We start from the raw sequence: 72089 nt of genomic DNA, 5'->3' as shown, positions 1-72089 counted from the left end.
TAAATTTCTCCTGTTTTCCTTTACGTATAAGTTCGTATCTTGACATTCTTTCAAGTTTATTTTATGCATTTATTTTGACGGAGGTGGTCAGAGAGAGGGAAGGAGAGAGAGAGACGCCCAAACAGGCTCCGAGCTGTCAGCACACAGTCCAATGCTGGGCTCCATCCCACAAACCAGGTCAAGACCATGACCTGAGCCAGAATTCAAGAGTTGGATGCTTAACCGACTGAGCCATCCAGGCACGCTGTATCTTGACATAAAAAAAAAAAAAAAATCTCTAAACTCTCTTAAGTTTTTTTGCAAGTAGGAGACAAATATATCCTAAATAAGTACAGAATGAAATAATTTCAAAGCAAACCTTACATGAGGCTGGACCAATAGCCATGATCTCTCTTCTTTCCAAAATAGAAAACCAAATATATTTATAATTCTTTACTACTGGTTAAGTTTCATGGACGAGTTAGCTACTCTTTAGTAAATAAGATGTGCTTAAACAGAAACACACATAAAACCAGGGTGTGTCTGGATCAGTTGACAAAAATGGGAGCCAGAGGCTCATAGGAACCTGGGACCAGTGGTGGTTCAGTGCTTGCAGCTTCGGTCTCTGGTGACTTTATGGAACGTAAGGACCAAGAGTAATGAGAATTAAGTGGACCCACAAATATGTCTAACAAAAGGTGCACAGAATATCAGAAGGTTGTTGACCACTATTAAGGAATTTAAAATAAGCATAATAATCGGGGCTATAGACCATGTTTGCGTGTGATGACTCAACACAGCAAAAATGTCAGATCATCACAAATTATCGATATAGTTAATACAATCTCCATAAAATAACAGTGTAGATGGAGCTTGACAAGATGTTTCTAAAATTTACATGGATATGCAAAGTTCCAAACATAGACAAAGCACTCTTGAAGGACAAGACTGTGGGAGGACTTAGCTGCCATATATAAAAACATATTCTAAAACATATGTTCTGAGGCAAGGGTAGACAAAGAGAACAGGGGAAAATAGCTTCTAAAGTGTCCCATGTGTGTGTGGACCCTGGATTTATGACATAAATGGCACATCAGAGCAGTGGAGGAAACGTGGTCCTTCCACAAATGGTGTGTGGACAAAAGAACGTCCTCAAAGGCAAAAAAGAAAAACAAACTTGAACCCTCCTGCATTTCATTCACAAAGAAATAATTCCACAGTGATTGTGAGTATAAAGGCAATACCCACCCATACACACAAACATGAACTAACTAAACAAATACGTACATTTAATTCAATTAATAGACTATCTTCATAACATCAGAACGGAAGAATATTAAACATAATACAAACATATTCACTGTGGAGAAAAATATTATACACTGAATGGCATTACACGTAAGATCTCTTATTTGCCAATTTCAGCATTACAAGAGTGAAAAAGATATTATTTGCAACACACATAATCACAAAGTGCTCTTTCCAGAATATATAGGAAAGTTCTACATTTCAATGAGACAGAAGACCCATGAGAAGATGAAGTAAAAATACAAACAAGCATAAGCAAACATAACAAGACATAAAGAAGGCTATTCAAATGATTCAGTGGTCAGTATACATATGGAAAGGTACTTAACTTCATCAGTGACCAGAGTAATATCAACTAAGCAATAAAATTCATGGTCCATCCCCAAGAATGGCTAAAATTCCCACCACCGGGAGATGGCAGAAATGGGGTGTGGCAGAAATGGGGGACCACAGAAATGCTCATATATTGATGGTGGAGGTAGAAATTGTTATACTCATTACAGAAAATAGAAAAGATTGATTAATTTGAAGGTGTGGTACCCTATGACTGAGAAATTCATTCTTCAGCATATACTGTTACAAAATTATTCCAACACATGTTAAAACAGGGAAACTTTGTTCAAGACTACTTGTGATAGGGTCATTGCGGTAAGGGAAAGATAGGACTCAACTCCTAATTACAGTAAAGAAAGCCGGGGATTGATAGCCAACTGGCAAAGTAGGGGTCAATGTGGAAAATAACTGAGTGGGGGACGTCAAGGGTAGGGGGTTCTGGCTAAAGGCAGGTCAAGAACTCAGACATCAAACGTGAAGGATGAAGAACTTAATTAGAGATCAAGAGTGATTGGATTGCAGATGTTGGGGAATTCTAGCTAAACGGATTAACAGTATTCTCACTTAGACTCAGGCAGACGGAATCTGAGGGGTGAGGTCAAGGCTGAAGTCTAGTCAAGAAGATGGCAGAGGAGCCTGTTGAAAGTTCGGTCAAGAAGAGCCTTTGTTAATACCCCACCCAACCTAGGAGAGACACGGACATGAACGCTGACAGTATTCTTATTCATAATTTCGCAAAAGGCCAAATAATCTAATATCAATTAACAGTAGCAGAACCGATGAGTTATGGCATGACTTACCATGCAGTGCATTACAATATTGAAATGACTGAGAGTTATACAAAAAACATAAATGAATCTCAAAAGCATGTTTACTATAAGCAAATAATGGCAGGTAAAAAAAAATATGTGTGCACGATGCCGTTTATATAAAATCTGAAAGCAGGCAAAGCTATACTGTATTTGGAGATAGATACTTAGGTAGTAAAGAAAAAACAATGAATTGATGACATAATACTCAGTTAAGTGTTTACTTTTAGGAAGTTGGAAGGAGGTTATGATAGAAACAAACCTGTGACGACACGCTAGTTTCCTGGTGAGGGTCCAGCCCTTGCTGTAGGTGGTGGTTTACTCTGCAATAATTCAATATGCTGAATAGTTGTCTTTAAGGCACTCTTCTGCATGAGCTTATGCCTCCCATTAAAATGGTTTAAAACCTATCCAAATGAATTTTAGGCATTTTAATAAGTATAATATTTAAAATTAAGTTTTCTAGTGGCCACAGTGTGGAAAGCACCCCGATGTCCATCAACATAAGATAAAGAAGATATATACACCACATTTTCTTTATCTTATGTTGATGGACATCGGGGTGCCTTCCATACTTTGGCGATGGATGATAGATAGATAGATAGATAGATAGATAGATGATAGATAGATAGATAGAGTGGAATATTACTCAGCCATCAAAAAGAACGAAATCCTGCCATTTACAACAATGTGGATGGAGCTAGAGTATATTATACTAAGTGAAATAAGTCAGTCACCAAAAGACAAATACTGTCTGATGTAACTTGTATGTGGACTTTAAAAAACAAACAGATAAATGTAGGAGAAGGGGAAAAAAAGAGAGTGAGGCAAACCATAAGAGATTCTTAATTATAGAGAACACACTGAGGGTTGCTGGAGGAGAGGTGGTCAGGGGAATGGGCTAAATTGTAATGCGTACTACAGAGGGCACTTTTGGGGATGACCCTAGGCAAAAACTTTCCTAGTTTTTCCTATGTATATATTACACTGTAGTTTTTAGAGTTTTGTTTTATTTTATTTTGTTTTGTTTTTAAGTAAGCTTTACGTCCAATGTGGGGCTTGAACTCACAACCCTGAGGTCAAGAGTCATATGCTCTACCAACTAAACCAGCCAGGCGCCCCTCCTTATGCTACATTTTTTAAATGGGTAGACTGTGCCTCTACAATTGTACTACCTTTAGGAAAGGGGGACTAAACTCCAGGCTTCATATTTCTACCCAGGAGTATTAATCATTGACCATTGCAATTCCAAAATATTTTCTTTCTGGCCTAAATTCTACATTCCCTGAATTCAAAACTGACTTTGCTAAATCTTTTGAAACACACATAGTATGATGAGAAATCTTTATGTCGATCAACTCAGTGGTTTCTAGAGAGGCCTTGAAAAGCAATGGGGAAACTTTTTTCCGATTGCTAGTTTCTAGAACGTGCCTAAGTTCTTCAAGATCGATGTTACCTTGTATTTTTGAAACTGGAAATTACTAGCCATATTTTTTGACCTAGTGATACCAAAAGCTCGCCTAAAAGCCTTACGTCAAATAAATAGATCCATTTTAGTTAAGGGAGGGGGGTTATATGTTTATTGTTTTCCTAATTGGTACTTTTATTATGCTTTTGGGAACATGAAAACATTGGTGGGAACTCTTGCCCAAATCAGAATGGCTTCTACTTCAAATTCCAGAGAAGACTTTACCCTCTTCTTTAGAAATAGTTCCTAAGAGTAAAAAGGCAGGTGTGTTATTCTCTGACTCTAACGGTCCAATTAATGGTCTTATCTGTTGTCCTAATTCTCTCGCTCACAAACAACACATGAATATCTATCAAGGACAAGCATTGCAGTAGATTTGGGGCATAAAAATGGAGAAGATATAACTCATAAGGATCCATCTGAAATGGAAGCTTGGTGACACACAGCCTCAGTCGAAGAGAGAGAGCGTCCCAGTTAATGGTTAGGTTTAACCTTTAAACCACTTTGAGAAAATGAGAGGAGAAGGTACATTTAGGAAGAAAAAAAAAATTGAGCCCCATCATGATTTTTATTTGTGCTTTTATATATTGCAATGAAATATGGTTTAGGGGAAGCACATTTTCCTTAAACCTCCACCGCTCTTGCATTTGCCAGGCAGACAAGCACACTAAATAATTTTTATAGGACCAAGGTATGAAAAATGTATAAATTGGGTTTTTTCTGTACAACGGTATAGTAAAGACCATGAACTCTCATAGCTCGATAATAAGGCTTCTGAAAAACAAAAGTCAAAATGGTTTAAATGGCAAACGTTACGAAAAGAAACTAGCAGGGAAGGTTTCTCCAAAGCAAACTTTATAAGCATGTTTCATAGACGAAGGAGGGAACAAATGGGAAGGGTGGTCTTCAACAGCGTAGGATGTTGTTCTCACACTTCTGTGTCTCACGGAAGGGCTTCGAGCCATGTTCCTTCTCACTGCTCGGTGTCTCTATTATCTGAAGGCAGGTGGAGATATTTTGTATATATGGGTCATATCATCCTTGAATAACATGTAAGTGTCTTTAAAGACCTGGTAGTAATTCCTTTGCTCTGTCCCACAGTGAAGCCTGAATGCTAACCACTAAAGGACGCATACCGCCACTTTTGAAGCGTAACACCTCACTTTCAATCAGTGATCAGAACCGGATGTGAGATGGCCTGAATCTGCTTTGTTCACTTTACACCGCTATATTATTGATTGTGACAGAGTTACTCTTCGTACAGACCATCACATTAGAAGCGTTCCTCATATGCGGAGACCGACATATGTCTTAATAGTTCTTACATATGCACTTTTGAGATGGAAGTGAACTCAGTTATGATGAATCCATCTGTATCGTTACAGCAAAAGGTACATCAGAAATAAAATGAGACCAGTAGGCACTATGCCAAAGCCTACCTGGGGACTTTTACGCCCGGCTGCAACTGTCGCGCAGGTTAACGTCTTTGAGAAACACCAGAGCGCTAATTTCGTAACATAAGATAGAATCATTTAGATATTGGATAGCAATGCAATTGCTTTCCTTTATTGCTGAGGCTCAAAGTTAAATGGGAGTTTTTACTGTGGTAAAGAGAAGTTACCACAAACGTATGAATTGATTTAGACTTGACTTTTCCTCAGGTATCATCGTTTGTTTACGTTAAGTCATGATACACTAATACGATAAAAATGTAGATGATAAAGTACAAAGATGAGCAAGTTTCTCTCCTCAACTTTACACTTTTAAAATACATGGTTTGGGGCGCCTGGGTGGCTCAGTGGGTTAAGCGCCAGACTTCGGCTTAGGTCATGACCCCACGGTTCATGGGTTCGAGCCCCGCGTCCGGCTCTGTGCTGGCAGCTCAGAGCCTGGAGCCTGCTTCAGATTCTGTGTCTCCCTCTCTTTCTGCCCCTCCCTGCTCACACTGTCTCTCTCTCTCTCTCTCTCTCTCAAAAATAAACATTAACAAATTTTTAAAAATAAATAAAATACATGGCTTTTATGACATAAAGCTAACTTATGGCAGTTGTAGAATATCTTTTTTCAAAGATAAAGTATATATGTAAGAAAGTCAAAATATTCTAAAGATTACAATTGCTAACATGTTACATTACATTTTTTATTCTTTCATATATAGTTAAATATGTTTATATAATTTTGAAATTGCATGTTTTCCAGCTAATATTTAACTGCAAACATTTGCATGACCATTAACATTGTTAATGTAATCTTTTAATGATTTTATTTTTTATGAATTTAGCAAATATGCTCAAGCAATTTCCATGATCTCCATTAAAATTTTTTTATAATTCTAAGTTGAAAACAATTGTACATACATTACACTCATGTTTTAAAAATAATGCTCTGACAGTTTTCTAGACGTAGAGTTACTGAGTTATCAAGGATACGTATCTTTAAATTTTTTGAAATACTTTTCTGAGTAATTTTCCAAAATCTCAAAAGTTCCTTTAGGGAGAAAGTATTCAGCATTTTTCTTTCTTTCCTCAGATCCCAGTACAGTATCTGGCACAGCATTGGTACTTAATAAAAACGATTTTAGAGCTGAGTTGACTGATATTGTTTTGAGAAACGGAACCATTTTGTAGTCGTGCCAGAAACACTGAAAATGCTATTGTCACAGCATTGATGAGACTCATCTTAAAACATTTCTAGCTTTCAGAATTAGCGATTTCTCATTTCATTGTGTGTAACTTTTGCTTAACGGCGAGAGGCAACATTTTTATATGTTGCTAACCTATTTGTGTCTTCACTGTGATATATTTCACTGCACACTTTAAAACTGTTGGCAAAAGTTCAAGTGTATAAGCTGTGACCTCCCTTGGGTGCGGCATTTGGGACCAAGCCAGGAAGCTGCTTTACATGTTCTGAGCAAAACTCACGTTCTCTCATACCCGTTGCTTCTCTCACTGGTCTGTTCCACAGCTCAATGCTCGCATTCTGGAAGAAAACGGGGTGCAAATTTCCCATTAATAAGCCATGCATGTTAAGGCCACGGAGAGAAACAAAGACTCCAGAAGCTCGTGTATCAAAACTCCAGGATTTTGTCAACTCCTTAGCTTTTCATTTTAGCTTTAGTGTAAATTCTAGCTGTAAGTTCAACATTTTTATGTGCTTTGTTTTCTAGCATATATACAGCTCCGGGCTTAGAGAGTTGACCCCTGGATAGCACAGGGTCAAACTGTGTGGGTCAACTTATATGTGGATTTTTTGCAGTGCCGTTCTATAAATAGATTTTCTTTTCTTTATGATTTTCTTAACATTTTTCCCCTCTGGCTTAATTTATTGTAGAAATACGTATGTGATACATATAACATACCAAATACGTGTTAATCAACTGTTTACATGATCTCCCATGACCTTGCCATGCACCCTGCCGAGATTGCTAAGCCCACACTCACTTCCTGGTTGGCTCACCGCCACCCCCCCCCCCCCCAGAAGTGCGGATCCTCTGTGATGTCAGCCCCACACAGCACATTCCCTTCCACGGCTTCCTGGTCCCTTTGGCAGCTGACTCCTAGCGTCTTTCAACCTCACCAGGTCCTAAATCTCTTGGCCATGTGTCCCCAATGAGCCCCTCTCCTGAACTACCTAGCTTAAGTGTTAGGATTACTCCATATAATCACTTCCGTGTCAACACTCTCAATTTTCCCCCTCTCCCTCCTCCTTGCTTCATTGTTCTCTTGAGAACACCCCAGTCCAAATCAACCCATCGTCTCCCTCTTGCAGGGAACATGGCTCAAGCACTGTACACAACCGTGAGGACTGAACGTGCCCTTTCAATTCATCCCTGGGAGCTCCAACCGGCCCTTGATTCTGGCAGCCATGTCTACTTTTCTATTTCGCTTACCTTCCCATTCTCTTCTTCTCTCTCCCCAAACCCCAGGCACCACTTTCTCATTTTTATTCTTGGCTTTCTGTTCACCGAGGAAATCAAGCTTCAGAATAGAATCTTGCAAACTCCCACTACCACATCTATTCACTTTCCGGCATCTGCACCCACATACTCTGCGTCCCTGCTGTTCACATAGATGAACAAACCATGATCCCATCTAAGGCTGTCCCCTCCATCTGTGCACTAGCTTCCATCGCCTCCCACGTGCACAGAGATATACTTCAGTAATCCCCTGCTCCTGACATAATCACTTCATTAATGTTGCTATTGGCCTCACCCCCTGACCGCCCCACCCCCAGCTACCACCACATTGCTTTGCTCCCTTGGTAACAAAGCCCCACAAAAGAAGTAACTAATGTACGAAGCTCCTGGAGAATCACATGGGAGAAAGGCCGAATGACTTTGGGTTTGGTGCTGGCTTTCTCAATACTACCCCAAAGGTGTAATCAATAAAACTTTATTAAGATTAAAAATTTTGAAAGATCCTCAAGAGAATGAGAAGACGGGCCACAGACCGAGAGAAAACATTTGCAACAGACACACGTGATAAACGACTGCTGTCCAAAATATGCAAAGACCTCTTAAAACTCAATAGTAAGAAAACAAACCACCTGATTTAAAAACAGGCGAAAGACCTGAACGGACACATCACCGATTGGATGCACAGATGGCCGGTAGAATACGAAAAGATGCTCCCCATCCAATGTCAATAGGAAATGCAGATTAACACAATGAGATACCACCATACCCCCATGAGGATGGTGAAAATCCACAACATTGACCACACCGAATGCTGACAGAGATGTGAAACAACAGCAATTCTCATCCATTGCTGGTGGGAAAGGAAGGTGGCACAGCCAGTTTGGAAGACAGCTTGGCAGCTTCTCACAAAACTAAATATGCTTTTACCAGATGACCCAGCAATCATGCGTTTTGGTATTTCTCCAAGGGATTGAAAACATATGTCCATGCAAAAACCTGTACATGGATGTTTATAGCAGCTTTATTCGTACTTGCCAAAAGTTGGAAGCAACCAAGATGTCTTTCAGTAGGTGAACGGATAACTGATCGTGGTGGATTTGCAAAATGGAATATTATTCGGTACTAAAAAGAAATGGGCTATTTAGCCATGAAAAAACATGTAGGAACCTTAAATGCATGTTACTAAGTGAAAGAAGTCAATATGAAAAGGCTGTATATGGTAGGATTCCAATCTATGACATTCTGGAGAAAGGACGGTAGAAGGATCAGTGGTCGAGAAGGCTTGAGGGGAGGGACAGACGAGTAGGCAGGGCACAGAGAACTTTTAGGGCAGTGTAACTGTTCTGATACTTACACCCTTTTGCTTACTACTCCCCTTTTAATAAGATATCAGGTTTAATTTATTAAAGTTCATATTTCCTTTGTTCTCTAGCGCCCCCTCCCCAAATTGTTTTCCTAAATAATACAGATTTCTTGCTAGATACCAGCAACCAATCTTGGACTACAGTTTCCAACTGCTTTCGCATCTATGCTGCCCCGTCTGAGCAGCTTTTAACAACCGAGTCTGAGCAGAAGTGATGTGCTCGTGCCCCAGGCGGTTAAGATGTGCATGTCTCCTTGTTGTCATCTTCCAATGACTTACTGAAGACAAGCGTGGCGATGCTGTTGAAGATCACAAAGCCACAAAAGAGAAAAAGTCCGAGTCTTTGAATTACCTCTTGCAGGAAAGCCTCCTTGTTGACCAAGAAAACATCATTTTTTTTTTACTTCATATGAAAGATAAAAATGAACTTTTTCATTCTGAATTAAATATTTGGGAATTTCTTTCTTAGAGCAGCTAGTATTGCCCCCACTAATATATCATTCTCTAGGGGCCCCTGGGTGGCTCAGTCGGTTAAGCATCCGACTTCAGCTCAGGTCACGATCTCGCGGTCCATGAGTTCGAGCCCCGTGTTGGGCTCTGGGCTGACGGCACAGAGCCTGGAGCCTGCTTCCGATTCTGTGACTCCCTCTCTCTTCGCCCCTCCCCTGCTCGCACTCTCTCTCTCAAAAATAAACATTAAAAATTTTTTTTAAAAATATATCATTCTCTAATAAAATCAAATGTCTTCTGTAGACTATGAATGATGAATCTAGCTTTCTATGGAAGTCCTTACATAAAAACTTTTAAATGGGCATATAATATTGTAAGTAAAAAAAAAAATGACACTGGAATAAATTCAAAAATGTCACATTGTTTTATGCAAGGAAGCTGTATACTGTCAGATCAGTCTTCCTTATTCTTTGATGTGCCGGCAGTCCGACAATTTGTTTTTCCTATAAAATGAAAAAAGTAATATAATGTAAGTTTGTGTTTTATAAGAAATGTGTAAGATTGGCTAAATTTAAAAACTTCAGATAATAATATTCTAATAACCAAGCGCTTTTTAAAAAATGAGATTTATTAGGTTTATCTCACTAAAAACAGTAAAGCTGTTCTAACTCAAGTTATCACCATTGCATTGATTACTGCTGTGGACACATCTGGCAATCATTCAGGAAGCAGGATAGATGAACTCACAATTAAAAATTCTACAGACTTCACACAATAGTCAGGAACACTTCTCCTAACACAGTGCTAAATTATTTTTCAACTTTGTGATTGTCTAATTATAGTGGAAAATATGCCACTAGTCATCTCTTGCCGCATCATGACTTTGAAATGCCAAAGCCACTGCCCTAAAAATATATTCATATTGGAGCATGAAACGCTCTAATTGTTTGTCAATGATCCCGTGAGAAACCAGATCCTCAGTTGTTATCACCGAGCAAATCTCCGTTGAGCCAAGTGCATGAGTTAGCAATGACCCACGTTTTCCGATAGTCCAGAATATAAAGAGGCGGGGGGGGGGGGGGGGGGGAGGGCTGCCGGAGGTCGTGCCTAGACACAGCATACCACGGATGGTCGACTCGACAATATTAGTCAGCACAAAAGCATCCAGGACACGATTTAGGGAACAACTGTCCTTTAGTGTTAAAATTAGCAATGTGTATTCAAGCGGGGCCTGTCACCTCTTCGTGCCATCAAATAAAATGAGGGATTTCTTTTCAGCGATTTGGAAGGTACTTGTTGGCTTTGACTGTTTGGGGTCCTGTTACGTTTACCTTAAATTAAGAACATCATTAAAAATGCTTTCAGCCCTTTCAGTGAAGAAGTCAAAGTTGTCTTTTATGTCTGCCAGTTTTGCTATGTCTTTTGTTTTTGTTTTTTTTTTTCTCTTTGCCTCTTACAGGAAGAATCCACGTGCTTGACATTCTGCTAGAATACACTGAGCTTTGTCCCGGAATTTCTTTGTGCATACGTGAATACACTGTTAGAATTCATGATTTAATTTGCTGTCGTCCTGAGTGGAATCTTCACGAAAAGGGGTGGAATCAAGCAGTTGATGTGCCTTCTTTTGTCTGAACAAAACCTTACGGTGTAAGAATACATACACCAGTCGCCAACGTGGCCGTCCCTCCGCTCATTTTTCCGACCTCATAGTTTCTTCCACTGCATTTAAGGGGGTGTCTGTAATTTACTCCCTCCATCAATTTCTCCATTTTGTCCACGACGTTTGTCTCTTCCGTGGCCACCACCTTCGAGGCAATTTTCTCCACTGTCTCTCCCCTCCTGTTTTCTAATTTTTCCCACATGTCTAAATTTGCTACCAATCAGCTTTCCTTTGTACCCATTTCCCAGCAATGAGCGTTTGCCTTAATTTTCATTGAAGAAGCGATCTATGGCATTGCACTTTCTTTAAGCTTAATATAACTGATTTGTGTTCCCGTGTTAACTGCTCTGTCACGTTCATGTGTTAAGACTTCCTTGTTAAAATCTGTGCCGGAAAAATGGTTCTGAAGTGTTGGTATTGCAGACTTTAAAAATCTTGGGCATTCTGTACTAGCTCGATAAACAAGGCCCTTGAAAACACGCTTCACTTTTTTTTTTTTAAGTTTATTTATTTATTTATTTTGAGAGAAAAAGTGAGCACGTGTAAGTGGTGGAGGAGTAGAAAGAGACAATCCCAAGCAGGCTCCTCACTGTCCGTGCAGAGCCTGATGCAAAGTTCAAACTCCCAAACCGTGAGATCGTGACCTGAGCCCAAGTCAGATGCTTAACCGAGTGAGCCCTGGTGAACCAGACATGCTTTGCTTTTTGTGTATTTTAAGAAATTAGAGGGGCGCCTGGGTGGTGCAGTCGGTTAAGCGTCCGACTTCAGCCAGGTCACGATCTCGCGGTCTGTGAGTTCGAGCCCCACGTCGGGCTCTGGGCTGATGGCTGAGAGCCTGGAGCCTGTTTCTGATTCTGTGTCTCCCTCTCTCTCTGCCCCTCCCCCGTTCATGCTCTGTCTCTCTCTGTCCCAAAAATAAATAAACGTTGAAAAAAAAATTAAAAAAAAAAGAAATTAGAAAAATACCTGGCATCATATATATGATAGATGTGTATTTTCTAGTTTCTTAAAATATCTACGCTATATATGCACACATATACATTCGATCGTCATTACTGATGGATTCTGTATTTGCAAATTCACCTGCTCACCATAATTTATTTGTCACCCCAAATCAATACTGGGGCTCAGTCATTCGGATGTCCCAGAGCAGAGACACGCCCAGCTGGGGCTGCTCTAGGTTTGGCCTGCAGGTCTCAGCTCTCATGCTGCATTCCAGTCTCCTTTTTGCACCTTACTTTCTGCCAGGTTCTTTTAGGGCTTTGTGGGGTTTTGTCGGTGATGTCACTATTTAAAATGGCCCCCAAGAGTTAGAGCCAAAGTGCTGGCTTGTGTTCCGCTAAAAGATAAACCGAGGCAGACTAACCATTTTGGTTTATTTGAGCAAAACTGGGTTCCAATTGGGCAGCACCCTCTGGAGGTGGTCGGGAGTCCTCCACCAGCCGGAGCTCAGGGAAACAAAGACGGAAGCACCGTCAGGAAATTATTGACCGGCTCTAGTTTAAAGCCTTGTTGGCTGTTTGTAGTTGGTTCTCCTTAGTGTTTCAATTACATAAGCTCGAGGCATTCATAGGCTTAGATTTCGATTTGTTCGGGAAGGCCACTTGGCATCAGAGCCACAGCCGTGGAACGACCTCCCTGATTAGTTAACAGTTCCGGAGCACAAGAAGGCTAAGGTGTGCTTTATAAAGAAAATATGGGTATTCCATAAGCTTCCTTCAGGCATGAGCTATAGTGCGGTTGGCCTCGAGTTCAATGTTGATGCATCACCAGTCTCTATTAAATAACAGAGCCCTGGAGAAGCCATCAGAGCACCACTGAGTTTCTCTGTTTTTAAACTACGTATCTGAGTAACACTGATGTTTCTTCATATAATTAAAGCAAAATAATTTGTTGCGGACATTGATTGCAAAAGCAGGTATAAGAATCTAGCTGTTTTCTCGTAAGCCATTAAGAAGACATTAAAAATGTCTTTGGTAAAAATGTAAGCCAATACCATTCTAAGTTATTTTTTTTTTTGTTTTGGTACATACGGTTAATTTTGTTAAAATTATAGGTATGTTATCAGTTCCTTGGTGATATTGTTCATGTCAACATTTACTGGGCTATTATTTTTATTTATTTTTTATATGTTTTTAATGTTTGTTTATTTTTGAGAGAGAGAGAGTGTGTGCATGAGAGCGAAGGAGGGGCAGAGAGAGAGGGAGACACAGAATCTGAGGCAGACTCTAGACTCGAAGCTGTCAGCACAGAGCCCGATGTGGGACTGGAACCCACAGGCCGTGAGATTATGACCCGGGCCGAAGTTGCACACTTACCCGACTGAGCCACCCAGGCGCCCCAATTATTTTTAAATTTAATAAGAATTGTTCTCATCCGGTGCACGTGGTTAATTACAAATAGTGAACATGGTTAATTACAAACAGCCGCGTGCTGGTAATGTGGCGCGTGGGAGAAAAAATTCTGATGTGGATTGAGGTGTGACAATTTCCTTGCGGTAACTATTCCAGTGCTTTGATGGCAAACATGTAATAACTCGTTCTCTGAGAGAATCCCAACATAAATGTCAACATGGACACGTGAGACAACCATGAGACAACAAATGTCCTAATTGGAACTCTCCTTCTACATGAGAATGGCTTTTAGGTTGAATAATATAGAAGATGATTTCCTCAATTTTTTTTCATGCTCCGTAATATAACGGCTACAGACGCGAAACACCGTAAACGTAGTCTTCGTTCTTAATATTTTCTTACGTCAACAAAGCAACAAATCAAGCCGTGCCTGGTAGCATTTGCCAATTGCTGTGGTGTAAATATTCTCACCTCCGCCAATTCCAAGCGACCTCGCATCACCAAGTAAGGAGTCGTGAAGAGGTGCATGATAGCACAACACCATATAATGTTTCCACTTAACAGACAGACCGGGTATAACCTCAAGAGAACAGATCACAGAAAAATGTAGTAGCATGTGTTAATTTTGTTTTTAATATAAAGTATTTGTAAGTTTGTGGATTTTAATTTTTGACCAGAAATCTTTGCCAAGACTGCCTTGCAATATTTTTTTGGAAAATTTGACAGTCGTTCTCTTGGGAGATAGAATGCACTGCGTTACTGGCAGATTCCCTGGATGGGCGTTTGCAGGCCGCTAAGGGGACTCGCCAAATGCAGAGTTGGGAGTAAATGCGCAAAATCAGTTCTGAGAGTCTGCCGGCCTGTCCCAGCGCATCCCTGGATATGACCCTCACAAACAACAACTCTTTGAGGGCCTTCCGTGTTTTTAAGAGGGTTAGAGGTTCCGAGACCAAACTTGGAAAACTGCTGAGTTAGTGCTTAGTGAGTTAATTGGTTTTGAAGCCTGGAGCCGATGCACGGATTAATAATGATCCTAGAGAGAGTCTCAGTGGTTCAGAGCATGATTTTATTAAACACAGATTCCATACCTAGAGGATAACAGGCACAGCAGTATTTGACAAAGGAGGTGAGGACTCAAAAAAAAAAAAAAAGTGATAAGAAGTGAAGGTTTTGAGCAAGAAAAGGAGTTGAACGAAGTTTGTTGTTGTTGATTTTTAATAAAGAAGTGAGATAGGTCCTGTTAACCTCACTAAAGTTACTGTAATGCTTCATTTCTATAGAAAGTGTTTGCTCCTTACGTGGGTTTAACTCCTGTGGAAGATGAACAGGAAGGCAGACGGGTACTTGCAAGGGGTAATTACAACTGCGTTCTAACGTCTTGTTACAAGAGAAGCGTTTGGAGCAGCTAAACACTGTGAGGGGTTTCAAAGGCAAAAAGGGTCTCACCTAAGCCTGAAGGCTTGAAAGACCCAAACTCCTCCGCATCATAGGCCCGGGAGTTCTCAAGAGGATCCGGGGGAGGAGTCTCGAAGATGAAAGGGAGGACGGTGGAGGAGAAATGGTCCAAGAGGCTGGGGTCTCAGCGAAATGAAGCATAAGGTTAGGAAACATTCAATACGACGTTGTCTTGACCGTGTCCCTTCCACGCGTCCATATTCCACTTCCCATCCCTTGCACGCTGGGGCCCGCGTGTGCACACGGGTGCGCGTCTGCTCACGCGCTTGGGCAGGTGTATGGATTGAGCAGGAAGCTGGGTTGCCTGACGCTGGTAACTCAGATAACAGCAGTGAGATGACTCATAATTGAAATAACAAGTCCACATAGGCAAGACTTTGGAATAAGGGAGAAAAAGAAAGAAAGATTTTGGAATAAGAGGTGACTGCTAGAATATAAGCTTCTCAAGAACTCACAGAAATTTTAGGAAGAGCTTCGAGCATGGATTTTTGGAGGGAATTCATTTTTTTAATTTCCAGAAGCAGAGATACCCTAGTTTAAGTGAAACCACACTTTTGACATCTCTTATGTCTTAGGCTGATCAGGCAGCTAAAATACCGTAGATGGGTTTATGAGTATCACACATTAATTTCCCACAGTTCTGGAAACTGGAAGTCTAGGGCCAGGTTCTAGAACATTAGGTGTTCAGGGAGGGCTTCAGGGTTTACAGAGGGTGCCTTCTCACTGTGTCTTCAGATGGTGCAGGGGCTAGAGACCTCTGTGAGGTCTCTTTCCTAAGGCGTTAATCCACTTGGGAGGCTCTGCCTTCATTACTAATCACCTCCAAAGCCCCCACCTCTGTATACCATCACATCAGGTTACAGCGTTTCAACATGTGAGTTGAGTGGGGACAAAATATTCAGGTCACAGCCCCCTCCACTGAGGAGGATTGTCTACTCATCTATCTGGGCTTATAAAAATAATGCAAATATCAATGACTCATGAAATTGGTCTGGTTTGATTAAACTAACCATTCCATAGGTTCCCTTTAATTTAATTGTGTCTATTGCACATCTTAGATTTCCCTTTTCGTAATGTAAACCTGGATTTACTCAATTGTAATTTAATTTCTGGATCCACAGTACATGCTTATTATTTTCTAAAGCTACATGTGGGGGTGTGTGTGTGGGTGTGTGTGTGGAGATACAGGTCTATGTATGTCTGTGTCAATATCTATGTAACTCTTCCAATGGAATAGAATAGAAACCCCAGAACTAGACCCCCAAACGTATGGCCAACTAATCTTTGACAAAGCAGGAAAGAACATCCAATGGAAAAAAGACAGTCTCTTTAACAAATGGTGCTGGGAGAACTGGACAGCAACATGCAGAAGGTTGAAACTAGACCACTTTCTCACACCATTCACAAAAATAAACTCAAAATGGATAAAGGACCTGAATGTGAGACAGGAAGCCATCAAAACCCTAGAGGAGAAAGCAGGAAAAGACCTCTCTGACCTCAGCCCTAGCAATCTCTTACTCGACACATCCCCAAAGGCAAGGGAATTAAAAGCAAAAATCAATTATTGGGACCTTATGAAGATAAAAAGCTTCTGCACAGCAAAGGAAACAACCAACAAAACTAAAAGGCAACCAACGGAATGGGAAAAGATATTTGCAAATGACATATCGGACAAAGGGCTAATATCCCAAATCTGTAAAGAGCTCACCAAACTCCACACCCGAGAAACAAATAACCCAGTGAAGAAATGGGCAGAAAACATGAATAGACACTTCTCTAAAGAAGACATCCAGATGGCCAACAGGCACATGAAAAGATGCTCAACGTCGCTCCTCATCAGGGAAATACAAATCAAAACCACACTCAGATATCACCTCACGCCAGTCAGAGTGGCCAAAATGAACAAATCAGGAGACTATAGATGCTGGAGAGGATGTGCAGAAACGGGAACCCTCTGGCACTGTTGGTGGGAATGCAAATTGGTGCAGCCACTCTGGAAAACAGTGTGGAGGTTCCTCAGAAAATTAAAAATAAAACTACGTTATGACCCAGCAATAGCACCACTAGGAATTTACCCAAGGGATACAGGAGTACTGATGCATAGGGGCACTTGTACCCCAATGTTTATAGCAGCACTCTCAACAATAGCCAAATTATGGAAAGAGCCTAAATGTCCATCAACTGATGAATGGATAAAGAAATTGTGGTTTATATACACAATGGAGTACTACAGGGCAATGAGAAAGAACGAAATATGGCCCTTTGTAGCAACGTGGATGGAACTGGACAGTGTGATGCTAAGTGAAATAAGCCATCCAGAGAAAGACAGATACCATATGTTTTCACTCTTATGTGGATCCTGAGAAACTTAACAAAAACCCATGGGGGAGGGGAGGAAAAAAAAAAGAGGTTAGAGTGGGAGAGAGCCAAACCATAAGAGACTCTTAAAAACCGAGAACAAACTGAGGGTTGATGGGGGGTGGGAGGGAGGGGAGGGTGGGTGATGGGTATTGAGGAGGGCACCTTTTGGGATGAGCACTGGGTGTTGTATGGAAACCAATTTGACAATAAATTTCATGTATTGAAAAAAATATATCTATGTAACCCTTGTAAGATTGCTGATTTCCAGGCGAGGTTTCCCTAAATATTAAGACAAAAGTCTTGCAAAAGGGTGACTGATGCTATTTGTGCTCCATTTGCCAAAACGGAAAAGGAATTCTGAGTCCAATGTCCGAGAAGCAACTTGATTTCAATTTCCTGTAGTTTAAAACTAGCAACTGCCAGCAGGTATCACCAAGCACATTTCAAGTGTCAGAGAGATAAATAAAATCACTAAGGTAACCAGCTTCTCAAAACCCTGTGACTCATGAAGGCATTTTCTCATAATGTCAAACCTAAATTATGCTTAGAAGACTGAAATTTTAAACTGCCTCCTTAAAAGTAGGATTCATTTTCCACTATTGTCTGCTTCCAAGGGCTCTAAATATGCATTCAGCACTTGTGCTATCCTGGTTTCTTTTAAAACTCAAAATAAAAGCAAAACAAAATAGTGAGACTTTTTTTTTTTTACTATTTTTTTTTTTTTTTTTTTGTATCAAAGCTAGTCAACGAGAGGTGCCTTAACCCGCCAGTCACATCAGGTCGCATGGGCTCCTGCCACATTAATAAAATGGACGATACACTGAGAAATGGCGATCGGATGCGAAATTTGGACCTGGGCAGAGCAAATATGGTCTTCCCTCTCGGATGTTTCCCTTCTCTTCCTTGGGCGGTGCATTCTTGAGCCTGTGGAGTCCATCCTCCTTTGCAACCATTTCTCAGTTCTATTTTGCCCCCGCATCCTCTGCACTGCCAGCTTCGATCACAGCCACGCCGCTGACACACGATATCGAGCCTCACCTATCACACGCATGCACTCAATTTGTCTGATACGTTGCTGGTTTCAGATAGCTGTCATCTGTTGTAAATGAAGTCCCAAACGTGCGCGTTGCTGACTGCTCCCTAAAGGTAGTAGCAAGCACACAGAACAAGCAATGCGCTTGTAGACCCAGTTCTGTGAGCTGCTTCTGCTTGGAATCAGTTATCACAGGCGACTGGGTCACCTGGCAGTGGTTCTGTGGCCGAGCGACCCGCCGCCTGCCAAAGTTTGCAAAAAATACAGCTAGGACACCTTTTATTTCCCCCCTACCTGATGCATAATAGAAATAGTTCATATGGGCCCCCCCAGAGCATTTTAAGATGAATGTTTATGTACTTTTAAGCCTTTGTGCTAATGCACGAGTTACTGCTGTATAGACAGAGGGGCGATTATGAATGAAACAGCCGATTGGTTATACTTTCCCCATCCACCGGACAGAAAAGAAAGGTTCCTTTCAAATGCTTTTATCTGTCATGGACTGCTGAGAGGTAATACACACGATGGTGGTGGTATGATAATTTTCTGGAGCTTTCTGAAGCTTGCCAATTGCAAAATTACTCCTGATTCAAGTTAATAAATAATGTATGCACTGTTAATAGATCCGAAATCTTAAGTTCCTGTTAGGGAGAGAAACTGTGCCAAATCATTGGAGAAGTGTTATATTAAATTGGAGTGGATGAGAGAAAGAGAGAGAGAGAGAGAGAGAGAGAGAGGGGGGGGGGAGGAAGAAGACTAAAGATGTGTTTAGGTCATGGATGCTGCTTTTGCTTTAAGAACTAAAAGAAATAAATTTTAAGTAATCAAAAAATTTTGTTCCAAGCCTTGAATATTTTTATATAATATTGTCTTTTATTTCCCTTCTGGTTTTGAAAATTAATTTTTTTCATATTCTCCATAACTTTATGAAAGTGAATTTGAAATACCTGGGGTTAAGCTGTGTTTGTTTGTGTCCCGGGAATGACTTCTAGTTTACTGTTTTTTTCACGTAATGAAAATATGCACCACTGTATATGTATTATAAATGATATATATCATACATATACATATATCTATAAGGGTCTTTCATCCCAATACTACTTACACATCTCACAATGGAATACGCAATAACTGTGTTTTATTTTCTAAACTCTCACGATATCAACCTTCACGTATGTGTACATTTCTACATACAGGGATCAGCAAACTTTTTCAATAAAGGACTAGAGAGTAAATATTTTAGGCTTTGTGGCCATATTGTCTCTGTCACGACTGCTCAACGCCGCTGCTGTGATGAAATCAGAGGACAATTCATGAATGAATCAGGGGGACTGTGCTTTGGTCCCTGGGTCATAGCCTGTCATCTCCTATCTTAAGGAAAAGTTAATCCAAAATAAAGCTCATTCCGAATTTTTCCTATACTCCCCCAGGTCACTGTAACATTTTTAAAAAGTCTTCCGGAATTCTCCTTTGGCTGAAAAAGTGTGTAACGTCTTATACTTTAGAGGCTTGAAGACAGCACAGTTTTCTGCATGGATACATGTGGGTTGCTCGTGTAACCAGAGACCAGAAGGAGTCCCTTGTCCATCTGCATAGGTGGTCAATCTCCATGGCGGGTTTGTTTTTGAGAGCAAGAGGGGACCCAGCCACCCAGCACCCATTCTCTTTAAAAAAGGGAGGGTAGGCAAGGGGGCTGCTGGATGTGTGTGCCCAGCGCCCTTCAGCTCCTGGAGAACAATAGCTTTGTTAGGTCCTGGGAGCAGCATATAGACAGTGAACAATCGGGAGCTGAGTAGAATAAGCACCTTTCTCTGCCCAATCCCTGTTCAATGAGCTCCTTCCTGGGTTCATTGTGAAGAGTTGACACTATTATCCCCATGGAGAAAAGGATCACAATGATAGATATTTAATCAATGAGTATATAAAAAATTAACAAATGTCACTGAAGAGCGTGCCTGAGACTGGCCACAAAATGAAGGTGCTTTGTATCTTTCTTTTAACCACTTTTCAATGCACTTTGATTTCACCAACCTCAAGAGACTGCATTTCATCAAATGGCTTTTCATCTCCTATACCATAGGAAGTGCCCTTTAAAAGTCTAAACAAAATAATGTCATCTGTGTCTGTGTGTTACCTAGTTTTGCATTATCCTCAGAAAAGTCAAATGGATCTGCTCTCGTTGGATGCCATTTTGAATCCAGGCTGGTGGCCAGTGACACAAGGTGCTTCCCCCAAATTAGTTTTCAAACACACACCCAACCCCACATTAATTGTGTTTCATCTACCTTTCTCTCAGGTTATCCTCCGCTGTGATTATCAGTGAAGGATTTGCTTATTTGAATATTCAATAAAGTTACGTTTTGTATTAAAATGAAAGCACACTGTACCCACATGAGCGCCATCAAATCCAAAATGGCACCCCTTGGGGGGTGTCGTCCGAGCAAGTCTCTCTCTGCTTCTCAAACTTGTTGAATCCTCACTTCATCTGGGGCCATCAGGCTGCAGGGAAACCATCCTTTCATCCTCTGAAAAGCGGACTTGCAAACTGCCAAGAACATGGGTAGTTGGCCCCCCACAGATTGTGTTGCACGTTAGACAAAATGTCTAATGCCTAGCTGTGTGCACCTCCAGAGCAATCCCATCAGAGACACTTTGCTAGCCCAGGGAGTACTGGTGGGTTGTGCCTTAGCACACTGCTTGAGACTTCACTTTATATTCATTTGTGGCAATGTTTTAAAACTTCATATGTATATACAAAAACACGAGACATTATTTAGAAGATTAGCTATCAGTTGACTTCTGACACCAGAGTAGCCCTTGGCTTTCACGTCCATCCTTTGCTCCAACGCGTGCCTCCCCTCTTGTGCTCCTCCAGACAGCTGTATGATGGGCTGCTGGAGTGACAAAGGCAGACCCTTCCCACATTCGCCCTTAAGAACATCTGTGAATTTGTAAAGTCCACAAGGTAACCCTCAGGTTTAATGAGCCACTAGAAGACTCACGGAATTGGGTAACGCTGTTACCTTCGCAATTTCATCTTATTACGGTTCAGGGATACCGATTACAGTCAGCAGATGGAAAAGGTGCCTAGAGCAGGGTCAGGAGAGAGCAGGCATGGAGATTCCAGTTGGACGCCCTGATGGAGTAGAACATCAAGGGTGTGTGACAATACTCATGGAGTATCGCCAACTGGGGACACCCACCCACCCCATGGTGTCCAGAGATTTTACTGGGGGTTGGTCACGTAGACCTGACTGACATGGCCCCCACCGTAAAGCACACCATTGGTGTAGACCTCCACACGGGATCTGAAAGTTGTAGACATCCTACGCTCATTAGGGAAGTCCTCGATGTTAACTTCTTGGTCACCCTGCTTGTCAAGGTCCCTTTCACTGACATATTTCATACAACCTATTCCCTTTTGTTGTCTCTCTGCTCTTGAGTGGTCAGTCTGCCTAATCTTCTTCCCACATTCTGACCCTTGTTGTCGCTTTGTTCTGTCCTTTTCATTCGATCTGAATTGAGTTGATGAGAAAATCATAGATGTTACATTTAAATATCAAATTAAAATTAGGGCAAGGAGTGTCTGGGTGGCTCAGTTGGTTAACTGTCAGACTGTCGATTTGGGCTCAGATTATGATCTCAAGGTCCTGAGATCCAGCCCCAGGACAGGCTCCCTCCGCCTTGAGTATGGAGCCTGCTTGGTATTGTCTCTCCCTCTGCCCCTTGTCCACTCTTGCTCTAAAATAAAAAATAAATAAATAAAATTAGAGCAAAGTAAATTGGCATGCTCTGTGTCACGTTTTTGTATGTTTATACTTCAAACAGGAACAAGTGTTGCATCGGAAATACTGCAGGAGAAAAACCCTGTAGTAGATTTCAAAGTACTGATATGTGGGGGGGATAGAAAATAATACATTTTCCTTCTTCAGTAACTCTTTAGATGTCAATGTAAGAAAAACCAAACCATTTTCCATTGTTACGTGCAGTTTGAAAACATACATCGGGGGGCACCTGCGAGGCTCAGTGGGTTAAGCGTCCGGCTCTTGATTTTGGCTCAGGTCATGATCTCACGGTTCATGAGATCATGCCCCGCATGGGGCTCTGTGCTGACAGCAGGAACCTGCTTGAGATTCCCTGTCTCCCGCTCACTGCCCCTCCCCCGCTTGTGCACATGCACTTTCTTTCTCTGTCTCTAAATAAATAAACATTAAAAAAAAATGAAAACATACCTCTGTGTATGATTTGTCTCTTTTATCTCCCATCCTTAACTATTACTCTGCTGGAAGGATTCCTTCTGCCCCGGGCTTTTGTCCCACGTCCTTCATTATAGGTCTGCATTTTTAGCTCGTGGGTGTCACAAACACTCAGAATGGGTCTATCCGTCATTTGCTTTCAGTTGGTTTACTGTTCACTTGCCTCATTTTTTTTTCAAGGTAGTCTAAAGGAAAACCTACATTTCCCTTCACTCGCAGAGCCAATTGTCTCAACAGTTAACATCTTTCTGTTACCATGCAGTGGTCCCAACAGAAATAGAGGCAGCAAAGGGCTGTCTCTAGTGCTTCGTATTGAATACTTCTTTCTCACACCCGCCAAACTCACGGCAAATGGGCCTTTAAATCACGCGTGTGGCATTTTCTTTTCTTTCCTTTCTTTCTTTTTTAAGATAATAACAAATAGTAGCAATTCCTAATTGAAACTCACACGCGTGCAATGAAACATTCAAGGATATACACATAGAAAAGTGATAAAAGAAGGGGTCGGTGTGGAATCACAGATCTGGCATCTGCTAGTTAGACAAATCAGTCTCCTCAAGTATTTTCTTTTTTTCTTTTTGCCTGCGGCCTGGGGCATAAAAATTCCACATTTATTAGCTTGTTGGACGGAGCAAATCGGACATCCCCACCAGTGGAGCCCCGGGCACACTGCAGTAACCCACGGTCCCCGAACCCTAGTAACTTACAACACAAACGCTTATTTCCGTAAATGACTTCTTAAAAGTGCCCGTGATAAATTAAATAGGAATGTAAAACGTGGTTCTGGATTTTGTGTAAAATATATATATGTATTTATATATACCTACTGTGTATTATATTTATACCTCCTCCATCATGACCCACATACGTGCACACACACACGTTCATGATGTTTTCGCCTGATGTTCTTTACTAGAGTCTATTTTTTTCCTCCAGAAGTAGCTAGTTTCCTTTAACTGAGTGCATGAAGTGACAACACAACAGAAGGTCTGGAACACACTGGGAAATGGTTGTGTGGCATCCGTGGAAGCCACTAACGGGCATATTCAGAGCAAAGTGTCTCCCCGTCTTAAACACAACCCTTGTCATACGGGGGGCTCGGGGATGTAAATGCCCTTTTTTGCCCTTTATTTTTTTTTCATTTTAATCAACATTGAGGAGAAATAAGGGTTGCAGTGGTGAGAGATGAGCCCTCTTACTTTTTCCCGTGTATAATTCAACTTTTATGCAGTGCGTGGCCTGGCATTTCAGCTTGGGAGAATTCGGAGGTTATATTTCACATTTTGTCACTGAATTTCCTATTATTTTTTCTCTGAAGGCATTTGATTTTGCTTAGTTGGTGAGTTATCTAAGCTCAAAAGTCCTTTATGGCAATCTTTTCTTTTAACACACCCAGTTAATGGGAACAATTATTTATTTTTTTAAATATTTTTTAATGTTTATTTATTTTTGAGAGACACAGAGACAGAATGTGAGTGGGTTAGGAGCAGAGAGAAAGGGAGACACAGAATCCGAAGCAGGCTCCAGGCTCCAAGCTGTCGGCGAGGCTCGAACTCCCGAGGCGTGAGATCGTGACCTGAGCCAAAGTCCGACGCTCAACCGACTGAGCCACGCAGGCGCCCCGGGAACAACTATTTAATATTAACCACTTCTAAGAAGTAATTCTAAACTCCATCACTCAATTCCATTACTTGAAACTTGGAAGGAAAGGGAAAAAATGTCCCCAGTTAAAGGAACTTTAGAAATCATTATCCTCAAACTCTTCTTTCTTCTTCTTTTTTTTTCTTTTCCTTCATATTCTTTATTGCTTTGGTTTTGGCAGAAGTCCAAAAGGCTCACAAAAGAGTTTATTTTGCTCTTCAAACTTATTCTTGTCACTTTCTTTTGAACATCCGCTAGGTAAATCAGGCATAATAGATTTCAAATTTTATAATACATTTCAAATTGACTGCTTTCATCACAGTCAAACCAAGATAAGAAGAGTATAATGAAAACAACAAATATTAATAGTCTCATGATTTTCACCTCCTTTACACTATTAGTCCTGTTATACTCCAAGGATTATGAAGAATAAATTATAGAAGAGATTATGTGATTAGTTATTAATTCTTTCCCTGCAGGATTGAGAACCAAAGGATGCTATAATATTTCTTCATTACAGAGATATGTGCTTCCCCAGTGACAATCAGTCCGCACTGAGGCATGGTAATGAGGGATAGGCAGAAAGCTGAAAACTGAATCTGACAGGTGTCTTCAAATCTACTTTTAGCCAAATGTTTCAAATTTCCCCTAGTCCAGACCTTTTACGAGAGTTTATAACATCAATCAGAATTAATAGTGTGATTTTGGGGGTGAATTTACGTATTTTTGGTTGGCTTTCCAGGCTTGAATTATGGGCTGTAACCTTGCTTTGCCTGCGTGTTTCCGCAGCATCTCGAATCCCGTGGCCTGGATCAGGTGGTTTTCCCGCAGCTGGGTCATATATACACCAGGTGGTAAATTAGTTGTTGGTACTGAAATTATCCAAACATAGAGATTTATCGGAGCTTTGCATCTCTCAAATATGTTGTATATTTGTTTTTCCATTAAAATTACATGTTTGTTGCATGAACCTTCCCTAAAACACACACAGTGTTGGAAATTGGTCGTCCATTGACAATACTTGGTCTGTTCTGATCCCTCATTATTTTTCCTGGGCTATCTTTCTTTCTTTCTTTCTTTCTTTATTTTTAACGTTTATTTATTTTTGAGACAGAGAGAGACAGAGCATGAACGGGGGAGGGTCAGAGAGAGAGGGAGACACAGAATCCGAAACAGGCTCCAGGCTCTGAGCTGTCAGCACAGACCCCGACACGGGGCTCGAACTCACGAACCGCGAGATCATGACCTGAGCCGAAGTCGGCCGCTCAATCGACTGAGCCACCCAGGCGCCCCTCCTGGACTATCTTTCTTATCTGCCCTTGATACCTATAAAAAGGAATTGGTAGCTTCTTTCATTTACTTGTTTCCATTTTGAACCCCTTGAGGGAGGTGGGGTTCTGCACATGGGCTCCAGTTTTATTTTCCAAAGCCCCTTTGGCACTGCTGGCCCTGAGATCTATACTGACTTTTTTTTTTAGGAGAGAGAGAGAATGAGTTGGGGGGGGGGGCAAGATGGGGGGGGGAATGGGCAGAGGATCATGCTGACAGCAGAGAACCCAACGTGGGGCTTGAACTCGCCAGCTGTGAGATCATGATCTGAGCCAAAGTCGGATGCTTACCCGACGGACACCCCCATACTGTTCTTTTCTGAGAGAAAATCTTGGTCCTGGGGGTGAAGCCCCAGGAAAGAACTAGAACCAGGGCACACTTTCCCCTCCCTCTCTGCCCCCTGAGTGAGTCTCCCCCTTTCTGCTTGTATAGGGGGGATCTCAAGAATCCAATCTGTTCTCCTCACCTTCTCTTTGCACTTATATCACAAAATAATACATTAAGAAAATGTATTTCATGCCTTTTAATACAAAGGAAGTCCAAAGTAATGCAGTCACGTGGCCGTAAATTACAAAATGCAGAAGCACACGGGATTATATGAAGCGAATAGCAGCTTCCTCTCACGTCAGCTTAATGCCCATAGCAACCTTCTTCTTCTTCTTCTTCTTCTTCTTCTTCTTCTTCTTCTTCTTTTAATATATTTACTTATTTTGAGAGAGAGAGAGAGTAGGGAAGGGGCAGAGAGAGAGTGAGAAGCCCCCAGAGGCTCCACACTCAGCGGAGAACCTGACTCAAGGCCCAATCTCACAACCATAAGATCACGACTTGAGCCGAAATCAAGAGTCAGTCTTTTAATCAGCCGAGGCACCCGGCCGCCCCCATAGCGATCTTTTTTTAAAACAGATTTTCCCCTTTCCCCCATTTCCCAAAGTCTAAATCATGCAGTCTAGTCCTAACTTTATCAACTTTATTCAATGTCAATTTATTTCCTGATAAAAGATGGGTATTTAGCTCAATGGCACCTGACTCTTTTATTTGAGAAATATATTATTTTTAATTATATTATTGATTTTCTTTCTACTTGAATATAATGTACTCTTACCATAATTTCAGTGAGCATCACAGCATCTTTTATGGAAACAGAGCATAAGTGTCACTGGCTGTCCCCCACATCTGAGTGTTCATTCTCATTTTTCCTTTACCAAATGGTTAGCATCGTATCATAGAAAATTTTGTTTCAAACCATTTATTTAAGGGGCGCCCAGGTGGCTCAGTTTCTTAAGCGTCCGACTCTTGATTCCGGTTCAGGTCATGATCTCGTGGTTCGTGGGATCGAGTCCTGCATCAGGCTCTGTGCTGACAGAGAGGAGTCTGCTTGGGACTCTCTCTCTCTCTCTTCTCTCTCTGCCCCTTCTCTGACCATGCTCCTTCTCTCTCTCTCTCAAAATAAATAAATAAACATTTTAAAAAACAAAAACACCAAGCATTTAAGCAAGGAGTGTGTTGGTTTTTATACATTTTGAAAAGAAACCTAAAATATTAGATACTTGTTTGATGACCTTAGGTAAATCTTCTTCTTCTATTAGAAAAAATCTGCCTCTCTGACGGAAATGCTAATAAGCAGTAAAATTCAGAAAACACTGAAAGAGGGGTGCCTGGGTGGCTCAGTCGGTTAAGCGTCCGACTTCGGCTCAGGTCATGATCTCGCGGTCTGTGGGTTCGAGCCCCGCGTCGGGGTCTGTGCTGACAGCTCAGAGCCTGGAGCCTGTTTCGGATTCTGTGTCTCCCTCTTTCTCTGGCCCTCCCCTGTTCACGCTCTCTCTCTGTCTCAAAAATAAATAAATTTTAAAAAAAAATTAAACAAAACAAAAACACTGAAAGAACATGATAGAAAAAAGAGAAACAAAAGGTTAAGAGAACACAGCGACTGGATAACAAGCTCAAAACAACAACAACAAAATAGTTGACTTTTACACGAAAGATGGGCACGATTGTACAACCACAAAATCATAAAAGATAAAGTTGTTGCACTTCTTTTTTTTTTTAAAGCTGATTTATTTATTTTGAGAGAGGGAATGTGTGCAAGCAGTGGAGGGGCAGAGAGGGAGAGGGAGAGAGAGAAAATGTCAAGCAGGTTCCTCACTGTCAGCTCAGAGCCCGACACGGGGCCGCAACTCACAACCCTGGGATTATGACCGGACCTGAAATCGAGTGGGTCGCTTAACCGACTGAGCCCCCCAGGTTCTCCAAGCTGTTGCACTTCTGAGTTCAAAGTTCCAGCTGAGCTTTTCAATTGTTGCCAGTGAGCCAGCTTAGGATGATTTATGTATTTAAGGATATAAATAGCCAAGTTCATGAATATAAACTTCCACGACTAATACGTGTTTTATATACATGGTGTTACACAATGTCATGATATGTACATATCTGAAAAACCTCAGTGTTGTTGTACTACAATTGATTGATAGTTTTTTTTTTTTTCTTGTTTCTATGGAAGCCATACCACATGGAGATATGGGGATAGAGACCCAAACCTCAGTCCTGCTCTATGAAGAGGTATACAGGTTAGTGATGGTGTGTGCCTGAAGGGCACAGAGGGGACAGATCTTCCATTTCTGAAGGCTTTGTGAAACTTGCAGTCTGCCCATTCTGTGGTCTTACACTCAATTCTAGTTCAGGCTAGAACTGGATCTCTCAGAAATACAAATGCTAGCAAACAGAAACAAGATTGAAGTATGCTCCAGGGGCTCCTGGGTGGCTCAGTCAGTGAAGCATCCGCCTCTTGGTTTCAGTTCAGCTCATGATCTCACGGTTCCTGAGCTCCAGCCCAGCATTGGACTCTGTGCTGACAGCAGGGAGCCTGCTTGGAATTCTCTCTTGTGCTCTCTCTTTTGGCCCCTTCCCCTGCTCATGCTTTCTCTCTCTGTCGAAATAAATAAACTTACAAAAATAAAAAAATCAAGTATGCTCCAATCTTCTGGTTGCATATAGGTGTCCCCTGGACCAGGCTACAGAATTTGAAAACTCTATTAACCTAAAACAAACCAAAACCAAAACCAAATCAAATAAACAAACAAACAGTCCACTAACAAAATCAAGATCTCTTCAATCTAATTTTCCTGAATGAGTTAATACATTTTATCAGAATTTGGTATTTTTTTGACTTACTCAAATCATTTTGCCCATTAGGCATTTCTCAAACTACACAGGAAGACATATGATAGAATTACCAAAAATTACTATTTAATGAGCACCTGAATCCATTTATCAATATGCAAATATACGTAGAACTCCCAACAAGCAAAGGTATATGTTAGATGTGCTGAAAAACAACAAGACAAAAAAAGTCACGGTACCTGTTTGCAAAGGATTTACAGTCTATGAGTGGACAAGATATATAAAAAAGTAATCGTAATGTAGGACTCACATAAGCATCATAACGATAATGTGAACTAGATGATATACATATAACCATATATCATTTGAGGAAATTAGTTAACACATAGAACTAAATCAAGGAATATATTAGTATTAGTCCGACATTTAGAAACTATTCTGCTCAGAACATCGTGAAATAACATTATGAATTAAGCCAAAACTTAATTTAATTCTTAATATCCACTGAAAGTTTCCTGAAGGCATATAGAAGATTTGAAAAAAACTAAAAAAAAAAAAAAAAAAAAAAAAAAAGCAACAAATCTCACTGTCAAGTGAGGCAATTCATATTATACTCTTTTTCAGGATACAAACTTTTTGTTACAGGATGTTTGAAAGCTAGGTAAAAAATATATCTCGTGGCTTAGGGCTCAGAGTCTAGGATATTTAATATGAATATCCCTTTACTGATGCAAGTACCTGTCTTTTTCAAAGCCCACCTTCCCCATGACCCCATGCAACAGTGCCAGCTCTCAAACATTTTTCCATCCTCTGACTTAGCACGGAGGGTAAGTCAGCACCTCCCTGAATTTTTGCATTTTGACTCATTCAAATGTCTTCCTTACCTCCCGATGCGGTTAGAGTTTCCTCTGGAGAGATGATAATACAATACAATCTGTGCCTCAGATACATTAGAAATGTAACAAATGGTTATGTTTATTGGAAACGAGGAGTTTCCTGAAGGGAGGCCCATATACTTCTTTGTAGATTATCAAGAGAAATCAGAATGATGATTTATCAAACAGAAATCTAGTCAGCCCAGTAAGGGATCAATTTCGGTTTTGATTTTGCTTATTTTAAAGTTAACTTTTAAGTTGCAATCATTCCGGCAACGAGCAAATGAAGCCCGAGATCCACACAAAGAAGAAGAATAGTTAGCCGTTGCAACCAGGAGAATGTTTGTGCCTGTTTCAGCCTGCAGGATTTCTATGTCTACTAGTTCTTAGCAGATGCAAATACTAATCTCACCACCCCTCTGCCTTTGCTGCTATGAACCTTGACACCTTTGAAACAGGAGACAGAGGAAAATTACACATTTCCCAAAACACATCATAAAACTTTCAACCCTGGATAAGTATTTACCTGGTGATATGCATGCGAACTGAAACCCTGTCATGACATTTACGGGGTAATAACTCCTCATAGAACCATCTTACGTAGGATGATAAACTGTCCCTGGGTGTCAATTAAAAATGCATTTAGAAAGCTGTTTCTCCTGTTTTCTCAATTGTCCTTAATTTATCTTGCCAAAATTGAGATTCCAGAAAAAAAAAATTGTATAGGATTGCAATCCACTGTGATTTCTTTTCTTTTTCAAGTACTGTGTATACATCTCCATCATCTGGACGACCTACGGTGAAGGTAGCAAGTGAAGGTGGTGGGCAGGGGGCAGTCATGAAACACCGAGGCTGCGGGTACCGGATCAGAAAAAGAATTCAGTAGTTGCCGGCTCACTGCTCGCTCAAACAACCAGGTAGCGCATCATTCGCTTTCAGGTGGAGAAACGTTTCTTAAAATATATGAGTTCCTGCACTCTGATATCCATGCAGCGGATAACCATATTTCTCTTAAAAACTCCTGATCAGTGTAAAATAGTTTTTATAGTGGCTTACATCAGAAAAAAAAAAAAAAAATGGCTCCTAAGAGATAACCAGCTCTTCTTAGCTTAGGCAAGATGTGATTCTTTGAAACACGAGCCTTCAGGTTGCTCAGTATTAAAAGATAACAATCCCATGGATGTCTGCTTAATATTCCATTGGGAGGGTCTATTTCCAAAGAATGGTCCCACGATCATCAGTTAATATCAAGCATGAAAAAGTTACTGCTATCAAATAGCTTCTGAAGCCACAATCAAAGAGACTCTATTCAGATCTAGGCAATGTTTGAGTTGCACGTTTATTTTATGTTGGACTAAAATAATCCCATCCGTAGTCCAGTGCACTGCAGTGACCCAACAGGAATTCCTTCTGGTTCCCAGGTCACTAGGGTAATGGAAGGGAGCTTAGCGGGACTCAGCTAGGAAACGGTGACAAGGAGTTCATTAAGGAGCTGCTGACTGCGGATCACCAGCTGCGAAAACTGGTTCCACCTTCAGATTTCACACCTTCAAACCCAGAACCTACCAGATATCTCTCCCCTAAACTACCAACCCTTCACTCCTTTGCTTCCGTCATATCTTCTGATAGGTTGGTTTTTGAGGATGTGGGCATGTCCTCGGAGAACAAAGCCTCTCTGTTAAATGACAATTGGAAAATAAAATAGATTTCAGAAGGCTAAAATGGTTGCATGCCCCATATTCTTGAGCGTTCACAAAAATTTTGGACTTAAAGCATTATTGAACACCTACAAACACAACCTGCCTGTATAATTTATTCTTATAGGGGAGGGAACGCATGAGAGAAAAATACACATTGACCCATAATGAATATTTCTGAAAGTACACCAGCAAACAGTTTTTTTTTCTTAAATCACGTTCCTACTTTGAAATCAGTTTCTAGTAAAAATATATGATTCATGTATATTACATGCATGCAAAATTTTCTGAGTATAAAGATCCTTGAAAACATACAGGTAGGGGTGCCTGGGTGGCTCAGTCGGTTAAGTGTCCGACTTCGGCTCAGGTCATGATCTCGCGGTCTGTGGGTTCGAGCCCCGCGTCAGGCTCTGTGCTGACAGCTCAGAACCTGGAGCCTGTTTCAGATTCTGTGTCTCCCTCTTTCTCTGACTCTCCCCTGTTCATGAGCTCTCTCTCTCTCTGTCTCAAAAAGAAATAAATGTTAAAAAAAAATTAAAAAAAAAAAGAAAGAAAACATACAGGTAGCTCATTCCCAAAAGAAAGTTACACAATGACACTACAAGAAATAGTGCTTAGGTTAAAATTTAGGAAATGCTTCAGGTGCATATTAATGATTCTCTATACCTTCTCGGCCACTAGATATTTTGTTTGTTTTAGCAAGATCTTGCAGAAGGAAGTTTCATCTAGTAACACTATCTTGGATTGAGAAAGAAGAGTTGACACACAGTGTCCTTGTTGATAAAAAATTGCGTTTTGATAGAATTAAAATGACGAACGTGAGGCACTTGACCCAATTTGGTAGAGCAATAGAGACATCTCCTATCAGAAAATAGAAGAAAATCCTAGGATTGTATAAGACAATGAGACGTAGCTGAAAAATTGTTTTCTTCGCTAACCAGTAGTTTCTATGTCTGCTGATATGTCCTTTTTCAAAAGGTTAGGAGTTCATAAAGTTGCTAATTTGCCTTGTATACTGATTTTCAGATATGCCGTTTTAAGAATCGAGTAGCATATGACATTGGAGTGGCACGAAACTAGGTCGCTTTATATGTTTTGAATACCCTTGCCTTATAAAATCTCATAAACTCTAATATTTACCCTCACATAGATGTCTAGACTCATATTTTGAAGTTTAAAAGGCATTCGAAAATGAAAAGTGGATTATTGTATAATGTAATCTGTTCACTTCATAATACCATAGAAATAGTATGTTGTGGTCAAAGGTTGCTCTATATTTTATCAGTCTGCTCACAAAAGCAAAATTAAAAATCATATTTTAAAAGATATTTATGGGATATTGAAACATATAACAAAAATTAGCGGCTTAGGTTTTTGAAAACAGTTCATTTCAGCGTGATCTTTGAATGACAGAAGAAATTTGTTTCATTTAACATGACTACATAACGCCCCAGTCATAATTGACTTGATTTCAGCTAATCTGGACTTTTAACTGTCAAGAAATTCTCAGCTAATTTGCCTGGATTATTACGATTATTTAGTAATTTCGGTAAACAATTATCAACGAGTTGCTTCTTTGATAACTTTTGTTCTTTCTGTAACTGAATGAAAACTGGTTTCAATTTGTAAAGATTTTTTTCGTATGTTGGTAATTCATTCAAATGCCCACATAACATGGGGTATGTATACTTTTTTCATGTTTATTTATTTATTTATTCTGAGAGAGAGAGACAGAGAGAGAGAGAGACAGACAGGAAGGGACAGAGAGAGGGGAGAGAGAATCCTAAGCAGCCTCTGCATTGTCAGCATGGAGCCCGACGTGGGGCTTGAACTAACCAACAGTGAGATCGTGACCTGAGCCAAAATCTAGAGTCGGATGCTTAACCAACTGAGCCACCCAAATGCCCCCATACTTTTACATTGCTGTTATGCATGTTGGAGTTAATACACATGTCAGTGTGTTTATCATTGCACTGATAAATGTGAACGTGGATATTTACACAATTTGGTATGTATAACTTAAAGGTACGCAATATTTTGAATTATTAATTATTTTCTACAACTTAATAACCGGCGAGAATAACATTATACCGTATTGGAAGTGGCTGTACTAATAATTTCAGAAATGTATACTTTCCCCAAAGTAAATGTGAAATACCTATGAGCCAGCAATCACACTCCTGGGCATATATCTGACGGGAGTAAAATCAGAATCTTGAACAGATATTTGCACTCTCGTGTTCATTGCAACGTTATTCGCTACAGCCAAGGTGGGGGAACAACCGATGTGTCTGTCAACGGGTAAATAGATAAGGAAGCTGTGGCATATTTACCCAATGGAATAGTACCCAGCCAAAAAGAAAAAAAAAAAAAAAAAAAGGAGGAAATCCTACCATTTGCAACAAAAATGGATGGATCTTGAGGGCATTATGGCAAGTAAAATAATCCACGCAGAGAAAGACAGTGCATGACATCACTGACATGTGATTCTAGAAACAGAAAATAGGACGGTTGTTGGCAGGGGCTGGGGCCGGGGGGAAACGGTTGGTGTGGGTGAAAAAGGGTACCCGGTTTCAGCTGTAAGAAGAGTAAGTTCTGACGATCTCCTATGCGGCAGGTTGACTATAGTTGACGATACGGTTTGTAGGCTTGAGAGTTGCCGCAGGTCGTTGTTAAGCACTGTCATCACAGAAATAAATTAAAAAAAGGAGTGAACTCTGTTACCTATGTGAGATGACGTGTTAATTATCTTGATCTTGGTAATCATCCTACAGTGTGCATGTATATCCAGTCATCAAAATGTCCACTTTAAATATATACGGTTATATGTGCCTATTATTCTTAAAAAAAGGTAACCCTAAAAATAAAACTATTTTTTGTTTGTCAATGCTTACACGTTTATGCTGTAAAAGTGTGCACACGGCGATCACATCCAAGAGTCTGAAACACGTAGCAGGTTGCAGTTTTCACATGTCTAGAATACAGTCATACGTATTATGTATTAATTTAAAGAAGCAAGAAAAGGCTGCAATGCATGCGATAGATGTATTTCAGTGATGGGTTCCATGCAAAGAAACCAATTTTAAGCTCCACTACAGATAAATATTTAGGACAAATGAAAGAAAGGGCAATATGGTCCTAGCCTTCCCCTCCCACATTTTTTTAAACATTAGAATACTTTTCTCTTAAGCTATGTGGCCATCTGTCTACCCCAGGGTGATCCGGGTGTTACCCCGTATTCTAGATGGCAGATAGAAGGCATGGTGCAATTTCTGAGACATAATAGAGCCTCAGTAAATGACACGGTTGGCATGGTTATTGTGTATGGGGATGTCCCTAGACTTCAAGACAAAAGGCTCTACCACTGTTTTAGTAGTAATGGCAGAAAGTTCTGGTAACGTGAAAAGAGAACAGAAGTAATTCCTGCGATACCCAGAAGACATTTACATTTTACATCTAAGTTATATTTTGAAAATCTTTCTAAGCATGTTTATGGGTGACAATTCCATTACAACCTCTAAGGAGACAACCTCAATGTCTCCTGATGGATAGAAGAATCAATCAGTGAATAAATAACGCTCCGTTTCTCTGTCAGTCTGCTTTTCACAATGACTAACTTTCTCTTAAAAAAGAGCCTCAAGCCTAAATGTAAGCCTAACCTGTTTTTTCCCCCCATTACATAAGAATGCTTCCTGCTCTGTGTCCATGATTTAGCTCCCTATGTCGATGAAAGGTTTCCTGATTTATAGAATGTAAATACTTTTGTTGCCACATGGAAAAGAGCTTTCGTTTTATTCCCCCCGAAAGGTGATGATAATAATCTGGTTCATGTGTGTTCGCATTTGCCTTAGTCAAAAGAAAGGCTTATGGCACAACATTTAAGACATTTGCTTAATAGAGCTGTTATTTAAAGATTCATAGATGTGTGAGAGGTATTGCTACTTAATTAGCATCCCCAAACGGGTCTAGTTGTCAATCTGTGCCTCACATTTCTTCATAGACCTGATGTCTTTTGCTGTTTAGTTTTGCGCGCAAATCAGTTCTCACGATGATGGAATGACAGACCTGTCCTTATTTTGACAATAAGAAATTGTCAAATCGATGCGACACTGAAATCATGTAACTACCTGAAAGTAAGAATTAACGATTTCCACTGTGTTAAAAAAAAAAAAAAATGGCAGTGAAACGTGATGGTTTTGAAACAGTCTCCTGGCAAAGTCCAGTCCGTCTGATGTGCATGTGATGCAAACGCTGAAATTAAGCACTTAATTTTCAGCGCATATCCTAGGGAGGATAACAGATTTGGAGGACGTTTTATATTTTTAGATTGTTGCATGTTAAGTGGAAAACATTTGGCTCAGAAGTTCTTTTCATCACATTCTTACAACCATCCTAAATATTTTGTCTCATGTAACAATACGCAATTCTGTTTTTACTTGGCCCCTGTCTTCCCACACATCCTTTTCGGTTAAAGGAATTGAAATGAATCTAATCTCAGTGCTTAGATATGAGGCCTTGTCAGTTCTAAGTGGGGAGCAGAGCCACGTGAGAGCCTCTGGGAAATAAAGCCTTGCAAACCCCCTACCTGAAAAGACTCAGCCCGTGGGGTGGAACCGGCACACTGGCTGAAACCTTCAAACCAAAGAGGGTTAGGTGTGAGGTCTGGAGAGATAGGAAATACTTCTGCTCCCTTCTTGTGAACGGCATTGGCCGACTTACAGTCTATTTTTGATCAGCCTGTCGTTAAGGGCACACTATGCAAGTCAAAAGACTTCGGTATCTTTTTAACAATGTTTTTAAAACTCCGGGCATAAAGCGAGTGTACGTTTAAACGCTGCTTAAGGGAGGCACACACTGCAGCTCTGTGGCCTGTGCAAACGTTTTGCGGACCGTGCTAACCAATGATAAACGGACTGCAGCGTAGACTGGTTGGGTCGAGCACGAAAGATCTGCAAACCCAGGAGCGCCGCCACGCTTTGTCACAGCGAGGGCACCGAAGGATACCGGCAAGATCACTGATTGTTGTTGTATTTTGGCAGAGGGCAGGGCTGCTCTTTGGGCTCAAAGAAGACCATCAGCAAACCTCATCCTTTGCCCATACGGTTCCGCCGCCCGGGCCCAGCCGGCTGGCCCGCAGCCTGCGGCAGGGAGGCCCCAGCGCCCGTAGGTGGCGCCCCTCGTCCGTGCTGGCGCTTCTCGCCGCCGCTCTGGGCGCAGCTGGGAAAGCGGCGCGTCTCCCCAGGTCGTTAGAGCTCAGAGTAGGCATTTTAATAAATAAGCGCGAGTGCCAACGCGCTCCGGGAGCGCCGAGGTTCAGAGGAGCAGAAACATAAACCCAGACGCAGGCGCCTCTTTAATCCCTGCCAAAAGCTGACATTTCCCAAACTGGAGATTCCGGAACCACCGCCTTTAAGCCATTAAAATCCCAGGCTTTTTTTTTTCCCCCTCTCCATCCCAGTCCTTTTTTTTTTTTTTTTCTTCTTTTCCCCCCAAGAAAACTGCTTTACCCCCTAATTATGAAAGTGGTCACGCTATTAAGGATTAAGACTTGGAGGGAATTTGGAAAAGAAAAGAAGGAATTGGAAAGAAGAGGCGCGACCGGTGCCTTGAGGGTGCCTAATTATTAAAAGCGAGGCGTCTGGGCGGATTTCGCTCGGGGTGTCTGGGTGAGAGCCGGACCTGGGTGGTGCAGGGTGCGGCGGGGGTGCGGACGCAGAGCGGGTGCGGAGCCCAGGAGGGGGCGGTGCGCGGCGTCTTCCAGGCGATCGCGATGGCTGTGCCGTCCGGAGACCGGAGGAGAGGCCGGGATTGGGGGGGGGCCGGCAGAGAGCAACACCCTGGGGGCGCGCTGGACGCGAAGGGCCCTCCTGGGCAGCGGGTCCGGGGGCGGTGCCCGGAACACACCGGTGCGACGAGCGGGGCGCGGCGCGGCGCGGGGCGCGAGGGTCTGAGCAGCTGCGCGGTGCGGGACGCCGGGCGCGCGGGTCCCGGGCGCGGCGCGCTGCGGTGCGGGGCGCGGGGCCGGCGGATCGGAGGCGCGGCGCTGCGAGGGGCGCGGGGCGTGCGGATCCCGGGCGCGGCGCGGTGCACGAGGGTGCGAGGCGCGGGGCGTACCCGGAGCGGGCGCGGGCCGGCGCGGGAAAAGGGCAGGGCGGGGCGGCGCGGTTATTGGCCAGGCGCGGGGAGAAGGGCTGCGCTCCGAGTCTCCCGCCAGCTCCCGCTCGTCTTCTCTAAGCAGAACAACTTCGAGGACAGCGCTGCTCGCTCATCATGGATGTCCCAGGTAACCGACACCCGAGCCTGCCCGCCACGGTCCGCACGTTAATTGCATCCATGCATCTATTTCAATAAGGACCTTCGAGAGTCTGCCTTATGGAGAGGGAGAGGGAGAGAGAGAGACAGAGAGAGAGACAGAGAGGGACAGAGAGAGCGCATATCGAAATCAGTTCGTAGTGGGGCTGGGGACAGGCCACTCCTGGGGAAGCAACTTCTCTCCGGTTAGAGGGACTGTCGGAGGAGTTGTGCGGAGCTGTGGGCGGTGAGGGGAGAGGCGTCTTTGCTTTTCCTTTCCCGACTGGGAATGGAAATGACCTGTCTAGTGTCGTGGGAGAAGAGAGGCCGGGGGGGGGGGGGGGGGGGAGTGCAAACGCGCGCGCAAGTTAGCAGAGAGCTCCGGCGCTGCCTCCCAGGCCGGAAGGAAAGGGCCGGGAGTCTAGGAACAAAAGCCGCACCATAAAGCTCAGCTTGGGACGCTCCTCGGTGCAGTCCTCTGGTCCTGCGCGGGAGAGGGCGATCGGAGGGGCTTCGAGAACGAAGGACCTCGCTGCTGGCTCTGGGGACATGGGAAGTGGGTGTTTGCGTTTAGAGTCTCTCTTCTTTTTCAAATGTTTTCCTCTTAATCTTACTCACCCCAAGGAGCTTCCTTGGGATTTGTTGGGCGGAAAATGGATACGATGTTATTAACTAAGTGAACTGCTTAAGGAAAAAAAAAAAAAAAAATCTCCAGGATGGAAAAACAGAGGATGAAAGGGAAAGCAGAGACAGGAAGAGGTTTCTTGGTGTGGCTTTCAAGAAAATGCCCCTAAAATGAAGGCGATAAACCTTTAGTAGTTTTTTGGTTTTGTTTTTTTTTTTTTTTTTTCTTTTTCTTTTTTCCTTTGCCTGCATCCTAGCCCCTCTCCACCTTTGCAGAATGGGCCCTGGGGTGGCGTTGACGGCGTCTCTGAGGTCACCGACCGAGTCTGAGGGCCGAGGCCCTGCAGAACCTCGGGCCGCGCACCTGACCGCACCCCCGGCGCGCGCAGCCCGGGAGCCCTCAGGGATGCCCTGCCCAGTGCGCCGGGGCGTTCCTCCGACCTGTTGTGCCAATCGGGGAGGGGGTAGCTTTGCGCGGGACTAAGAGGGTGGCCTCCAGGGAGGAGGGGGGTTCCTTGGCGCTGCAGGCACCTGCTCCCCGCGTCCCCTCCCCTCCCCCCCCTCCCCAGCTTCATCACCCAGTCTAAGGGTTTGGGTTCTTTGCCCTCACAGGTCCGCTGGCGCCCTTCTCCTGAGGACGACCCTGGCCTTGACCAGCAGAGCAGGGGACCCAGGCCAAAGGAGGCTTCTTCGGGCCCCGCGCAGTCCTGCGCGCCCTCCCGCGCTCCTCCGGCCGCTGCCCGCCGTCGCCCTCGCGCGCCCCCGCCCCCCCCTGCCTGGATGGCGGCGCCCGGCCGGGGCCCCCGAGGGCCGCCGCTGACCATGCCCGGGCGCCGGGGGGCGCTGCGCGAGCCGGCTGGCTGCGGCTCCTGCCTGGGGGCGGCGCTGGCCCTGTTGCTGCTGCTGCTGCCGGCCGGCTGCCCGGTGCGGGCGCAGAACGACACGGAGCCCATCGTGCTGGAGGGCAAGTGCCTGGTGGTGTGCGACTCGAGCCCGTCGGCGGACGGCGCGGTCACCTCCTCCCTGGGCATCTCCGTGCGCTCGGGCAGCGCCAAGGTGGCCTTCTCCGCCACGCGGAGCACCAACCACGAGCCGTCCGAGATGAGCAACCGCACCATGACCATCTACTTCGACCAGGTCAGCCGGCCGGCCGGGGGTGGAGAGGGCGGCGGCCCGGGCGCGTGGGCTGGGGACTTCCAGGCTCTCCCTGCCTCCCCGCCCTGCCCTTGTCCTTCCTGCCTTTTCGAGTAAGCCCTCCTTGCCATTTCCCCTTTTCACATTGTAGCTTTTGTATCACCATCAGGTCAGTTCGCACTGGGGCGACTGACAGTCCCTTAAAGCCGAGAGACCTGGAATGCATTCCCCAAAAGGAAACTGCCCATTTTACTCTCCTCTGGGGTGAGGGCTGTCGTTTGGGGTGGATGGGTTTCAGCCCCCCAGGTGGCCAACTTGAGGATTGAGCGCGTTGATAACACACCCAAAGAGAGGGTTCTCGATCAGAAACTATGTGCTTATTGCTTATTGGGGGATGGTTTGGGGACAGTATGCTTATCTTCAAAAAAAAAAAGTTGGGAAGAATGTGGGGGCAACAGCAGGGATGGTTATATAAATACAAAACAAAATAGAGTGTGGTTAGAGAAATGGAATAGATAGGAAATACGATACATGCATTGTAATGTGCAAATATACCCGGCCCGTAAATATTATATATAGTATGGTTCTATAGATTAAGAAAAAAACAAGTAGGGATCAGTGACTTATGTTGCCCTAGGCCATTCCACTTCTCTTTCTAGGTTCAAAGCACAAGGGTCACTGAATGCTCAGACCTTGGCAATTCCTTCTCTGGGTCATCGGGCTCAGGATGGGGGGTTGTGACCTTCCTCCTGTGCCCTCCTGTCTTGGTTACTGTTGTTTTTCAGAAACAAATTGAAAACCTTATGGTGGTTCCCAAACTTTACCTGCTCAGTCCCTTCCTTTTGCCCCTAAAACAGAGGGCTGGGCTCACCAGCCACACTTAATTAACTTCCTTTCTGTTAACCGATTCTCACACCCAGTAAACCTACACATACCGCTGCCTCTTTTTAGGCCAGAGTATTAATTTATGTTCATTCTTGCTAAGGATTATCTACTTGAGGTTTGGAGGTTTGGGGGGGGGGTCCGTTCTTTCATCTGTTTTTTAAATAAAATTATTTATTTTAATGATGTCCAGGTACAGTAGACAATAATGAAATGGGTATTTGCAACCTCTTTACACTATTAATGCATCCTTCTTCGTGCCTTATTATTAGTCATCTCCCGAGGTCCTACAAATAGTTTTCACAGCGTTGCTAATCCATCGTGTCATTTGGTGTGATGTCGGGCAAGACACGTTGTAGGAAGATTCTAATTTTATAGACACGCTAACTATGGCAGGACAGGCTAAACGATGTTTCCCTGGCTCCCCAGGTAGGGTGTACGGAAAACCTGCTTTTCTGGGCTCCTTGGGTGTCCTCTCATCTACAACAGGGCCCAAAAGTTACCAGTTCCCTGAATGTAAACTGATGGAAAAGAGTTGAGGTCGTTGAGGTGGAAGAAACAGCCCTAAGGGTTTGGAAGGAGAATGCTTTATTCTCTTATAAAGTGTTGTAAGGCAGATGGAGAGAGCACAGGCTTGAAGAGACAGACAGGCGTTGTGAAGTACAAGGTCTGGGACAATAGAGCCCGGAGTGTCTGCATGAGCCCGGCAGGCAGGGGGACTGAGTGGTGCCCTGAGCTGTGTCGAAGAAGCAGGCTCCAGGCATATTTCCCGAGTCCTTACGGCGCTTCTCAGGGGCAACATCCCACACGGCTGAGGGATTGCACATCATTCATCTGTGATGAGTGTGTGAGAAATAACAGCAGAAGGTGTTCAGCTGAGACTCCTTTTCTGAACAGATGACAGGATCCCTAATCTCGGGTCTTGTTGTTGCTGGCTGTCTGTTTTAAAAGCCCAAGAGCACCGAGGGGGGCCGTTTGATGATTTTAACTGAGTTGTGCATTTGTGTGTGAGTAGGAATGGGGACAGGATCCAGACAGAGTGGCCAGATTCTGCCTTAACCATCTGAAAGGGCACTGGGTCGTTACGAGGGGTCCTCCACTCTTCAAAGTCTGCTTATGGCATTGTAACACCCTCATCCCCCCTTTTGTTTGAGAAAAGGCGGCTGCAGGGTCACGTGACCTCGTATCCTCCGGTTAATTTTGTCATTAGTCTTGCAGACTCCCTCCTGCAGTTTGAGCTCAGAGTATCCAGCTGCTGCCTGCACACCGTTTGCTTCCTCAAGCCTTTCTGCATGACATCATAGCTCAGCCAAGGGAGCAAGCACACGGCTCAGAGGAAAGTGCAGGGAATCAGCTGCAGCCAGGGTTTGCCTACCCCCGTGGGGTCTTCCACTGAGTACCCGAGATCCAGAACCTCTTGGGCCCTGCCACGGAGGGTGCCAGGGGCTGGGGACACGTGGGGACAAGAACTTCACACCGTCCATTCTCTCCTGGGCGCAATGGAGTGGAGTTCCAAGCTTGAGTGGCTGGAGGTTATCTCATTGAATTGGCTTTGGTATTGACGACCCCATGGCCCGGTTGTCCCCATTCAGTCTGGCGCGGCCCTCTATTTCTGTGAAACTGAACTTCACGTTGAAGTCCCCAGAATCCCACACAGGTCTGAACAGACTCCGTTTCGCTCGTGTCCTGACCTTATCGTCTTCCGTTCCTCTCCCTCGCCCTGGCCCTCACCGCTCGAAACTTGCACGCACCTTGTCAATCCACAGGCGAGATACATTTTTAAACATCCTTGTTCATTGCGATCCATGAGGATTCTTTTCCAGCCCCTTCCCCATGCAGGGCATTTTACCACCGGCTCCTCCCCCCGGGGGCAGCCTTGGCTCGCTGCCTGGGTGCTGGCTTGCGGCTCGGTGGCTCCTGGAGTACCTGGCGTCGGTGGGTGGTGTTGCCAGTCTGGGTAAAACAGATGCTGAGGAGGGGCTTGCCACGTTTGTGCTGTATTCCCTCTTCTCTTTCAGGTATTAGTAAATATTGGCAACCATTTCGATCTTGCCTCCAGCATATTTGTAGCACCGAGAAAAGGCATTTATAGCTTCAGCTTCCACGTGGTCAAAGTGTACAACAGACAGACCATCCAGGTGGGTAGCTTCCAAGCTGCCTGGACCCTTCCAGCGTCGGACTACTAACGCCCCGTGGCCGCAGGTCCTGGCACCCCCTCTGTGACCCCGCGCCAGCCAGGGAGCCGGCTGACCCAGGGCTCTGGGCTCAGGGCCTGCCTCGCATTCTGGGCCAGGCCCTGGCCCAGGGCTCCCCTGGAAGAGGTGGGGCGCGGGCGAGGTGAGGACAAGTGCGGGCAGGTGGGGTCCTGCACGGTCTGCTGACCTTTACCGTCTGCCCTGCAGGTCAGTTTGATGCAGAACGGCTACCCAGTGATCTCAGCCTTTGCGGGGGACCAGGACGTCACCAGAGAAGCCGCCAGCAATGGTGTCCTGCTGCTGATGGAGAAAGAGGACACCGTGCATCTCAAACTGGAGAGGGGCAACCTCATGGGAGGCTGGAAGTACTCCACATTCTCGGGCTTCTTGGTTTTCCCTCTATGAACACAGAGCCCCCAGACGGTGGGGAAGTTGCGATCTGGACCCAGGCGTCTGCCCTTCCGAACACCCTGAACTTGCCAGGACAGGACCACTTGGTTCCAACCTCCTTCAGACTGTTGAGGTAGAAGAATGATTTCCTTCTAAATCTCCAGTATTTTCTTTGCATATCGGCCACTCCTCGGGAACCTGGCTTCTAATTAGTTTTAGACGACGAGGTCTTAAGGAGAAACGAATTTATCGATTTGAGCAATTTGTACCTGTGATCGTAAAGTCAATACTGGATTTTATTGTCGGGGCCGTTGACTTCTCTTCCTTTTGTTTGTACGTTGTATTGTTGCCCCACGCGAGGAGTGCCGTCGATCTCCAGGATGGATTGCAGGTCGCAGGCGGGACTCAGAGCAAGAGCCCCACGAATCACCACCGGCCGGATAGTCCTTGAAATGTGTTCTTTGTGTGTCTGTTCCGCCTTAAGGAAAAGAACGGCTTCGCTTTCATTCTGTATTTGCCCCCGGGTGGACGGGAGGCCTCGGGAGGGGGAAGGGGACATTGTGAATCTGTCAAGAAGCGCTTTATCCGGAGAAGCAAATTTTGCACGATGGGACTGCGACTTTTGCTTTGTATTGTTTACGTGTGTGTGTGGGTTTTTTTAGTTGTCGCTGTTCTTTTTTTTTTTCTGGAAAAGCTTTGCTTTCTTTCCACACTCAGCTCTCCCTCCTTACCCTTACTTCTATTTTTCGTCCTGGGATGGGGGAGAGAAACGTATGTCGATTTCTTGAATGAGACCAAACAAACAAAACAGAAATATACCTGTGTATTTTGTTGTGGATGAGACCGCACCAAACAGAAGGTACCCGTATCTCGGAGTCCAAGTAGCAGACGGACAATTCTGTTTCTTTCAAAGAGATTCTCTCAGATGCACCTTTAGAACTAACCAGCTGGATTGTTGGTTTTTTTTTCTTTCTCTCTCTCTCTCTCTTTTTTTTTTTTTTTTTTTTTTTTTTTTTTTTTTTTTTTTAACGCTCTGGAATACTTTAACAACTTGATGTTCCTGGGTGGCCTGAATCACATAAGAGAAGCATGGGAGCGTAATGACCGAGTGTTCTAAACACACGCTTCCTTGGCCCAGCGTGCTTCGGTCTTCCCAGCTGCCTGTCTTCATCTGTCTGTGTCCACCCCTCCGTGAGTGCATCCGGATCAGGTGTTTCAAAGCCAGCAGGATGGGCTACTCCCCTCCAGGATCCTCCTCTGATCTGCCAAGGAAAGAGGCATGTTGACACTCTCTGGGAGCACCTGGCAAGAAGCCACCTGGAAGTCACAGCGGTTACAGGTATTGGCGGAGGCACCCTGGGAGCAGTTTTGCAAAGCCTTCCTGTTTGGGCACCTTGTACAACAATAGTGTTAAGACGCGGCTGGGAGATGATGGGTGCAGGGTTCATAGGCCAAGGAAATGTTGCTAATCCCAAAGCAATCCAAGAAAAGACCTCACAGCGAACGTTAATTTGTCTTTTGTGTAACACTGTAACCAAAATATTGATGATAAAAAGTCATAATTTAAGATTCAGAATAAATGGGTTTGATGTCTGGCTTGCTCTAACGCCTTCCAATTGTCTCTCGACTCCTAAAATGTATGCAAGCGAAGGCCAAGGATGAAGGACTCGGGGGAGGGAAAATGCACACCGTACCTCTTGAAAACACACACTCCAATGCACACTCCCATGTGGAGATCTAGCCGTGGGTCTAGATGGAGACTGCACACTGAAATACATTTCTATTTATACATATGTATTTGTCACCCAGGAAGGTTTTTGGGAGAGATATTATGGGAACCAGACAGCTAATGCTTTATGGGCAGGCAGTCTGCTTTTATCACATAGAATTCTTGATGTGGTACAAGGTCCAATCCAGTATTGCAGTCAGAGGGCATGGGTCTAAAAGAAACTGACATTTCAATATGGCATCAGTTGTTTCTAAGATCGGTATGAACATGGAGAAACATTGGCTTCCATTTTCAAACAATAAATGCAGTGAGGATTAGAGAAATGAAAAAAGTATACTTTGATGAAGGCTCTACGTTTTCCTGGTCTTAGATGGACAGCATAATAGAATACTCAATAATCTAATTAATTTGAATTGAAATGCTATCACATTTTGTTAGGAAAAAAAAAAAATCAAGAAACATCAACCAAACATCATTTTGGGTATTTTGGCTCTGTGATTAGGAGACACGCTTCTAAGTACGGGCGTTGTTTATTAATGCTGATAACACCAACAGCTCGATGCTAGCGAATATTTTTCATCTGTGTCTTACTGCCTTTGGTGAGTTAGTCCTCTGGTCCCTCATTTTTTTCAACCTTCTGTTCAGTGTTCAGTTTCAAACAAGCAGCAAACTTCATTAGCGGATCATATCACCCTTCGGAGATTGAAAAATATATGAGTACTTGTTATTTTTATTGCTTACTAAAATGTAACGCATATATTTGTTTGTATTTACAGCTTTACTACATACAGGCTGTTATTTGGTTATGCTGTCTAATAAATAAGTTATTGAATCGATCAAGCTAAAAAGACGTATATTTCAGGAGTTTGTTTTATGTTAGGAAAACAGCTTCATCCTGTTGATTCCACTCCTGTCATTTATTTATTTACTTATTTATTTCTGTTTTGAGCTGGATGCCAAACACTGCATTAGGGAGAAGCCATGACAGTCGTGCTGCCGAAGTCATTTGTCACCCGCAGTCACAGCTGTGCGGGTTGTTTGGCTAAGGATCTTTGATGGAGGTGAAGTTCCTGTGTGTGGTCCATAAAAATATACATCATCAGAGCAAAATTTGAAATGTGTTTTCCTTTAATTGGGGAGGGAAGAGTGACATCTGGCATACACACCATCTGATCCGTGCTTCCCTGGCTCTGGGCCTCAGTTTCCCCATCTGTGGAGCCAGTTCAGGAACCCCCACACCTCCTGCCCAACTCACGAGGCTATCGTGAGATCACAGGGACACTCTGTGAGATCTACAGGACACCGTGGTGACCAGAGGCATTATGTGGCAGGGAGGGTGTTTCCAGAAAGTGAGATTTTTTCCAATATGCTATTTAGTAAAAGTGTTTAAAATGAACATCCGACAGGAGGACACTTTTATGTGAAAGTAAGTTTCCATATTCCCCACGAGCTTGTTAAAATGGTAGCACTCCAGAAGTTTAATTTGATTTTTAAGAATGATGATAATATGACTATGTCAAAATCTATGCATTTTCATACTAACTCAATTCTGAATTATGTTCTTGCACTATCCTATGTGGGCTCAAGCCCACCTTTCTGCTCCAGCATGCGATATCCACATTTTACAAAAATATAAAACTAATATTTTTAACATGAGTAAAAATTGAGTTATCAACATTTTGGCATTATAATAGCGAGTGGGTTTAGCTGTCAAATGTTAATCGTACTAAAGTGTAAATGCCTTTAAAACGATATATTTTTTAACTTAAAATCTATTCTAATTTGAAATATGACCCTGATTCAACTCTACGCCCTGAGAAACTGTATTTACTATCTATAATTCCTGAACGCTTTTTGCACCTTAATATTTTTTTTATTTATGTACTCATGCATAATGAAATTATTTACATTTTAAAAGTTTGTGATTACTAGGACTTCTTCGAGCAAAGGTCATAAAAGTCCATCAAATATCGGCAGGAAAACTCATGGAATCCTATAGAGATTACATATTTACTTGTTTGGGAAAAAAAATGTTGTAATTTTTTTTTTTTTTTTGAAAATCTAGTTATATATATCAAGCATCAGAAGAGTTAAAAAAGGTACATAAAAGCAAACCAAAACCTTTCCTGAATCCCTAATTTTATTTGTATTAATTGGTATCGTCACATACGCAGTAACATGTATATCATTTGCCCATAAATACATGAACAAATACATCTGATTTTTATCAGTGAATGAAATAAAATGCGTAGATTGGTCACGTTCCCCTGGAATCTGGAACTAGGTGAGGGGAGACCTTGATGAATTCCTTTATACAAGCAAAACAAAAGCACAGGCTGCTTCAGCATGTCTCATACGTAGCAAAAGGAGCAGAGAATAAGCTGTCAATTTGTATGGTGGTTTTGTAATCTTTTATAAGGAAATGAATATTGCAATAAGATAATGTCAGCGTGAATAAGTAGTTAGTGCTTACATTCCTATAGCATAGGAAGTATATAATAATCTAATGCACATGAATGAGAAGCTGTTACATTACATTGAAGGTGGTGTAAATAAAAGTTAGAACTCACAGAAGCAGGTGACATAGAATTATTCTAAAGGTTCGTCCGCGCACTCTGTAGAAACACTTGTAAAAAATGTAAAACTAGATTAACCAACTGTTTTCCGTTGTTTACATAGGAATTTACTTGTCAAGGGGACTCACACTTTGCTACTAAAATAGGATATTGCAAATACATTTAGCATGTAAGATCAAAGCCTGTAAGTTCTCATAAGACTCTTAAAATTAATTTTCTTGGCATTTAAAGAGCATGCACACCAAAGAGAGTGGAGAAAGGTAAGCTACAATTTCCATTTTGGTTTTATCATTTTACATTTTTTGTGCTCAGAATTTTTTTTTTTAAAGAAAACACTGTGAAGATGTTAACTGCTAATGGCCACGTACACTAATCAAGTACGTTTATGTATTTGCCTAGCCTTTTAAGACATAATTTTTTTGCGGGGAGGTTTACTGCCTTTGAAGATGGAGAGCTACAATTCATTCACCTTTAGATATTTTAAATGTCTATTTGTTACCTAGCTCTCCATGATGTGATTGGTCAGTCCACTCCTCACCCTCCCTTCAAAAATAGAAGAAACATCTTTTCAAAATTCCTTTAAATTAGATCCAATGAATATCAAGTTTAAAAAAAAATACGTGTTTGTGTAATAATATTACACCAAAACATGAATTCTAAGTAAGTGAGCTTTCTTTCCATTCCCAAACCCAGTAGGGTAACTTGAAATTTGTGAGGGCAAAAGCCGTGTGGTTTTACCTCCCACAGATAATAGGAGCTCTGTTTTGTCCTCCTAAGTGGATTTTGCTGTGGATTTCCATCACCAGAATCACTTAAGTGTCTATAGCCTCATAAATCATCATCTTCAGCAACTCGCCCACATACACTTACTGTGTAGTGTAAATGAGCTCCTTGACAACTTAATTTGGAAAAGAAATCTTCATTCCCTCCTCTTAATGCCTCCAGCAGGAACCCCCGGGGTTAGGATGCTGCTTTGCACTGGAGCCATCCTAACACAATGGAACCTACTTAGTAATGAGCCACCACCAGTTTTGCAACCCGACTGGCTACGCCTTAACTTTTATTATTGCCCCCTCGTATTTTTCAGGAGTGCTAATTTCTCTTGTGGAATTTGTTCCAGGTGGCAAAAACAAAAACAAAAACAAACCCTGCCCTAGATGGAAAATGTGGAGAATGTTGGCAATGCACTGGGGATGTGGGACTCCTGAGTATTTTGCTTCCGTCTGTTTGCTCTTAATTTTTTGTCTTAAAATGCTTCCCTAAATTTCTTATGCTCTTTAAAGACCAGTAGGATATGGAGCATCCTCCCATCTCCTTGACTTTGTACTATCTATGAGCTTTTATTGTGACTCTGGGTACTTTGCTATGGAACTGACTTAAGAATAATATTTAAATATAACCAAATTAACCAGAAAATTTGGCAAAGATTCCTTACTACTGAAATTCCTCATTTGCAATGTTTTTTGACGTGGTTTGTTTTTACAATGTTTTGCATGGATCATAAAGATTCCTAACAGCTTTCAAATTAACATTAAAATAAATATAAATATTGAATTAAAATCAATATTTATCTTTGAATTGCTAACATATCTTTTTTTTTTTTTTTTGCAATCATGTAACTATTAGGTCATAAGTGGTATACTTTTAGAGAGACGTCTCTCACTGAAAAACAAATATGGGACATGAAAATGTGATACTATCATTTTTTTTCATATTCCCAAGCACCATGTAGGGATACTGTAACATAGTTTTGTTCTGGAACTATAAACTTTCAGTGGAAAAAGCAGTTATGTCATTTATTAAAAAAATCCATTCTTTTGTGGTCAAGGTGTAGATGTTTCCTTTTCATTCCATAACATTTACATATTGCTCCTTAGGGGCTGGATAGCGTGCTTAGGGATGATGATAGAAAAATAAAGACACACATTGTGTGTGCCAAGAGTTTGCAGTCCTTGCTAAATATATAGCCTGGAGGATATCCAGGGTAAACTCATGGTGAGGGGTAGGCTGGGGTGAGCTTAGGAGGAACCTTAGAAATTTGAATGCGTGTTTACTAAAGTGAAAAACATTTTTCACACATGAAGTGGAGAATGTTATTTGGGTGTTGACATTGAATACACTGAACATCCATTAATCTTCCGACCAAAAGGCTCCCTGTGACCTCTCCTCCCACGCTGAATGTGGTTGGGTATTTGGCAGACATATGGCACACTAGGGCTCATGAGCCAAACTTGAATGTACTAAAGTGGAATGGGACAGATATGGGGAATTTCCATTGTTTTAACACATGAAGGTTAAGATATAATAGCCCTTTTTTTACAGTTTTATTTCTGTTTGCCTTGTGTGGTGAGTTGCTGGAGAAGACAGAAGGCATGCTAGAATTAGTCAAACCCTTAGAAGATGGATCTAAATCAAGATACAAGTAAGGCATGATGTGAAGTCCATCACAAACAGAGCTGGATGGAGGACCTTATCTAGCATTTTGGCGTATTTTACAAGCTATTAACCCAATGAATACATTGGGGCCTTACTCAATGTCTACCTTAAGACACAAAAAATAAACGTGAAATCAAATTGCACTGGTAGAAAACATGAATTATGTGTGTTTTATTAGCTAATCACAAATATATGTGTGTTTGTGAGTGTGCGAACATTGAATATAAACGAATAGGTGTAGCCACAACTTACCTCTGTCAAAATGCTTCCCATGTGCCTCCAGCTGTGCCAGCACTGAACCCTTGCTATCAGGGAAGAGGGAGGTGATATGGACTTTGCTTTGTACATGGACTTACTTCTACTAACTCACCTCAATTCTTGGGTCTGTTTCATATTTTATTTCTTGTATTCAATCGTAGGCATCTATTTCTACAGAAGGTAGAAATTACATCTGGTCTCCCTGACAGACAGAGATTGAGAACTGTTGAGAATAATTAAGCCATCTGGTGCTATAAACCCAACAGAAAGCTATGATCAGTGGATCATGGTCTAATCTAGTCTTCATCCATTGCCTCTGAATTACCTTGGCACAAAGGAGTGACAAGGGGCTGGATTTTCAGCAAAGATTGTCACATCTCCCCAGTCATTTAGCAGTCAAAAGGCATGCGTGCATCAGACTGTGATCATTAGGGAAGAAGTATTCTCCCCTAAGGCCTATTACTTTTGATACTTAATTTTTCCTTTTTTTGTTTTAATGTCTCAACAGTGACTGTCATGAGACATTGACTTGTGATTCTTACCAATTCCTGACTATGTTCACTAGAAGAAATTCTTTTACTAAAATAAACTTTCTTTTTATCTCGATGAAAAACTGAAATGAACATAAATTTATTTTGTGATATTTTTTGTTTCCAGAATTGTAGAAACATTTGTTTCAGGAAAAACTCCCCAATAGATGGTGCTGCTGCTGTGATTTAAAGCGCTGAATAATTAGTATGCAAAAGAGCTCCAGAGAGAGGCCTCTGGGAATTCCCTTACATCAAGTTATAGAAAGACAAAAACGCGGCTTCAGTTTTGCTGAACGCAAATTGACGTAATTGTATAATTTGAAAACTAGAAGGATTTTTTGATCTTTTGAGGTCAAGAAATTACTTTTTATCTCCATTGTTCATATCACAAGTCTCTTTGAAACATAAGCACCAACGAAATTGCGTGTTGCCAAAAAGTGTACTGAATGGCCTTCCAAGTTTCTATACCCCCCGTAATGCTTCAAGGATCTATCAGTTAAAGCCCTAATGTGAATATGAGAGCACAAATGAAAAAGAGAGTGCTTCCTTCATATTTATGGGGAAAAATTGCAGATGTGGGAGTCATCGTGGCAGAATGATGCCATCACTGCTGTTAATGAGAAACCATAATACATCAACCCTTTGCACAGGTCATGCACTGTGTCTAGCATTTTATAGTTACCTTTCCATTGAATCATTATGAGAATTGTACAAAGTAGGCGCTATCATTATCACCATTTTCTAGACGGTGGCGTATGCGGTTTGAAGCGATTCGATGATGTGGTCAAGATCTCACAGCAAATGAGTCATAGAGGTGGGAATCTGACTACGGGCTTTCTGACTTCAGAACCTATTCTCTCATCTATTGTGTTTTACCGTATCTCAGCTGGAGAGCTAAAGTGAGAAAAAGATTTTCTTGAAGAAGGTCTCTGTATGTGCGATGACTAATCAAAACTGTTTGCATCCTAGTTATTTCAGGAAAACTCATTGTTTAAAAAACGGGACAGCTTATCTTTCTATTCTGCAAACATAAAAACTGTTTGTACTCACAGGTGGAATTTAAGAAATAAAAGAAATGAACACATGGGAAGGGGGGGAATAGAAGAGAGGGAAACAAACCACAAGAGACTCTTAAGGATAGAGAACAAATTGGGGGTTGCTGCAGGGTGGTGGTGGGGGGTTAGATGGGTGTTGGGTACTAAGGAGAGCACTTGTGATGAGGACTGGGTGTTTTATGTAAGTGATGAGTCACCGAACTCTACTCCTGAAACCAATATTGCAGTGTGTATTAACTAACTGATATTTAAATTAAACCACCAGGACAACAAACTGCTTGATTGTAATCATAAGAGAAAAATTACAAGAGCTGCTGTGAATTTACGGACCCTCTTGTACCAGAAACACCACAGTCTGAGCTCCATTTTCATGCAGAAATTGATACTGGAAACGTTTCTTTCCCTTTAGTTCCGCCCCGAAACTTTTTGCAAAGATGGAACTGAAAATACACAAATATAAATAGCTCTTTTTCTCAACAATATTGTATATTTTCTAAAGGACACAGGTCACTCTCTAGATTTCTAGAGTAAAATCTGAGAAATCAAGGACATAAGGTAAATAAGCTAGGATTGAATTGAGCATCTTGTCTTAAAGCTGTTCGTGAAGCTTTAAGCTTAACCTCTGGCTAGAGAAATCTCTTAGAACATGGAGTCAGGGAGTGTTTAAGAGATTAGATCTCTTGCCCTGAAAGCATAATGAGCTTTAAAATTAGTTTTTTTTAAATAAAGTTAAAACTAACTGAACAAAATTAAAGTCGATTTTGGAAATAGCAAATGTCACTTGGTTGGATTGAGTGGTTTTGCTATATTCTAATCAGAGGAAAATACATTTTAGGAGTCACATAGTAAGAAGGCAATACAAAATATGTCACCAGATGTGTTTCTGAGAATGTTACTTCATTTTTTGGTGCCTCTCATTTTATCTTTTAGATTGTTATATATTAGATATAAATATAAAATATTCATATAAAATGCTTTTTTACATGTATCTTTTTATACCATATAAAATATTAGAAGTGCCACATTTCCATTCAAAAAGGTAAGGCAAAATGGACCTTTCACAAGTTGCTATTTGTTTACAATAAGGGGCTTAGTCTTGGAGAGTAATGAAGTGGTTTGTTTGAAGAGGTGAGTACCTTCTGTGTACCAGTGTTCGTTGGGTTCCTTGCTGGGCTCTCCCACCAGAGAGAGAACCTCAGACAGACCCTCCATTTCTTAATACAACTGAAAATAAGGTAGATTAGCTAAAAGTGTAACAATTACATACAGGGATGTTTTACTTTCCTGCGTGATAAGGTATTAAAAAAATAAAATCGCAGATGAACATAAAATAAACATAGATTTCGATAATGTAAGGTTTTCGAATCGAAGATATTGATAACTCTCTATGGATGACTTGGGATGGGTCAGTGCCCCTTAAATATCATGAAGTTCACCTTGTTGGCCTGCAAGACAGTTAATGTTACTTCACAATCGTACCGCTGAAGAACAGGCAGCTGGGGTTTACTGATGGCATTTTGGCATCACGGAATTGATCCCGCCAACCCTGGTGCTTTTTCCTGTAGTTAGAAAACAAGGTAAGGATTCCTCTAATGTGACACGTCTCGCCAGGCTTCGGCCACAGAAGGTGATGAGCCAGCACTGCTGCCTTCCTGCCCCTCTGGTAGGTTGTGGCATTTTCTGTCCTGAATGTTTTGAGAAAGTGCATCACCTTCAGTGCACCAGCGTTTACACTGAGAACATACATTTGGGAATTAAAAGCACTCTCGTGTATTAGACAGAAATGTCAGGGCACTGATGCTGCTGATTATGATATGGAGATTTAAATGCATATGTGAAGAAGATAGGTGGATAGATAGACGATAGATAGATAGATAGATAGATAGAGATCAAGCATGGTGGTAAAACGAATAAAAACCCCATGTATTTAACTTTCTTTAGGTTTTTGCTTTTGTGATCCTTGCCTGACATGGATGTGCCGTAACAAAGAGTCATCAGAATAATAACTCCAGATGATGTCTAGCTTTGTTTAGTGTTGTCACATGTCTGCCTGAAAATCTGTTTGGAAACTTATAACCTTAGAGTTAAGTGGTAGGTAACAGTTAATAATTTCTAAGTAAGAGAGTCCACTGAAACAATTATTAAGACTACACTTAAGTTTTTATAGGTTGGGCTTCATATTTTCATACAGTATAGAGAAGCTAAATATATGTGAATCTGTTAATAAACATGTTCTTTTTGTCACATTGAAAAAATATACTCTAAGGAAGAATATACTTATAAAAATTGTGACATGTGTGTTCATAAAATTTAGCAGTCTGCTGCAATTCACAACTGTTTATTTCCTAGTTTTCTCTGTAAGAAAGTAAAGGTTACTAATGGCTAAAAACTACAATCAATATGTGAAAATAAAACTACTAGTAACAATCAGGGTGAAGGGAAACATTGTATGCAAAGTATGCACAGTATATAGGGTGTGTTTTTATTTTGGGAAAAGAGTAATTTTGTTCTAAAGTAAAAGGTGAAAATAAAGGACAAAAACAAATGTATAAGAAAGTTACAGGCAGGGGCACCTGGGTGGCTCAGTCAGTTAAGCATCTGACTCTTGATTTCAGCTCTGATCATGAACCCAGGGTTGTGGGATTGAACCCCGAATCAGGCTCCGCGCTGATAGTGTGGAGCCTGCTTGGGATATGCTCCTTCTCCCTTTGCCCTTCTCCCCCAAGCTCTCTCTTTCTCTCTCTCTCTCTCAAAAAATAAAAATAAAAAAATAAATAAATAAATAAATAAATAAATAAATAAATAAAATTTAAAAAACTAAAAAATTAGAATATTTAAAAAAATAGGAAAAAAAAGAGAAAGTTACAGGCAGTTTGGGAAAAAGGAATCTTGAAAACGGAATCTTATCCTGTGAGATCAAACCTGGATAAGATTAGGTGGTTTTATTTGTAAGTTGTTTCTTTATTTTTTTTTAAGAGTTTCAGTATTAATAGTACACAAATGCAAAACCAGAATTTGGTTTTTTTCTCTGTTATAGCAACAAAGTATTCTTTGATTATTGGTCTTCTCTCAAGAAGGGATTGTAAAAGTTTATAGTTTTTGCTGTTTGTTTATTTGTTTATTTATTACCTTTGTAAGTAACCTACCTAGAAAACCAAGATTCTTGTCTTACCAGAACAACTTCCTGTGCTTTGTATTGACTTTATTACGTTCTTCAATACTTAAGAAAACTGAATATTCCTACGTTTATACCAAATTAAGCTTTTGTCTTCTTTTGCTTTTTTTGCAATCTTATGACATTCTATGTTTACTTTTGAATTATTGTATTGTTACTTTGGTTAAATAGGTAGGTAACTATATTTTTAGACCCAGGGTCTTACTTATTCAAGAGTTCAAACCTTTTGACATTTTTGATATTTTGCCTTCCAAAGTCAAATTCTAAATTGTGAAATCTTTTGTAATCTCAAACCGACTTTGAGATTTATCGGAGGGCCCCTGGAAAATCTCAAAGGACTTATCTTTTCATCCTGCAAAAAGAGTAATTAAATTTACTTGGTATGTTCAATTGTATGAAAATTATTTTCAAAAAGGAAAAGATGCTTAACCTTCCCCATAGGTTCTATATAGATGGGTGAATGTAAATAATATAAATATTTCAGAAACTATATGAAGTTCTTAGACCTTTGCCAAGGCCCCTGCTGTTCATGACATGTCCTGGTATAATGTTATCAGTCCTATTTCTGGCTATTATTTAAAAGCATTATATGCCACAGAAATAACCAAATTTCTAACAACTCAGGAAATGTCAGATACTGGTGAGGATGTGGTGGGAATGCAAACTGGTGCAGCCGCTCTGGAAAACAGTGTGGAGGTTCCTCAAAAAATTAAAAACAGAATTATCCTACGACCCAGCAATAGCACTGCTAGAAATTTATTCAAAAGATACAGGAGTGCTGGTTCATAGGGGCACATGTACCCAAATGTTTATAGCAATGTTACCAACAATGGCCAAATTATGGAAAGAGCCTAAATGTCCATCCACTGATGAATGGATAAATAAGATGTGGTTTATATATACAATAGAATACTGCTTGGCAATGAGAAAAAATGAAATCTTGCCATTTGCAACAATGTGGATGGAACTGGAGGGTATTATGCTAAGTGAAATAAGTCAATCAGAGAAAGACAGACATCATGTGTTTTCATGCCTGCGGAATTTGAGAAACTTAACAGAAGACCATGGGGGAAGGAAAGGAAAAAAAAATAGTTACAGACAGAGAGAGAGGCAAACCACAAGAGACTCTTAAATACACAGAATAAACTGAGGGTTGATGGGGGGGGGGGTGCAAGGGGACAGGGGAAATCGGTGATGGGCATTGAAAAGGTCACTTGTTGGGATGAGCACTGGGTGTCGTATATAAGTGATGAATCACAGGAATCTACTCCCAAAGCCAAGAGCACACTGTATACACTGTATGTTATCTAACTTGACAATAAATTATACATATAAAAAAATAAACATTAAAAATAAAATAAAATAATAAAGCAAAAAAAAAAAAAAAGAAACAAAGAACCAAATTTCTTTGTCAAATGAATTCTCACCAGATCTTTAACCACAGTCATTTAAAGTCTTTTGACATTCACAGATAGGTTTTATTTCACTCTTACTCTTTTTCAAAAGTTTTTGCAATCAGTTGCAGACCAGAATGCTTCGTCTTCAATAAAAAGGGGTTGTCTCAGAGACCCAGAGAGAAAATGATGACAGATACCCCGGAATACAGACTTCCTGTGACTTTGTTTAAATATATTTCAGACCATCCCACTGGACTGAGTGAGGATTTCTAGTGCTCTCGTGGAGAAGGTGACAAGTTCATAAAACTGCTAATCCAAGATCAAGCCGAACAAGACCTAATTACATGGGACTGAATTAACTGATGAAGAACGATAATATTTTTTTACAGCCTTTGTGCGGAACAGTGCTGATTCTTTCATGCTCTGTTTTCTGGATATGAGGAACCCCTTTTGCTTTTCTCTTAAGCTATCTATAACTAGTAACAATGCAGCAGATTATACTTTTGTAAAGAGAAACGAGTCATTTATCTTTTTCTCCCTGCTTGATCCCTCTAGGATTTACAAACTCTTACCGAATGTTCTCATTTTCATGCCAATATAATTATTTGCAGAAATTCAATAGGAATCTGTTCTCTTTATAACAGGACATAATTAGAAAACGAAAGGTTATATAACCAAGACTTTGGCCTATCATATTTGAGAACGATGTGCATATGACCACAAAGTTTAATGGAACTAAGGCTGACTTTATGGAGCCAATGATTACAAAGCCCTTCTGGAAAAAACAGCCTGGTACCTGACTGACGGGGTTCCTAACCTTACAGTGAGGAAGGAAATTTACTTCCTGGCAGGCCCGGGAATCTGAGGATATCTGGGGGACCTCAAAAAGAAAGGAATTCACCCAAATCACCTGATGGTGAGTTCTTGGCTTGTCTTTGTAGCCAAGAGAGGCTTCCAAAGAGAGGCGATCTTTCATGAGAAGTTCCAGCAAAGCAAACTTAAAAAGCCCTGTGTGGTCAATTACCATGCTCGTTGCACTTGTGCAGACATCAGGCCCACTCTAATGACAGCAGACGCCCGTGTGTAAACTTTGGTAATCTTTGATTAAAAACGGGGGAGGCCGCAGAGGGCGGAAACTGGGCTTGGTGACAGATCCAGGTAGGCTTAGGACGTGGGTAACTAGGAACACAATGGGACGTAGGATATCAGGGATCAGGGATGTGGCATGATGTATATCTTGGTAAAATCTATTCTTAGTGAGAATCTTTTACACTTGAGGTATTGTGAAGCTCTGATTTTGAAACAGAGGCATCTCTGTTTCAGTGTAACTTTCAGGGAGTTAGGGATGAAACACTTTAGCCCTGCTTTCCTCCATGAGGCATCCTAAATGAACAAATTCTACCTGTCAAGACTGGTTCATTTTAAATTAATATGTATGGTTGGTGGGTTTTGTTATTTTTGCATCTGACTACACGGGAGTTTAGGTCCAAAACGTGGAACGGAATCTGCCACGATGACAATTTAATATTCCTTGTCAAGTCAAATTTGATGCTTGAGCCACTGACTCATGGTGCTGGTTGCGAGTCCCAATCCTGGCACTAGGGAACTATAAAATATCATGAGCTAGAATTCCAGAAAACCAGTCGCATATCCGGGAGATATGAGGAACGCAGTTGACTTGCGGTATTAAAATGCTTTTTCAATCTTAATTGTAGTAACGATGCCTACAGTTTTGCTTCATATTAGTTCAGTTCTGAAACGGCTTCAGACTCTACCTAAAACACGTATACGTGAAAACAAAACGTTAACTATTAGCGGGTTTGTTTCATCGGCCTCTATGTTATAACTCTGTCCCTCAGAGGCTAATCAATATCACTAGTGTAAATGACTAGCATTTATTAAAACCTTGCCAGGTCCCAGGCACCATTGTAAGTATTCAACTGGGATTATGTCTTGTCATGAGCCCCGTTCTATCACTTTCTCCAGTCCATTTCAGAGAAAGCCGAAGTAGAGGGGTTAGTCAACTTGATCATGATGGTTATGTATGCTGGCCATCCTAGCCAAGGTCTGAGCCCAGACTGACTGACTCAGGATCCGTATGATTGTGGATTATGGCATCATCCCGTGTGGGGAGCTGGCCTCGGTAAAATTCAGTAAGGGCTGAAAACTCCTTTCTCTAATTGATTATTGTGGCCAGATGCCTATCTTGCAAAAGTTTTCCTTTTCACTCCATAAATCAATTATTCACCACATTTGTAAGTTAAATGGATCTGAGGTTAAAATTTATTTATGAATTTAATATTTTTTGGCCAAGTATACAATGCCAAATTAAATCCCAGCACTGAAGTGCTTAACTTGATGGCTTAATGTATTTGCCAGCCAGACTCAAATAGATCACTTATTTTTTTTTTTTTAATCTTTATTTATTTTCGAGAGAGAGAGAGAGCAAGCAGGGGAAGAACAGAGAGAGAGGGAGACACAGAATCTGAAGCAGGCTCCAGGCTCCTAGCTGTCAGCGCAGAGCCCGATGCGGGGCTCGAACCCATGAACCATGGGATCATGACTTGAGTGGAAGTCAGACACTTCACCAACTGAGCCACCCAGGTTCCCAATACGTCACTTATTTATGTATTAGGGTTAGGTGCTGTGGTTAGATGATGACATAAACAGTCCCGATGCATGGGACGTGTGGTCTGGGGGGATTTTGCTAAGAAGATATCTAACTACCACTCTGTACAACAGGTGTTGGGACACTGAGAGGCATAGGGCTCCCAGAGCAGAGACACATGAGAGAAACAATCATCCTATCCATAGGGGAGCCTTCCTAGGGAAGTGATGTTTACCTCCTAGGAAGGTTGAGAGGGATAGGTAAGGTATAATCAGCACAGTCTCCCAGAGGAGGAGAGCTGGAGCAGACATTGGAAGGTAGAGAAAAAGCCCATGAGACATGAAAAAGAATCTGGAATTTAGCTTAAAGGCAAATTCTTTACAGTTTTAAGAATTATTTTTTTTTTAATGTTGATTTATTTAAAGAAAGAGGCAGAGAATCTCAAACAGCTCCGTGCTGTCAGCACAGAGACCAATGTGGGGCTCAATCTCATGGTTTGGTTTATGAAATCCTGACCTTGGCCGAGGTGAAGAGTTGGACGCTCAACCGACTGAGCCACACAGGTGCCCCAAGAATTAAAGTGCTAAGATCCAATCTAAATCACTCTGATGAGGCTGTTACAACACGAATGTAAGAACGCATAGTTTGGAGAAGCTCAATTATGTAATGTTGACATTTAACATTCTGCTTTCACACCTTCCTCCATCGTCCCTTGTAAAAATGCATGAACTGTCCCAGCTGAACACGGATTAGTCGTGAAGTCACAGAAGACATGCCCAGTAACCACTCGTTTGGTCCCAGCCTGTCACAATTTATCCCTTGCAGCGTATGTAATTTTCAAAGAAAAACTAGTAGTAGTATGAAAAAAGGCAACTTTAGTCTGATTTCCAGGATAACTTGGAGGCCAATGCATAAGCCATGTTGTACCCAAACAAATACATGTGCTATATTTGGGTGGTTATAGTTTGCTTTATATGTTTGATTATTCATTCATTTCTTTAAAACTTGTAGAATATTTAGATATTTTCCATTTTTTATTAAACCATAATGTACATAGAGGAAAACACAGCTTTGTAAGTTACGGTTCTGAGAGTTCTGATACAGCTGTGGAGTCTAGCTATCACCATAGTCAGGGCACAGAGCACTGTCATCACTCTCGATAATTCCAACCTACCTGTCATAGTCAGCCTTCCCTTCCACGCCCAATCTCTAGAACCCACTGATCTATGCAGCTTTAGAGTTCTGCCATGAGCCCTCGGTGTTATATGGAGGTGATGAATCACTCACTTCTACTCCTGAAACCATGATTACACTATATGTTGATTAACTTGGATTTAACTAAAATAAAAAAAAAATAAAATAAAGTACATTTTTGTGTCTATAAGTGTTCATTTCTTCTAACTGCTGACCAGTACTTTATTTTTCAACAATTACCGATATTGCCACCATAAACATCCAGGTGCAGGTTTTATTTAAAGCCGGGTTTTCTTTACATTTGGGTAAGAACCTGTGACTGTTACGGCTCATGCTTTTGTAGCTGTTTTTAGGAAATCTTTGCCTTATCCAAGGGCACGACATTTTCTCCTTTCAATTCTTCTTGGTCATTTCTAGTTTATGTCTTTCATTTAGGAGTAAGTGTTGTGCTCTGGATACTTAGACCCTATTGGCTCTCAAGAACCAGTTGTTAAAGCCATAGACTTTTGTGAATTTTCTGATGATATTATTAACTGAAGGTAAGCCACGTCAGTGTTATTCGTACTCTGAAAATCAACGAATGCAAAAATGTGAAGCTTTCTTTCTTCCCCCAACAGAGTTGGTTGTTACACATTTACAAACACAGCACTTTCTATGATTCATGTTAAATTAATTTTTGAACAAGGTGTACATATAGATGGATGTTTATTTTCCTGCATAAGAATATCCATAAGTTCCCACAGCATTTGTTGAAAAGACTATGCTTTCTCCGTTGAATGTCTTTGTGACTGTGTTGAAAATCAATTGACTGTGTATGTGTGAGTCTCCTTCTAGAATCTCTTCTGTGTCATTCATATGCCTGTCTAAAATGTCTAGACTACAGCTTTCTGCCAGGTCCAGAAATAAAGAAGTGTGAATCATCCCAATTCTTTCTGTCTTCCTTTTCAAAATTGTTTGGCTATTTTAATTCCTATTTTTCCTTTCAAATTTAGTTTGAGCCTCATGGACTTTCAAACTCTGTGCATACATGTTAAAGATTCTTATGTCTTCTTGGACGATTAGTATTTTGTCATTATGTGATTGATGTCTGTCTTTATCCCAAGCAGAGGTCCTTGTTCAGAAGACAAGTTTGACATTAAGATAGCCACTCCAGCTTTATTTTGATTAGTGTTGAAACATATCCCCTAACCTTTAACCCATTTATGCCTTTACATAAAGTGTGTTATTTTGTAGACAATCTACAGCTGGGATATATTCCTTCCTCTCCCCACCAGTCTCACAATTTGTCCCTTAATTGGTGGTTTTTGACCATTTACATTAATGGTATTATTCATATAGTTGAGTTAAGATCTATCATCTTGCTAACTGTTTTATATTTTATTTTATTTATTTGTTATTTTTTTCATCTATTTCTACCTTTGTTTTGGATTATTTTTTATGATTTCATTTTATCTCTACTCTTGGGTCATTATTTATAACTCTCTTTTAAAATTGCTTTTAGTGATTTCCCTGCGATTTAAAATATACACCTTAATTAATCAAACTACCTTCAAATAATTTACATGTAGTTTAAGGACCTTGAAACACTATACCTTTAATTCCTCCCTGCCACTTTTTTTTTTGAGATTTGTGTCATATATTTTACTTTTACATACATCACAAACACAAAATATGTTATTTTTGCTTTAGACAGTGAAGTCATCCTTTAGAGTAATCAATAATATGAAAGAATAAATTTCAAAATTACTGTAACTTATTCCATTTCTGGCACACCTCCTTTGTTTGTCTACATCCCTGTTTCCATCTGGTTTTCCATTTCCTCTGCATTCAAACCTTTCTTTAAAATCCCTCAGAGTGCGAGTCTTTGGCAATAAATTCTCCTAGTGTATCTTGGTCACAGAGCCTTTGTTTCTTCTTGATTTCGGGAGGATCTTTTCACTGGCTATAGAGTCTGGGTTGTTGGGTTTTTATATTTTCTCAACACTTCAAACACTTGTCTTCCTGCTTACCTGGGCTTATGACGAGAAGTCTGTACTTATTACCTGTGACAGGTAATATTTATTTGTCTTCATTTGCCAGTAAGATTTTCTCTTGGCTTTGCTTTTTAGCAGTTTGACTTGGATAAATCCAAGGGCACATTTTATTAAAGTTTATTTATTTGTTTTGAAAGAGAGAGCACAGGGGAGGGACAGAGAGAGGGGCAGAGAAATGATCTCAGAGCAGGTTCCACGCTGTCAGTGTGGAGCCCTATGCAAGGCTAGAACCCACCAACCTCGAGATCATGACCTGAGCCAAAACCAAGAGTTGGGCGCTTAACCGACTGAGCTAACGAGGTGCCCCTAGGTGTGCATTTTATTTTTCTCACTTGATATTTTCTGAGCTAGTTGGATCTGTGCTTTTGTATCTATTAATAATTTTAGGAAATATTTGGGAATTGTTTCTTCAAATATTTCTTTGTCCCCATCTCTCTCTCTTTCTCTCTCTCTCTCCAATTTCATGTATTTTAATCATATTTGGTGTTTTCCCACATAGGTGTGCATGTGTATGTGTGTGTTCACTTTTTTCCCTTATGTTTTAATTTTGGATAATGTTTTTCATCTATGTTTAAATTCCTGATTCTTTTCTTGACAAAGTTGAGCCTGATGAGCCTATAAAAAACATCTTTTATGGGGCGCCTGGGTGGCTCACTCAGTTGAGTGTCTGACTGCGGCTCAGGTCGTGGTCTCATGGTTCGTGAGTTCAAGCCCCACGTCCATCTCTCTGCTGCCAGCTCAGAGCCTGGAGCCTACTTCGGATTCTGTGTCTTCCTCTCTCTCTGCCCCTCCCCTGCTTGCTCTCTCTCTCTCTCTCAAAAATAAATAAAAACATTAAAAAAATACAAGAAAAAATATTTTTTACTATTTTTTTATTCCTAGCAATTTCATTTTTTTCTTTTTTTAAATTCTTAATGTTTATTTATTTTTGAGAGAGAGAGACAGAACGTGAGTGGGGGAGGGACAGAGAGAGAGGGAGACACAGAATCCGAGCAGGCTCCGGGCTCCGAGCTGTCAGCACAGAGCCCGACGCGGGGCTCGAAGTCACAGACCATGAGATCATGACCTGAGCCAAAGTCAGACACTTAACCGACTGAGCCATCCACCTGCCCCCTCATTTTTTTTTTTCATATAGTTTCCATCTCTCTGATGAAATTACCCTCATGCTCTTTCATGTTTCCATTGTTTCCATTAAAGCTTTTTACATATTAATTCCTTTCTTGATAATTTTTTAATTCCTTTCTTGATAATTCTAATATCTGTGTCATACCTGACCCTGATTATGTTGATTGTTTTGTTCGTGGACGCGGGTTTTGTTTTCCTTTCCTTGTTTTGTTTTGTTTTGTTTCGTTTGGTTTCATTTCATTTTTGCACCTTATAAATTTTCGTTGATAGAGAGATATCTCTTTTTTAAGAGATATTTATTAAGCCTGGAAGTTGGCAGGCTTTTCTTCTATTAGGCCTTTATTGCAGGGTATTGAATCAGCCTTATCAGGGGTGGAGCTGAATTCGTAATTTATTGTGGCTCTGGTTACTCTGAATATACCACATGCTTCAAATTCTTCCACCATTAACTGGTATTTAGGGTGAGTTATATTAGCAGAAGATTTTTTTTTTTTTCAATATCGGCCTCACTTTTAGCTTTAAATCTCCCCATTCCGCTGTGCCGTGGAGAGGGTCTCCCTGGATAGTCTTGCCTTCCGCAATAAAACGCTCTAACTTGTTACTTGGGGCTCATCAACTTGGTGGCGGAGAATTGGGGAGAGTATGTTCTGATGTTCTAATTCAGCTTCAGTGTTCAGCAGCCATTGTGTCCCTGGGTCCCATGGGTCGCATGTGGAGCCTCTATTTCTTCCGCCCCTCCGGTAGCTCAGGAACGTTAAGCAATGTCATGACGTTGGACGAAATGCCGGAGTGTATAGGGATGAAAAGAAGAGCCTAATATTTCCTGCTGAGCCGCTTTTGAAGGATTCTTAGCAGGCAAAGGGCAACTATTATGGAGATTTCCTGCAAAGAAAAAGTAAAGAGGAGATGCGTCACGCAGCTTTTGGAGGAAAGGAAGAGAAAATTTGTTCTGGAGATACTGCCTAGGGAAAGAACAAGGAGAAAACACACTGGAAGGCAGATAAACTATTCAATGGGAAGTGGCAGATGGGACTCGATGCACAACGGTAATAACATGAAAGGAACCGATATGAGAGGCTTTTCTTTTAAGTGCTTGATCAAGGACAAGGTCATTAATTTGTAAAATGTTCAGTGTTAGAGATTCTCTGCTTGGACTTGTATGAATACCGTGCTTTCTGGATCTTCATTTTTATCACTACTCTATCATTTTGGAAAAAGTCCTCAGACTCAAGAGGTGGCACTGAGGACTGTCATTCTCATTGTTTTCGAGACGGTGGCTTGTTACATAAATGAGCCAAAGAGGCACTCTGTATATTGGCTTCCAGGCATTTTTGGCCACTTCCCAAGAGGCAGACACCCACTAGCTCAAAACCCCACAGGCTCCAGATTGGAAATTTTACACGTTCAGTGGTTTTCCACTAGTCTGGAAGAGGAGAAAAGTAGACCTTTTGCCGTGTTAGCGCCTGCCTGCTTCGCACAACCTACACTCAGCATCTAGTGACCATTGATGGAATACTCTTGTGATGACAAGACCCAAGCAGGTGTTGCCCTTCAGAGTCTGTGACCGGAGACCCCCCACCATGCTGCTGAGCAACACCTTTTGGACTCCAGCTTCGTCTTTTATTTTCTCTCCCGGAAGTTCCCTTACCCCTCCCACTCTGCCCGGCTACCCCCTGGCCAGACACTTCTGACCAGTCCCATGCCAGGAGGCACCGCCTCTCTCATGCCACTCTGTTTAAGTATGACCTAACAAAATGTGTGCCACTGCCTGTCGTGATCTTATCTTTTCCCTTGATAGGCACCGAGAGCCCTCAATGACTCTGGTACGGTGGCCCCATTCCATTCCTAGCTGAAAGGATCAACTCTCTCTGCTTACTGGGTTTTTCTGGGTTGCAAGTAAGAATCCCAGTTAGGACTAATTGTCTGTCTGTCTGTCTGTTTGTTTGTTTTCTCTTAATGAGAAAACTTTCTTGGAGTAACTGATAGGCTAGGACCAACAAATAGCTCATCTCTACACCTCTGCAAGACCACCTGATGAAAATAATTCCCCCCTCCCCCTTTTGTTTTTTAACTGATGTGGTTAAGAAGGAAGTTAGCAATGTCAGTGCGTGGCTGTCTGCAGAAAATATTTGGCTCTTCTGGCAGAAAGATATACGATGCAAAGCCCAGGCTGCAGTGGTTCTTGCCCTTGCATTTGGTCCTCCATCAGAACAACTTATGACTTTTCCTAGAAGTGTCCAAGCCGTCTCTCTAATAGTCACCCCTGTGGCTAGAAAGGGAGTGTACAAAGCGCTTCAGTGAACTCCAAAGGCATTTATTAATATTCCCATATCGAATTCCATATTTGGGAGGCGCGGTCCGTTTTTGGATGGCTGGTCAGCCATTTGGTTAAAAAGCAACTTCCTTGCAAATACGCTGTTGGAAATGTCAACAGGGAATGTCGATTAACCGGGAACACGAGGATCCTTTGCATTTTTAAATGTCCGTTTCTAGATCAGCTAAATGACATCAGGAGCCAGGACAGTGTCCCGTATGATAAAGGAAAAGCGTGTGGGGAGCAGCAAGCGTGCAGGTTTGTAGGCAGTAATGAGGCTAGAAGAGCATCTGTATTCATTAGGTGCCTTTTCACGGAGCTTGTTTTCAGGACCTGAGTGCCCAGGTCATTTTCTACACCCTACTCGGCAACTGAGCATAATTTTAGCATGCGATACTTCTAAAATACTTTCTTCCTTACCTTCCTTACCTTACCATAGAAGAAAACTGCCCTGATTTTCTGAAATGCACTTAACACTTAGGTAGGTAAGCCTTAGTATCATGAGGTGTTAATGACTCACCTAATTAGATGCTATATCATCAGGGCCCTGAGCTATGGTTGTTTTTGTTTTTGTTTTTTTTTTTCTTCCATAAAGAAACCTTCCTTTTTCTGCACTTGACTTTACTTTTTTCCCATGTTTGCAAAAGGCACGAGCAAACAGTTCTAACAACAAATGCTGTGATTTATTATGTGTTAATGATATGCTAGACACTGGCCAGTTCTCCACATATATTAACTCTAATGATGGAGTCTCATAGGATAAAGTATGCTTTTATATATCAGGAATTTGAAATTAATAAAAGAGGTATTGTATGAAACATATGACACCAAATTATGCATCTTGCAAATTATCTATCCCAGTGACCTATCGTTAGCAATTTGCATTGTTATGAGGTAAGTAAAGAAACATGAGAACCATTCTCAGTTATATATATAAGACTATAGATTTAAATTATCATTGCATGACCCCTAATGTGTTCTCATTAATTGGAGAAAGCACAGGGAAACATGTTCTATTCAATCTGTATACCGTGCATAGTTGTTGTTGTTGCTGTTCTTAAAAAGTATAGATTTGCCATGAATTAATAAACAAAAAGGGAGTAGTTATTTCACTTAGTAGCAACTCTCTTGATGTGTGATTTGACACGAGTATGATTTTAAAATATATTTTCTAAATGCTTAAAAAATATCTGAACTGACCCTTTTGCTCTGTTTCAAAGTTGAATGCCTCTTTTGGTTAACTGTTTGATTGTGCTTTTATATATATAAAGTACTTTCAATTTTTTTTAATGTTTATTTATTTTTGAAAGGGAAAGAGACACAGCATGAGTGGACGAGGGACAGAGAAAGAGGGAGACACAGAGTCTGAAACAGGTTCCAGACTCCAGGCTGTCAGCACAGAGCCCGACATGGGGTTCGAACTCATGAACCATGAGATCATGACCTGATCCAAAGTCAGATGCTTAACCGGCTGAGCCATCCAGGCGCCCCTATACAAGTTTTACAATAAAGAGCTATCATTCTTCAATTTCTTCTAATATAATTAGATTCATTAAGTAGAATTACTTAATATTGAGGGATACTATGGGAAAATGAAACTTCCCTGGTTTTCACAGGGCTAAAGGCTCTTTAAATATCACAAGAATTATATCTGTAGCCACTTATATAGCTGATTTCTCTGACCCCAAAAGGAAAAGATAGATAATAAGGCTTCTCTTTTGTCCCGGATAGGGCCAAATGGTTACAGCCTGGTCTAAGTCCCAGAATACCTGAGACCATAGCACTTTCTTCGTCAGTATTTATGGTAAGAGATGCAGCCCTAGAACTTGGAGACCTATGTTGGTCTCCAAGAAATGAAGGCCAACAACACCACAGTGTCCAAAAGAGAACATTTCCTGATTGAAGGGCTTGGGTGGAGAATCCGGCTCCCCTCTTACAGGGTGCTGACAGTTGAGCTGGGTCAGAAAGAGAGGACAATGGAGGCTCTGAGGCTGTTCTCCAGGGAAAAAGCTAGAGGTACAGGCAGAAAGATCTCCTGGAATGAATTCTGGATGCCTCTCTGCCTGGAGGAACAATTAACTGCAAGGATGTGCAAGGGAACCCTGTGTTCAAGACGCTAGTGCCTTGGACCTTGGCAGACGTGGGGTGGGAGACCCAAGATTCCATGCCTTGCTGTCCCTGTCATTGCCTGGGAGTTTGATGGGGTGTGTGTGTGTGGGGGGGTGGTCTTTGGCTTCCTGGAAGGTGATAGACTTGCTGCCTGTTCCTGCTGCAGCTCACCGCTGGGTCCTGGCCTTGAGTGCCCCTGCCTCTGCATAGACTCTGGGCTCCAACCCTTGGCTGGACCTCTGGGACGACACACCATCACACTGTGACTCTGAGTGGGGCCTGCATGGGGACTGTGATTTGCCTGGTAGCTGCCTGAGCCAGACTCCTGAAAGATGAGTCAGTGCCCCAGCACTGGTCAGCCAGGAGTTTCTCATCCAGGGCTCCCTTGCTGGTCTATAGAAGAGATGAAAATTGCAATGAAGCCCTGGAACTTGGAGATCGACCTATCTTGATCTTTTTTTTTTTTTTAATGTTTATTTATTTTTGAGAGAGAGAGAGGGAGAGAGAGAGAGAGAGAGAGAGAACAAGTTGGGGAGGGGCAAAGAGAGAGAGGAGACACAGAATCCCAAGCAGGCTCCAGGCTCCGAGCTGTCAGCACAGAGCCCGACTCCTCGAACCCATGAGCTATGAGATCCTGACCTGAACCGAAGTCGGTTGTTCAACGAGCTGCCCCCGACCTATCTTGATCTTAAAAGCTGAGAGTCTTGGGGTGCCTGAGTGACTCAGTTGGTTAAGTGTCTGACTTCTGCTTTTGGCTCAGGTCATGATCTCCTGGTTCATGGGTTGGAGCCCCGTGTTGGGGCTGACAGTGAGGAACCTGCTTGGGATTCTCTCTTTCTCTGCCCCTCCCCTGCTTGATCTCCCTCTCTTTTTCTCCAAATAAATAAATAAACCCAAAAACAGCAAAGCAAAACAAAACAACACAAACAAAAACAAAACAAAACAAAACAAAACAAAACAAAACAAAACAGACTCTTGATGGATCCTGGAGAGATTTTATTGACATACCGAAGGGCTAGGGTTAGATTTCAGAACCATTACATTTCCAAGGACATATGCTTTCAGAGAGGAGAGGAACAGCAGCCTCCAGCCCCTTTGAAAGCAAGGACAAGTCAGATTTCCTTGTCCCTCCGCCGAGGGGCACCTGGCTACTGCAAGGGACAGGTGGCCTGGCTCTCATGTCGTCTTCTTCTAAAGAAGGGGGGTGATGCGCTTGTTAATAAAACTGCTTCTGACCCAGAACACCTCATGCCTGAAGTCAAGTTACAATTAGTAAAGATAAATATCAAAAGCCCAACATGTACCTATTTTACACACGAGTGTTGGATAACATGCAGTAAAGTAAGAATTTCAGAACTTTGCTGCGTGAGATAGTGTTTTTTTATCCCTTCTGGATGATATATATCCTGATAGAGCAGGTTTTTGATATTAGCCCCTCTTGAAAACAACATGGTTCATGTCTCTAAATAGCATATTCTGATAAAAAATTAAATTTAATAACTGTATTCCTTTAATTCTTTTATTTCATATCTGAGGATGCCTGTCAGCAATTTTAATAAGACATTTTCCTCAATTCTAAGTCAAGGCATCAATTTTCTGCTTACAAGAATACATTGTAAATCGAGTCATGATGTTTCACTACCAAAAAAATATGAAGGGCCTTTGCCAAAAATATTATCTAATTTAGTGTTGTTCTTATCATACGTGGAGTTTAATGGGTCACCACTCAACGTTTTCTACCACATATCTTATAAATGTAGAGTTTGTTGCTTAGAATAATTTAATTAAAAGACTTTCACCATGCTCTTTTATTGTGTGTAAATATTTGAGTGTAAGTTACTAATTTACCATGCCTTCCACTTTAAGCCCCTAATTTTATTATTAGTTTAACAGTCCTTTTGCCTCCAGAGACAGAATTAAACTGAAGGCAGCTTTAATTTTCTTTTTTTTTTTTTATGTAACAAGATTCAGTGAAGTTGCACTTGAGAACACTGTTACACTTAGGAGAATGCACACTAAAATGTACTTATTTTTAGCAATCAGTTAGCTTATTATACATAGATAGCATTGCATGTGTATTATGTCATAAAAGGTGATGAATAAAATGAGGATGGTAAGAAAACAGGAAATAGTTGATTGCTCACCTCTTAGGATGTGTTAGAAATACGTGCACAGGCTTTTTTACTGGATTTGAGAGAAGAGTGGGAAGTAATAGGAAGGAAATGGATGACAGAATGACCCCAAACGGCAGGTTCCTGGCTGAAGATTATACACTATTAGGCTAAAACTTCCTCTGTTCGTCTCAGCATTTTTGTTAATGCATGGTTTAGAATTTCGATGGGTAAAGGGTGGCCCCGGGGAGCAGCTCAGGTCCTGATCCTCCCTCCTCCCTGCCACCGAGCGTTCAGCAAGCCCAGGAAGCGCGGGAGTCACGGGGAAATGTTCCCTGTCCGGGGCTGCGTGCAACCGAATGCAGTGTGCTTCATCAGAAACTGGACAACTCTGCTGTTGCTCAAGGGGCTAGACCGGTAGGGAAGGCATCCGCTGTATCCTCAGTACCCTTTGAAAATGAAATGGACGCTCAGGAGGGCGTCAGGTGAACCTCCAGCCAGCATATAATGAACCTGAGAAGGGAGGTCAGTAACTGCAGCTGGGTCCTAGAAAGAGGTCAGTACGATCTGGAGAACTTTTTATCAAAACTTTATAAAAACAGGATTCTGCTTTTTTCCCACCAAGTAAAAACATCACTATTCCAGGCAAGGGTGAAAAAAAAAAAAAAAGGAAAAAAAAGCAATGTTAAGTCTGGAAACAGTAACATCGAAATATTACAATGGTCTTGTTTTGCGATGCTGTGTGACTTTCCTCCCCTCAGGTAGGGCAGCGAGCTTTTCCAGTGAAGTCTGAGCTCAGTGCTGAGAAGACCTTCCAAGAAAGAAGACAAAGCAGAAAATGAAACAAAACTATCCTGGACTCTGGGTCTGAAGTTCTCTCTTGTCCAGCAAGAGAGCAGGGCGCAGGATTGAAAATGTGACAGGCTACTGTCTGGGAGGAGACAAGAACCCCGAGTAAGAGTCCTTGCTCCATTTTTATTAGGATCAGAAGACTTGCAAGCGTGATGGACGTGCACAAAGAGGCAATGAAACTCTGAGCATTAACTCATGGGCGTGGGGAAAAGGGGGGTTTTGAAGACATGTGGTGTTAGGGGTTTAGGTCAATACAAAACAAAATCCTGGAGCTGGGCAGATGATTGTTTACAGCAGACAGGAGGCCCCACCTCTGTTTACCTAAACTGGCCTAGGGGACAAGAAAGACAGCTTGCTACCTCAGGGTCAACAAGGCACCTTTCTTTTGCTAATTAGCTCCCCTCTGGGCAACTTAGCCCTGCTGTGGTCTAAAGTCCTGGTTTCCTGTTTACCTATTTTGGTCCTTCCTTCCTGTGAAATCACCTTTCTGCCATTGGACTAAGTTGGGGGGTATTTCTGCCCTGAATACCTAATCTTGTTTACCTCATCTTGGATGTTTTCATTCTCAGATTTCCTATTCCTATACCTTTGTCCTATACTGGGGACCTTTGCCCCATTTACCTAATCTTGTTTACCCAAACTTGGGTGTGTTCACCCTATGACTTTCCAATTCTTTATGCCTTGTTAACCATTGGTGCAAGCTCAAGGAATTCTTAGGCTTATTCCCCACACAAAACTACAAGTCAAACTAGTGCCAAGCAGATGAGGAATGTTCTGGAGTCAAAACCATCTCTCTTCATTTGCTACGTATCAACCTTCCCGGACCATGGTCTTCATAACTTTCCCAACTGCTCACTGGGTGGGGTGCGGGGAGGGAAGGAAAGGGGCTACAGGAGTCCTTTCTAATTAATCTTCCACTTATCTTTTTATGAACCACTAATATATACTAGCAAGGGGGTTCCTTAAAGTGATTATGGCTCTCTTAAGAAATTTGAAAATAAAACAAGGGATGTATACTGCTCTACACTACAAAGAAAAACTAAAAACAAGAAAAAACAGAGCAAGGAACTCTTTTTCTTTTTCTTTTTTCCTGTGTGACTTCTTTTTACTTGTATCCTAGCCATGTTTTCTGTTCCAGTGGTTTCTAAACATACACGCACACACACGCACACACTCATCACCTAGGAAATTAGACCATAAGTACTTTTCTATATTATTTAAATAGTACAGATGTCGAACACAAGATTTGCCAGCATAGATGGCCATTACCTGTGAATATTTTGAGCTGAATAACTGAGGTCATTGTGAAATTTTCAAACTCTATTTATAGGCTCCCTCTTGGAAGGAAGGGCATGCAATTGGCCTTTCAGAAATCTTAGAAAAAAAGTTGTATAGACCAAAATGGCTAGCATATAAGATAAATTGGTTAATTCAAAAGGAATTGGGGAAATCATGATTGCTATCTTTGCTACATGATTTTTCTTTTGAGTTAATTAATTTATTTTTGAGAGAGTGTGCTGGAGGGGAAGAAAAAGAGAAAGAGAGAGAGAGAGAGTGAGAGAGAGAGAATCCTAAGAAGGCCCTTCACTGTCAGTGCAAAGCCAAATGCAAGGCTTGAACTCATGAACCGTGAGATCATGACCTGAGCCGAAATCAAGAGTCTGAAC

The 72089-nt window shown here is 41.7% G+C and overlaps 1 protein-coding gene and 1 long non-coding RNA gene across 6 annotated transcripts; one reads left to right on the top strand and one right to left on the bottom strand.

Annotated features, from left to right (window-relative positions):
- The first annotated feature begins 36855 nt into the window (after positions 1-36855).
- CBLN2 (cerebellin 2 precursor) lies at positions 36856-44531 on the top strand. Of its 5 annotated transcripts, none has more exons than XM_027069166.2 (5): positions 36856-37070; positions 37643-37687; positions 38932-39456; positions 42354-42473; positions 42738-44531. In XM_027069166.2, the coding sequence occupies exons 2-5, from the start codon at positions 37679-37681 to the stop codon at positions 42933-42935; spliced, it is 852 nt and encodes a 283-aa protein (XP_026924967.1). In that variant the 5' UTR covers positions 36856-37070; positions 37643-37678; the 3' UTR covers positions 42936-44531. The 5 variants fall into 5 exon arrangements, with proteins under 5 accessions (XP_026924967.1, XP_053061993.1, XP_026924968.1 ...); XM_027069167.2 differs by lacking the exon at positions 36856-37070 and adding an exon at positions 37116-37310; XM_053206018.1 differs by lacking the exon at positions 37643-37687.
- A 384-nt stretch (positions 44532-44915) lies between these two features.
- LOC106982244 (uncharacterized) lies at positions 44916-46088 on the bottom strand. Its single transcript, XR_008291655.1, has 3 exons — positions 45816-46088; positions 45579-45719; positions 44916-45342 (listed from the first exon to the last, which is right to left on the bottom strand). It is a non-coding gene; the product is annotated as an uncharacterized LOC106982244 (long non-coding RNA).
- Between the last annotated feature and the right edge of the window lie 26001 nt (positions 46089-72089).

This window comes from Acinonyx jubatus, chromosome D3, assembly GCF_027475565.1.
Source record: "Acinonyx jubatus isolate Ajub_Pintada_27869175 chromosome D3, VMU_Ajub_asm_v1.0, whole genome shotgun sequence".
NCBI classification, from domain to species: domain Eukaryota; kingdom Metazoa; phylum Chordata; class Mammalia; order Carnivora; family Felidae; genus Acinonyx; species Acinonyx jubatus.
The sequence above is the reverse complement of the archived record's forward strand: the minus strand, read 5'-3'. Positions and strand labels throughout refer to the sequence as shown.

Coding starts and splice junctions, on each gene's coding strand:
- CBLN2 (XM_027069166.2), top strand. Junction 39,457..42,353: donor TGACCATCTACTTCGACCAG/GTCAGCCGGCCG, acceptor CTTCTCTTTCAG/GTATTAGTAAATATTGGCAA. Junction 42,474..42,737: donor ACAACAGACAGACCATCCAG/GTGGGTAGCTTC, acceptor TCTGCCCTGCAG/GTCAGTTTGATGCAGAACGG.